Below are 72,089 nucleotides of genomic sequence, written 5' to 3' on the forward strand. Positions count from 1 at the left end.
CAAGGAACTCTCCTTCTTTTTAGGAGAGAATAGTACTGAGTGACCACAGTCTGAGTTTTGAGCCTGGTTAAGGGACATGAGGAGTGTTCATTTTTACTTCACTGGTCACTGTGTCCAGGTCTTTTCAGTGAGTAGAGCTAGGACACCTGTATTTTTTGTTTTTATAATGAAACACATCACAATTTCCATTGACAATTATAAATTCAGGATTACAGGGGTTTTTACTTAATGTCTTCAATCTTAATTTGAAGTACTTTCTTCCGTTCCCCAAATCTTAATTCCCAGCACGAATTAGGGAATCATTTCTCATCTGTTTTATGCCATAGTACATACAAGTCTCACAAAAATGCATGGGAGGAAGGAAGAAAGGAAAGGAGGGAAGAAAGAAGAAAGGAAGGGAGAGAGAGAAGGAGAGAGGAAAAGGGAGGGAGGGAGGAAGGAAAATAAAGAAGCAAACAGTAACAATATTATCACAATAAAATAAAGAAAAAGGGTTTAAATATTTTTAATTTTTTTAATGTTTATTTATTTTTGAGAGACAGAGAGAGAGAGAATGAACAGGGGAGGGTCAGAGAGAGAGGGAGATACAGGATCCTAAGTCAGGCTTCAGGCTCTGAGCTGGCTGTCAGAGCTCGACACCAGACTCAGACCCACGAGCTGTGAGATCATGACCTGAGCCGAAGTTGGACACTTAACCGACTGAGCCACCCAGGTGCCCCACAGTTTAAAATGTTTTTGACATTTTCTTTTTCTTAGATATACTCTATCACCTGAAATACTTCCTCTGTGATTAGGCTTCTAATTCAAGACTCAGTTTCACCTGTGCCATTTTGCACTCTCTTTTTAAGGATTGCTTTATCTCATGAGTAATTTTGTTCTAAAATCACGTTAAATATTTATGTGGCTTTGAATTCAAAACAGAATATATTCAAAGACATCGAATTCTGTCCCCTCCGCCTCATTTCCTCACTACCCCCTAAAATAACTTGTTCCTGAGGGGCGTTTTTTTTTTTTTTTTAATATAACCACACTTATCATCAGAATACCTTCTTCTTAGGTAAATAACAGGATGCCATAAACACTCCTTTCCACCACGATTTTTTTAACGTAACAACAAATCCTGGAGGTCATTCCATAAACTGATTGATTTCTGAAAATATGTTCTTTTGTAGCTCAGGTGAGACGTTTGGCTATAAAATCGCAGCATTCATAGGCGGCTGCTGGCAAAAGAAAGATTTAATCCTAATATATTACATATAAAAAATATATATGCAGATTGCAGCTTTGTAGTAAACCTCCATCAAATGACTCACCAGATCCACAGCCTCGTGCTGGGCAAAATGAGAGTAGGTGGCTTTGCTTCTGAGAGGCACACACAGTGTACAATTTCACCCTGCAAAATGCTGTAGCTACTACAATTTTCTTTTGCTTCGCCTTTTTGAAAAGCAATGCTCCTTCCTATTTTAGCAGCACCATTTGCATTCCTATTATTCACACTGAACTGGGATTTCCATTTTTATCTTTCCTTTGTGACTTGTTTTCATTCCAGCACCTCTCTTTCTGCTCTTTGCCTTTCCTTTATCTTGCCCTTAAACGGAGGCCTCACGCTATGGGAGCGGAGCCATGAGTTTTCTCGCCACCATGCCAGGCCTTGTCCCAATTTAATGATATAAGTTCCCTTGAACTATTGCCAACAAAGCTGGGACATCCCACACGCATTTGCTATGGAAACACCTTCATGACTAATGGTCTCTCAAATTAAGGCATTTATAATTGGAGCTAGAAGTGGTTTTCCTTTTTGGGGGGAGAAAAACGTTCTGCCGCTATGGAAAAAAAAAAATACAGCAATTCTCTAAACGTTGTGAGTTGTCATGTTAATATATTCAGCTTGTAGGGAAGTAGATCCCTACAACCCCCATACCGAGGTGTGCATGTAAGGAAAGCAAAGGTTTATGCACACTCACCCGTGTCTTTGAGCAGCGTGTGTTCTCTTCCTCTGTGTGTTTATGAGCTCCGCTGTGTGCGTGGGGGGGGAGGGGGAGGGTTGGTCCTTCTCCTCACAACAGACACAGAGACATTTAAGAGCCTGTATGGTTTGGATGCTGCCAACGCCACATCGTGTTCCACTTCTTTCTCCTCCCACATCATCATAGTACATAGGTTTCTATGGACCCACCAGGCCAGTTTGCCTTTTTTCAACCTATTACGTTTGCTCAATAAGTGGCAGTTAATTAAATGATTGAATGAGTAAATGAGCATGGAATGTGTTCTCCTAGGTGGAACGGAGAGGCTAAGCGATCACCTATACGTATGTTGCATTGAAGCATCTGGGTTCAGATTTCCTCCCTTGCGTGTCTCTGAAAGGAATGGGGTTTGAAGAGAGAGCTCTGATTTCTCACATTGAAGAAAAGCATAAAGATGGTGGTGACCATTGACAGATGCGGGATTTTCGTTTTCACTTGAAAGAGGCCAAGGGGGCTCTGCCAATGTCTTCTTTTGACAAACCAATCTTCAAAACCATTCAGACAACCACACCAAGAATCCTTTTTAGCCCATGTGGGGCCTTTCTGTGAGATGCTTCCGTGCCTCCCACATCACCCTGGTCTTACTTTTACCATGTCCCTCTACTCTAATCCTCACCCCTACTCTTTGCCCCTGATTGAAGGCCAACCTGCCCTGCTGGTAATTGATGGATTTATTCATCTCAATGAAGGAAGAAGACTAGAGGAGTGGTTCTCTGGTTGATTGCAAGAATCCCTTAAATAAAACTACAGATGGCCTTGTTGTTATGTATTTTTATTTAGTAGGTCTGGGTTTGACAAAGGATCTTTCCAACCTTTTTGAAGCACCTTCATGATTCCAGGGTTGCGGCAAGCTGGGGTTCTGCCTAAAGAGAAGCACAATCAGCTCTCTAATGAAAGCCATTTGAGACACACACCTCACTGTTGTTGTCTGTCTCCTGGATGGTAAATCGGTGACTCTGCAGCTCAGCGAAGACAGAAAGGAGACACATTTCTCTGTAACTCAACTTGTGCCTTCAGAATCACCAAACGCAGTGAACTAACCTGGGGTCACCTCCCTGATGTGTTATTTTTCATTCCATTTACGTCTTTGTTGAAGGTGCAATTTTTAGACACCAGTTCATTGCAAGCTGATAAATACATTGCACAAAAAGTCATCTCTCAGCCCTTCTGCTCCCTATGGAAGAAGTGGATGAGAATCATAAATCCCAGTCTCTCAGATGGCCGGTGACATCACTTACAGTGTTGTTCCTCACGATCAGCTATGATCACACCCTTCCCCACAGCTAGCCTTCCTATCCTGACCACAGCTACAAGGTTCAACAGAGCAGATTTCTCCTATGCTGAACAAATGATTTTTTTTTTTTTTTGGAGACTTTTTTCCCCCCACTCACTAATACCCTTCTGGGCTTCCAGTAAATTTAAGCTTGCCAAATATCCCAAAGGAATTAAAGACCTAATTTTAGAGCAGAGGGAAAGTGACTTCTCAAAGCAACCAGGAGGACCCATCCTTAACCATAAGAGGGACAAAGGGAGAGCAGGAGTGGCCCATTTCCTCAGCCTCGTGGAGGAGCATCTTTACGAAAAATGAACTCAGCTGTTAACAGCCTGTGGAGGACCGCTATCTACCACATCACAGCCAGCAGAGAAGAACAGGATGTTATGAGTACAGCGTGAACCTCAGAGCTAGAGTCAAAACCACGCTCAGTGCTTCCCAGGCCCATGTTTACCTTGTTTTCTTCACCCTTTAAGAAAGAACTCTCTTGAGAATGGGGCGATGCAGAGCGGATAAATCTCCTTGTTTTCTTTTTATAAGAACACATCACAAAAGAGGCCTGTAGCTCCTCCTTCCTTCTTAAAGGACCCTTGGTTTTTCTCCAAATCTGCTCCTTTGCAGCCAGAGCAAGCCCCCAGGAAAGTGTGGTGTGTAAGTCAGGTCCATTCCTCTCCCCCAGATCCTTCAACCATAAAATGAAGACGGTTGAGATTTTTCTGTTCACCACCATGTGGTAGTCAGAAAACACAACAGAGTCATAACAGGGGCACTGACAAGGAAACGGAAGGTGAAGAAAGTTTAACCCCTACAATTGGCCACGCTTACTAGATACTCATTTATTATCCTTAGTACATCCCTTTGTAAGTTGCAATTAGAAATGAACCAGCTGTCAGGCCTAACGTACTTCAAGTGTCACTGCTCATTTAGTAGTATGCTAACTAAGAGCATAGGGTTTTAGACATAGCTGGGTTGGAATGTAGACTTATTATACTTGCTGAGGGATATTATGCATGTTACTAACCCTTTCTGAGCCTCAGTTTCCTTTCTCAAAATGAACTAATGTAAGAATTTAATAAGAGAAAGTATATAAAGGATTTACACAAGGTCTGTTACTTAGGAAGAGCTCAATAAGTGTTATTATTATTTTTTACTAAAATTCTTTTAATGTTTATTTGTTTCTGAGACAGGGAGAGAGAGAGCACATGTGGAGAGGGGCAGAGAAAGAGGGAGAGAGAGGATCTACAGCGGGCTCTGTGCTGATAGCAGAAAGCCCAATGCAGGGGTTGAACTCATGAACGGCAAGGTCATGACCCAAGCTGAAGTCAGACGCTTAACTGACTGAGCCACCCAGGCACCCCATCAATAAGTGTTATTATTATTGAACCAGTATATTATTAATCAGGCCCCAGTTGGTTGTAAGTGAAACACACCCAGTACAAACTGGCCTAAATAAAAATTGCCCCACGTAGTTGAAAACTCCAATGGAAAGCTTGGTTACCAAGCAATGGTGCTTGGTTCAAGCACACATGAATCTAGGGGCTCAGCTAAAGCCACAGAAAAGCCAACCCCCTTCTGCCTACTCCCATCTTGGGGCTCTGTTATGCTGTTCACCTTCATTCTTCTACAGGCTCATTCCACAACAATTCCAGGCTTATGTTCTTCAAGATGAGAAATCGTGGTTGGAGAAATTTCTATCAAGAGCTCCATCTTTGCATCTCATTGATGGGATCCATCTGCCCATCGTGGACCACTGTCTGTGGTCTCAGATAGAGAGAACACTCTAAATTGATCAGGCTGGAGTTCATCTTGGGGCTGCAAGGCAATGCCTGCCTCGCTGAAGCCATAGCAACTGAGTGGGAGAGGGGCTTCCCCACGCAGAGCTCAAGGTGACTGTTACCCAAGAAAGGGAGCATGGATCCCGAGTAGACATCTCAGCAGCCCCCAGTTAACTTCTCTTTCCTTATAGAAACTTGCCAGTAAATAGAAGAAACGCAAACTTCACCTTCGAATTGAGAGATCAAGGTCTGCAAAAGTGGAACGAGTTTTCCGAGATACCTCCCAGGGTGCAAGAAAAAGGGATGTCAGACTCATGATCTCTGAAGACACTGAGTTTCAGTTGCCAGAGGAACCCTAAGGGCCATTCCAGGAGCAGAAATCCTGTTGATGTCAAGCTATAGGTTACCTGCAGGCTGGCTTTTCGTGGTCACCGTGTGTGGTCCTGGCATTTTTTAACTGGCTCTCATTCATTGGAATCTTATAATGTTTTATCTGTATATTTCATGTTGAAAAGAAGTTTGTTAATATGGCACCTTTCTCTTTGGCCCCAATTAAATCTCACTCAGAAAGAGTGTCCCTTCAGCCAAACATTCCTTCATTTTAGTATTCCATCATTTAGTAAACAGAGGGGTATGCTAAAAAATGTCCTCAGGTCTCTGACACGCTGGCCAAAACTAATTACAGATTTTATTTTTTTAATTGAAACAAACGTGGATGGCACATTTCTTCTTATAGAAGCAATTTGTGTATCATTTTAGAAAAGTTAGAAAATATGGAGCACCTCCGTGGCTCAGTTGGGTTGAGCGCCTGACTCTTGATCTTGGCTCAGGTCATGATCTCTCAGTTCGTGGGATCAAGCCCCATGTCGGGCTCCATGCTAACCATGTGGAGCCTGCTTGGGATTCTCTCTCTGTCTCTCTCTGTCCCTCCCTTGCTCACACTCTCCTTTCTCTCTCTTTCAAAATAAATAAACTTAAAAAACATCAAGAGAGATAATAACATCATCCCGCAGAGAAGCTATCATCAACATCTTCACGTTCAGTTACCTATGATGAGGACCCAAACGCACTACCACAAAACACAGTATCTTGGTATTTTGAATATTTTAAGCTGAAGAAGTTTGAGAAAACAGGAGAAACAGAAGGCCATTCTGACCTTTCCCCCTTCACCATTTTTTCCCTGAAACAGGCCATAAAAGCTTCACGTGAGAGGCACCCTCCCTAAACCCGGAGGAAAGGAACATCCTTATCTCGGGAGACAAAGGGAAACCGAAAAGAATCCAAACAAACAGGCCTTGCTAAGTTTTCCCCAGGTCACTACACCTACCTGTACTCTTCAGCTTCTCATATGACTGCATCACTGCGCACTCTTCATCAAGCTTAGCATAAAATACTCAGGTCTGATTGTTTCTTTTTGAAACAATTCACTCCCTTTAGAATAGTCTCACGTTCCACGTAAAACTTAGGTTAAATGAATGTGTGTGCCTTTTACCTGGTAATCTGTCTATGTCCATTTAATTTTCAGACCCAGGGATCTTAAGAGAGTCAAGAAACACTCTGTTCTTCCCAAACAAAACAAAACAAAATCTTCAAAACAAAAAAGATATTTCAGTCTTTTATAACTTGCTGCTTTCATGATTCCCTGTATCAGAATTATTAAATATATTATTTCTACTGTTTAATATTATGAGGTGTCCTTAACCCTTGCATGATAGACAGGTTTATGTTGAAACCCCCTGATATTTTATGAAAACTTTGAGCCATATAAGCATTTTTCTGGGGAGATGGCTGATAACTTCCATCAAATGCTCCGGGATATCTACAATCTAAAATTAAAAAAAAAAAAAAAAAAAAAATACTGTTTTACACCCTCACTTTAAATGGCGTAAATAGATATATCTGGCAAAGAAAAAGACATACAAATAGACATTATGGTTTATTTACTCAAATCCTTATTGGACATTTAGGTCCATTACAGGTTTTGGCTGTTACAAACAATACCCAGTGAATGTAACTGTTGCTTTAAAGTTTAACCACATAACTATTTCACCATGATGCTGCAGGATATGAAGTTGCTGAGGATTTTTAAAGTGTGGAGTAACACACATTGACAAATTGCCAAGCTCTTGGAAGGCTGCGTTTTACCCAGTAGAAGCCTCATGGCTCAGGCACCCCCGCTTACCGCCCTAGGAGTTTTGGGTGAGGGATCCCACTTCCTACAAGGAGCAGCAGCTGTGTTGGGAAGAAGCAAGGCTTCCTGCCTTTGTATGGGTTTGAGACTGACACCGTCCTGCCTGTCACTCTGGGGCAAAGTCCCTTGTCCCTTGTTTACGTTTTTGCAAGGACACGTTGGCAAGCCCCCGCAGAGCCTACAGAAGACCTGCACGCTCCAAGTTGGTCACAGACTGAGCATTTGGTGATCCCCTTTGGGGAATTAGGATGATCTGAGGGCTGGGGGCCTGCCAATGGGAAATTCACACAGAGGAAAGCAACGGGTGTCCTTCTAGCAGTTTCAATAAGGTGGAGGATGGGGGAAGGAAGGAAGGGGTTCCACGGAGTTGGCTCCTATGTGTGAACAGATTCAAACCAGTGTTTTAAAATACAGGAACTGGAAGTTAGGGAAGCAAAACTGTGCTCTGAATTCAGATGCGTTTTCATCCAGGGGTCTTATTAAGGTGTTCACTAAAACAGTTTTAATCACCCAAAAATAAATATTGATAGGGTCTGTGTGTGTTTATAAAAGCATATCCGGTCTGTGAGATGTAGGGCAATCTAGATCATCACAGAAGACAAGATCAGAGATGCCACCTCCACATTTTCAGGGACTAACAATACTCCAGCCGATGTGAATGAGTCCTGTGTGCAAAGCAGGTACAACGCTGTTATTGGTAATTTATAATCTGGAGCTGAGCACATAAGGATTTGCCTTTTTTTAAATTGTGGGTGGGGTGCCAGGGTGGCTCAGTCCGTGAAGCGTCCGACTTCAGCTCAGGTCATGATCTCACAGCTCGGCTGCTGAGCGTGAGCTCTGCATCATGGGGCTCTGTGCTGACAGCTCTGAGCCTGAAGCTTCTTCGGATTCTGTGTCTTCCTCTCTCTCTGCCCCTCCCCTGCTCTCTCGCTTTCTCTCTCTTTCTCAAATAAACATTAAAAACATTTTTTTAAAATTGTGGGTAAGTTTCATTTGGACTTTCCAATGATATTCTCATGACCTCAGCTTTTTCCATGGAGAAACTCCAGCACCACCCATGCCAGAAGTCACCTCCAAATGCATCCCTCCCTCCCCTCCTGCAGGTCTGATATTTCTCTGGCAAGGACTTTGGCTCAAACTCCCTCCCGGTCAAGTTGCTCTCTGTCTCCAGATCACAATCTCTCTAGCAAATAGTGACACCCAGGTTTTTGCAAAAGCCTCTCATGCAGCACACCTCCCCTAACCTTCCTAATAGCACTCTTCTGAGAAGCCCAGCATGTGTTATCTCGCCTTCACAGATGGAGAAACAAAAACACAAAAAGATGAAACAGCCTATCTGAAATGACCTAGCAAGTCATCCACCAAGCTCTTGACTCCTGAGGACTCCTGACACACAAATGACTAGACCTCACCCTCGTTTCTGTGCAGGAAAATAAAAGGGATCGTTTACTGGCCCCAAAGACCTCTGGATGCTATGAGGATGGCAAATTCAATCAGATGCTCATTATCTAGATCCAAATCGGGCCTGACAGAGTCTTCATTAGTTCTGAAAATCCTGCCCATTCAAGCTCAGGGTCCCCTGGCTTGCTCATGTCACCAAAAATTGGCTGTTCTAGAGCCAGGGAGGGCTCCCAACAAAGTACTTACAGATGATGGTCATCGTGTGTAAAATACAAAAATAAAAATAAAATAATTAAACAGTTTTCGTAGAAGAAACTCACAGTAATGATAATAAGATGGTGCAGCAGTAGCAAGATCTCATCAAGGAAACAGGCTTTATAATGGCCTAGAAATGGGCAAAAGAGAACCCAGTGACTTAAACAAACTAAGCAAAAAAAATTAAAAAAAATACAGAGACATTATCCCAATCTCATCATGAAAACTAAGGCAAACTTGTCTTTTGAAGCCCAATTTCATGTCAGTTAAGTTGTATTTCATATTATTTAATGCTCTGGGTCAATAAACGGCATGCTCTAGACCTGAAAGAATTAATCTAACCCCAGACAAGCTGTTTTCTTTTTTCTTTTTTTTTTTAATTCATAATGGAATCAAATTTGTCACTTTTTTCAAATGTGGTGCCAGTGAGACCAGCCCTTCAGATAAGCAGAGTCAACGGCCATTGAGTTAATGTGACTTCAGAGGAGCCAAAAGCCTGCCTGCCAAGGTGCCTAAGGCTCCCACCATTAAAGTCATTCCAATGAATGGGGCATTGCATTTCCAAAATGCCCCTGTCGCAGATACGGACGTAGTCCTCGCACAGTACAGGGCCATCAAAGCCACTCAGTGCTTATTGAACAAATAAAAGACTGATTGTTACCCAAGAAGGATAATGAGCTGTGATTATATTGGTTAGAGTTGATGCCAAAAATATAAAAGTATCTGGAACATATTAACTCATTTACTCTCGCTGTATGTGGTTGCAAAGTCGGTCCTCAGACTGACCATCTGTTAACCAGCCCGAACTAGCACTTTTTAAAGACATGGGACATTGGAGGGGGCTCCTGGGTAGTTCGGCTGCCTGAGCGTCTGACTCTAGATTTTGGCTCAGGTCATGATCCCAAGGTTGTGAAATCAAGGCCCCTGCTGGGCTCCACGCTGTGCATGGAGCCTACTTGAGATTTTCTCTCTCCCTCTCTCTCTGTCCTTCCCTCCTACCCTGTCTGTCTGTCTCTCGAAAGAAAGAAAGAAAGAAAGAAAGAAAGAAAGAAAGAAAGAGAAGAAGAGCAAAAGAAAAAGAAAGAAATGGGACACTGGAGGGGAAAGTGTGCAGCCAAGGCAATGAGGCATGGGAGTGAGGGGCGGGAAGGGTGCTGAGGTTCGGTAGAGGGAGAGGAAACCCAGAAGGTAAGTCCAGGGTCCGTGCAGTCAGCACAGCTCCAAGGCCCACACCATTCTCCCAGAGACTTGGCTGAAGAGTTTTCCTATCAAGATATGCTAACAATTAGTGATTCCACACAAGTTTGGGAGTTCAAAGCACTGCTCTCCTGCTTCATAGATGTAGGACTTAGGATGAAGTATGAAACTTCTGTTGCTGTGATATGAGCATAATAACCCTCTCCTTGGGCTGTTGGGAGCATTAAATCAGATAATACCTATAAAGTTCTTAAAAGAATGGCCCCACCTGGCCTAGGAAGCCCTCAATTCATGTTATTATTATCAGTTATATCTCTATCTTCTACTATCTATAGAGTAAGATATTGGGAGTGGACAATTTGCTTCTTACCATTACCACTTCTACAAATATTAATGATAGGGGAGTTGGTAAATGGTCTCAGCAACTGCTGCATCCAGTGGGTATATGTGCATGTGTGCATGAAAGAGATAGAGCCGTGCATTTGAGCTCACGTTCCTTACTAAACATAAGGAATGTACATTTAGTGGGAGTCCCGGCCCACTCCCTGCCTCAGTGGCTCAGCAGAAGAAATGGATAATAGCAGTGTATGTCTCATGTTGCTGAGGAAAGGAGTTAGATGAATTCATCCCCAAAGAGAGTCTGGAACAGGGTCAAGCAGATAAAAAGTATGATTATTGTTATTTCGTCTGTGTATGTGTGTGTGTTCTGCACATTTTCCCAGGGATCGGTACAATATTGACAGCCAATTTTTAACTAAAAACAATCTACTGGGGTGCCTGGGTGGCTCAGCTGGTTAAGCATCCTACTTCAGCTCAGGTCATGATCTCGGGGTTCATGAGTTCAAGGCCCATGTTGGGCTCTGTGCTGCCAGCTAGCTCAGAGCCTGGAGCCTGCTTCAGATTCTGTGTCTCCCTCTCTCTCTGCCCCTCCCCCACTCATGCTCTGTCTCTGTCTCTCTCTCTCTCTCTCTCTCTCTCAAAAATAAATACAATTTAAAAACAAAAAACAAAATCTACTAATACACAGATATGGGCTGTACTTGATTCTTGCAAGGTTTGGAGTGCAGCCATGGCTAGGAGGAAAGGTTCCAGAGACACTGGACCCTCAGCTCTGCGTTCCTTCTGAGCCAGTCTGACTGATAAATCCATGCCCAAACTGTGGCTCTGTGGTGCAGCTGCTGTTTACTGCTGGGATGGCGATTAAGGTCACCAAAAAAGCTTATGAGGAGTATTATGTAAGGACCTGTAGCACAGGGCGAGACACGGCCACCGAGCTAGCAGTGTTCACTTCCCAGGCCGCCCTGGGCATCAAGCGAGAACCAGATCTGTGTCCAGCCTCAATTCCCTCCGTGGCCCTTGGGCGAGAGATTGAAATGCCCGTGTGTTCCCAAATCAGTAAAACGGAGGGGCTTTTTCCAACTCTGGGAAAATGCATGAGAGGGAATGAGATGATAAACAAAGGAAATGAGTTTGGTTGGGTTTTTTTTTTTTTCATTCTGAATTATAGAGTCGGTTTCCTGGTACCAATGCTATTATTCCTTTTGCTATTCTTATTTAAGCCTCCCTCAGCTAAGGCATTCAACTTTGAAAACCCAAAATGGTTATTCACACAATAGTTTCTATAAAGGAAAAGATGCACTTATGTCTATAAGATATTGGGGGTGGGCGATCTATTCGAAGCCTTGCAACTAACTTCTACACATACACAATAGATAAGTCACGTAACTCTCAGCAGCTGTTGCTAGGCTTAGCACATGCGTGCCTGTGTGAGAGAGATAGCCGACTGCATTGAACACTCCAACTCCTCAGTATGGTCCCCAAGTTAAGGAAATGGCAGTGCCCTGTAATAGCAACAGCAGAGAGATGTCTGCTCATTGATATGCAAATGACAATAGCAGGCATTCTGCTGTGTTTAAGGAATCCCGTGACTGCTGTGACCACAAGCAGGTTATTAAAGTGAAACAAGACTATTTTGTCCATTATGAAAAGCACTGCCCTGTCTCAGTGAGTGACACATTCAGGGCTATTTACATTTCAACAGACAACCAACAATAAATCAATATAAACACTCCTTCAAATCCATTTTCTTTTTCGAAGAACAATGGCTGTTCAAAATCACAGGGTTAAACAAGAATCTAAATCTAGCAGAAATAACAACAACAACAAAAAAATCCAGCATCTGGTCAATCCTCTGTCTGTTAAATCATTCATAAGTAAAGCCCCTCACAGGGCTGGAGTAGAGTTAAGAGAAATCGCAATTCGCAGTCCTAGAAATTGAGGTCTGCCTCTAGATAATAATAATATTAGCAAGTAGGTCCATGTATCATGTAACGCGTTTGTAAGTATTTGCTCTGGGATGGACAATAATGTATGCAAGTGTGTATTATTGAAGTAGTGCATTCACTTCATTTCATCATTTATCCTCACAATGACCCTATGACATAGGTACCCTTATAATCCTCATTTCAAGGATAAACTGAAGCTTAAAGAAGTTCAGTACCTGATCCAGAACCAGAACCACAGTAGGTGAAAGATCCAGGTTTCTAATCTGACCTGCACTGGAATAGGGCTCTCCATTATCGTCCACACATCCTCTCCAAGAGATGCGGTGATGGAGTTGGATTACAGCCAGTAAAATAACCTGTGATCTCAGAAGAGTTTGCTCGAGTTTAACCAGAGATTAATAGCTATAGTTTGGTCTATGAGAATACCATTAACTTTTATTTAAAAACGATTGGGAATGAACCACTTATCTATTAGAAATTCTATCATTCATTCAGTTTTATATCCAACAAGTAATTATTGGGTGGTTAACAAGTGTGAGGTACATATGAGAACCTGAGGATAGAGCAGTGAACCAGACAGATATAGCCCTGACTTCATTGAGTTTATAGTTCCCTGAGGGAGAGAGATTTTCTAAAATCATCTTTCATTACAATTGTCACAAATAGATAGAAGGAAAAGGCCTCGATGCAAGGAAAACAGATAAAAAGATGCAGCCTAGTCTGGGAAAGTCAGAAAAAGCCTCTCTGAAGAGGTAACAGTTAAGAGGCTTGGAAACTATATAAGAGTAAGCCAGGTGGATGAAGATCAGTGGAGGGAAGAAAAGGTGTATCAAGATGCTTTAAGTTGTCTGTGAGTAAAACAAAACAAAACAAAACAAAAGACAAAAGCAAAAAAACTCAATACAAATTTGCTTAAAATAGTACAAGGCATTTACTATGACAGCTTCAGGCACAGTTTGATCAAGACTCTGGTTTTTGTTTGTCTAAGTGTCTAACTGTCCTATAAAATTTTATATGCTGGTTTCAGTTACTTAGTTTCTGTCATGACAATTTCTGCAATGACAGAGTTTATTTGCTCATAGTCACAAAAAGAAAGAGTTTCTTCCTTATACTGATTAGGCAATGCCAAATCAAGCCTTTTAACTAGTAGATGCCTCCTTGATGACTTAAGTCTTGGTTACCTGAACCAATTATTTTGGTAAGGAGAATGGAACTTGCATAATCTTCGACCTTAGGGTGGGTCCATTCCATCCAAATCATACTGCCACTAAACATGGATTGTATAAATGTGGAAGAGGTAACCACAATTTCAATTCCAGACAGAAAGCTATTCTAATTAAAGATAGAAACATGTGTAAAGAACTTTAGGGGGTAGATTAGATGTTGGAAGATCTATATCCCATGTGAAAAACAGAAAAAAGGGTCATCTGGGTGGCTCAGTCAGTTAAGCATCCTACTTCAACTCAGGTCATGATCTCACAGTTCATGGGTCTGAGCCCTGCGTCAGGCTCTGTGCTGACAGCTCGGAGACTGGAACCTGCTTCAAATTCTGTGTTTCTGTCTCTCTCTGACCCTCCCCTGCTCATGCTCTGTCTCTCTCTCTCTCTGTGTCAAAAATAAATTTTAAAAAATTTTAAAAAAAGAAAAACAAAATTAAGAGGAGATTGGCATGAGATAAAGTTGTACAGTCAGAGAGGGGCCAGATCACATGGGGGTTTGACGGCCGTGTTAAAAATTTGGGACATGTTCCAGAGATTAATGGAGAGTTCCTGTTATATGTGACGATCAAACTTACATATTTAAAAACATTCTTGTACAGGGGCGCCTGGGTGGCTTAGTCAGTTAAGCGTCCGACTTTCGCTTAGGTCATGATCTCGCGGTTCGTGGGTTCGAGCCCCGCGTCGGGCTCTGCTGACTGCCAGCTCAGAGCCTGGATCCTGCTTCAGTCTGTGACTCCCTCTCTCTCTGACCCTCCCCTGCTCACGCTGTCTCTGTCTCTCTCTCCTAGAAATAAATAAAACATTAAGAAAAAAATTAAAAAAATAAAAATAAAAACATTCTAGTACAGAAGAACAATGTCATCAAAACCAGGTGTGTATATATCCAATATATACACGTCTGAAAAACATACCATAAACTAGTAAATACAGTTGCTTACAGAAAGAAGTTCTTGGAAACCAGAGGACAGACCAAATACAGAGACTTTACATTGCATACACTTCTTTCGAATGTGTCTTCTTTTTTTTAACCTATATTCTTACCTGTTTTTAGATTTAAAAAATAGCAAATTCCTTGTTTTCAGTGAATTCTCTGTCCACCGTGTGGAGAGAAACCTCGGAGGTGGGGAAGAGGGCAGGGAGATGACGGAGGACCGGCTGTGGCTTGGCTTCCAATGGTACAGAAGTAGGAGTGGAGCCCAGGTCACCCAAGGCTGAGGTCCCTGCCCTTCGCCACTGCCACAGCTAAGCCTTCTGTCCCCAAAGAAGGCACACAGAGGTAGGACAGAGTGACATGGCTGTAGGGTGAGTTACTTCTAAACAGGAGATGCAATACAGGGAGGAGGCCTGAGAAAGAGTCAGAACCCACAGAATGGTTATGAGGAAAATGGGGGCCTGGGGGAAGGGAGCAAGTTTTTGTTTGTGCAGAAGTACAAACGTATTTGACTTACCTGAGCTACTGACATCCCCACTGTGTAATTATGCAGATGTAACACCTCTGAAAATGAAGCTGTGCCTCTGAGTTGAACTCCTGGGATCTCAGCTCACTGATCAGGAGCCTCGGAACCTCTCCAGAAGGCAGCCCACGCCCAGCTAGAAGATGGGAAGTCGCAGCCCACTTCTACCCCACTGCCTGGCCTCACATCTGCGCCGGTTCGGGTTGAACTGAATAGGATATAATGTGTCCACCTTGCTGGCACAAGTAAATCATGAAAGTATCACCAGAGGTCTGAATGGATGTCAACGGCAATTTTAGCGATAACTACATACAGTTAGCACAATATTAGCAAAATGCAAAATGGCTTTGGGGAGAACACAAGCATTCAGTCCTTGGCCACAGGGAGCTGTTTGTATCATGCTTCTGTCTCACTGTGTTTAATCCCTCCCATGTCACAATTCACGTCCTCCATAAAATCCCGTTCTTATCCTTTACTCTGGCTGTAATCACACCTTTGAATCTCTCATCATTGCGAGACGCTTCCCTTATCCCATTAGTGGGTATGTGCAGCACCACGATAACAAGCAAGCCACCTAGGCCACTGGTTTAAACTTTCTTTCTAGCATTCGCTGCCTTTACTAGCTAGGTGACCTTGGACAATTTACTTAACATTTCTGTGAATCCACTTTTTCATCGGTAAAATGGGGACAATTGCGCCATGTACTTCATGGTGTGGTTGTGAGAAATGAATGGATTAATATGTATGTACATACGTGTGTAATAGATGTGTGTGTGTGTGTGTGTGTGTCTATACATACGTATCAGTTTGGGGCACATTATAAGTTCCATATGGGAATTGGTTATTGTTACTATTACAAATATGCATAATAGTTACTGGCGTATTTGTCATACCTTTTATTTAGATTATATGGGTTTCAAATTATCTGATGGACATAGATTCTTTTTGTAACATAATTGGTCATCTGATATACTATGTGACAAACTACCCCAAAGCTTCATCAGTCTGTGGCTACAAACATTTACTATCTCACAGTTTCTGTGAGTCAGGACTTTGGGCACAGCTCGGAGTTTCTCCTGAGGCTCCAAGTGAGGCATCCACCAGGCCAGCGGTCATCCTGATGCTCAACCAGGGAAGGATCCACTTCGACACTCACTCGTATGACTGGGCAGCCACTTGTCTCCACCAGATGTCAGCTGGAGACCTCCGTCCTCTGCTGTAGGGGCCTCGCCATAGGGAGCTCACAACATGGCGGCTGGCTTCCTCCAGAGCAAAGGCTCCGAACCAGACAGGAGACAGGGAACAAAGCAGAATCACAGATTTTAGCAACCTACTCTCAGAAGGGACAATCCGTCATTTCTGCTATTCTCTGGTTGTTAGAAGTGAGTCAATAGGTCCAGTCCATACTCAAGAGGAAGGGATTACATGAGGACCAGCAGATGGAGGTCACTGTAGTGCATTGGGGAGGCTGCCACCCACACACAGTAAGAAGCAACAAAATGTGTGCATGTGAACTGTGCTAACTTTAGTGGAGAACGCTTGTCATTCTGAAAGTCCATCACCTAATGGACTGAACAAGAGAGCTGCATGGGCAAATTATGTCTAAGGGAAACACTCAACAGTCTCTTTATTCATTTAATAAACACTGGTTGGTCCCCAGTTTTATATCAGATACTGTGGGAAAAATGAAGGATACTAAGATTTTAAGAAAATAATTTTTTAAGTTTACTTATTTATGTTAGAGAGAGAGAGAGAGACAATGCACACAAGGAAGGGGCAGAGAGAGAGAAAGAGACTAAGAATCCCAGGTAGGCTCCTCGCTGTCAGCGTGCAGCCTGATGTGGGCTTGATCTCACACACCGTGAGATGGCGACCTGAGCTGAAATCAAGAGTCTGATGCTTCACCAACTGAGCCACCCAGGTGCCCCTAAAAAATAAATTTTAAGGCTGGATAGGATCTGGCCGAACTTTCTCATTTAACAAGTAAGGAATCCGAGGCCCCGAGCAGCCGCACTAGTTGTCTGGAATCATACGGTAACATAGCCACGGCCCGGTCACAGATCTCCTGATCTGACACCTTCTCCCCTACTGGAAACATGGGAGTTCCCTGTCGCATTGTCCTGTGCCTTCAGTTCCCACTTCTATGTCTATGAAGAAAGACCACAAAGAAGAACTGAATCAGTGGGACAGTCATTATCTTTAAATAAATGTTCTTTCTTTTGTTAATTTAGCCTCTCATATTAGGACATTCTTTAAATAAAGGCAGACTGTAGTCCCGGAAGTTGCTACATGTCTAACATAGATTTTTATAGACTCTGTTCTTTCCATCTCCCCTGATGCTCTTTGTACTGATACTGCATTTAAGTTCCTACACATCACCCACCAGAAGCAACGAGTTACACACCACCTGAGCTGGACAACCTCAGAGAGAGAGCCAAGCGCCACTGTACTCGAGATAGGCCACAACTCACCCCCAAACCATCCAAGCTACAGTTCTCACCTTTTACCTCCCTATTAAGGCTGATGTTTATTTGTCTCTCTGTCTGGCTTGCCTTCGACCAGAAAGCCCTGCTTGCATGTGTCAGACTCAACAAGACCACTTTCCCCTTCTGGAAAAATAAAACAAACTCTGCCCTAGTCGTGCCTGGGAATGGAATGCACTTCAAGAGGCAAATACAAGAATTTTATGTGATATAAATAGACTCCATCAATTCCAGGAGGGGATGTTGAAACGGAAACATTGACAGGTAATTATCAAAAGTGCCTTAGAAAAGCAAGTTTCTGTGGCCAAGAGCCGCAATTTATTATTATTATTGTTGCTAGCCTCCTTGATGTTCTCCATTTATGATTCAAGTAATCTTGTCTCTTTTGATGAACGTACCTTTTGTTTTTCATTAAGGTGTCAATGCATTAGACAAAAGACCTGCTGAGTACAACAAAACTCATGGCCACCTAACAGGGAAAACAGGACTTTCTACCTGTGAGCCAAAACACACTTGTCCCCGCAGGATAAGGATGCATATCTACAAAACTACGTGTACACACACACACACACACACACGCACTCACGCACGTCGCTCTTGACAATCCCAGAGATGATGTTAGGAATCTTTTAGCCACGTTAACGTGGTATCTGTCAGCTGTGACAGCTCTGGACCTGCATAACTGAAACCAGCCATCCCACATCTACTGACATCTTTATGTCTATTTCATTGTGATTTTGCTGAAAACCCTAGACTAATCAGAAAGGAGTAGAGACCTCTCTCTTTCAAAACTCCTCAGGCCTCTTCCCTTAATTGGAGATCCTGAGCTCTATGTGGTGGGCCTTGAAGCATTATTTGCTCCTAGACCATCTGCTCTAATGCTTAAGCAGCTACTTTTCAAACCCTTCCCAGCGCCTGCGGGGTGACAAGGCATGGGGGAAGTAGTTCATCCGTCAGTCGGAAGGGGTCTGAGATACGATCAGACCCGACCCAGTGCTGGGTGTTCGGGCAAGCATTTCAGTAGTTTCTTCACTAGTCAATCCACTGGGATACGTGATTTTTTTTATTGGTCTAGTATCCTGGGCCAGTGACACAATCTTGGAGAGTTGTCAAAACGTAATAACCTTTCACAACAATATCCTTGACGGGAAAGGGGAAATGGGATTTTCCAGGGCTCAAGGCTGAATGATTATTAAAATCTTTTTAAAGACTAGCAATTCCAAAAACATTTAAATTAGAAGAAAAGAGAAAGTAAATCAAACTGCCCCCACTCCCAACATAGAGAAACTCTTAAGTCTGTGTGTGCCACATAGGAGAGAAACTTTTCAAAGAAAAGCTCAGAATTTTAAATATATGCAGAACATTAATTTTGAGGTAATTAGGAAAAGGCTATTTTCTATTTGTCAAAAATCAAAGGTATGGATGCCTGGGTGGCTGAATTCTTTAAGTGTGTGACTCTTGATTTTGGCTCAGGTCATGATCTCATGGCTCCTGTGTTCGAGCCCTGCCTTGGGTTCTATGCTAATAGCACATAGCCTGCTTGGGATTCTCTCCCTCTCTCTTCTCCCCTCCTCCCTCTCTCTCTGTCTCTCTCTCTCTCAAAACAAATTTTAAAAAACTTTAAAAAGTCAAAGGATGGGTGCCTGGGTGGCTCAGTCGGTTGAGCGTCCAACTTCGACTCAGGTCATGATATCACGGTTAGTGGGTTCGAGCCCCACATCGGGCTCTGTGCTGACAGCCAGCTCAGAGCCTGGAGTCGGTTTCAGATTCTGTATCTCCCTCTCTCTGTCCCTCCCCTGCTGATGCTGTCTCTCTCTCAGAAATACATAAGAAACATTAGAGAAAATTAAGAAAAAAAAGTCAAAGGTATGTATATTCTGGATAAAGATTTTGCTACCAATTCGTAAATTCATAAATACCCAAGGAGTCGGAAACACATCATCCATATAACATTGCCCTTTGAACTTAGTTAGTCCTAAGAGAAAACGTGAAAGCAGAAAATAGATTTTTAGAAGAAGCTTCCTCCTGTGCAACCTCCGCTCCCATCCCTATGTATTCACTCAAGAAAACATCTTAAAACAGGGGGGCCTGGGTGGCTCAGTCGATTAAGAATCCAACTTCAGCTCAGGTCATGATCTCACAGTTCGGTCCGTGAGTTCGAGCCCCAACTCGGGCTCTGTGCTGACAGCTCAGAGTCTGGAGCCTGCTTTGGATTCTGTGTTTCCCTCTCTCTCTGCCCCTCTTCCACTCGCTCTCTGTTTCTCTCTTTCAAAATAAAGAAAAGCTCTGTACTGAGCTGTCAGTACAGAACCCGATGTGGGGTTTGAACCCATGGACTGTGAGATCATCCCTTGAGCCAAAGTCAGACGCTCAACTGACTGAGCCACCCAGGGGCCCCAAAAAGAAAATATTTTAAAACAAAAAGTGAAACTAGAAATTGCATGCACTACAATATTTCAGCTTTGGTTGTGTTCATTTGTTCATTATTCACTCAATAAGCATTCTTAGGGCATCCCCTCTAGAGAGGTGCTATGATAGGAAATACAAAATGAGTAGGTTACACATAGCCCCTACTCAGAGGATCTCCCCTCTTAGCGAGAGTAACACACACAGAAGGAAACAATTATGCTCTAAATGCTACATAAAGACACAGCATTGTTGAAGTCCAAAATGCTGAGTATCTAAGACTAGGAGATTTAAAACTGTCTTTACAGAGGAGGCGACATTTCAGCTGAGTCTTAAAATGCAAGTAAGAATTGGCTAGGTGGCAGGCGGGGAGGGTAAGCTTCACACATATTTCAGCGAGGATGAAGCATTTGCTTTGATTGAAGCAGAGCGTGCATGAGGGTGGATGAAGAAGGTGGTGGGAGAGGAAGAAAAGTAGGGGCCAGCCTTTTTTAACGGACTCATCTACCATGCTGAGGTATTTGAGCCTTATACTGCGTGCGTTAGAAAGGTATCAGGGATTTCTAGCAAGGAAAGATTTCCTTTTTACTAAAGTAATTCAGGTGGTATCACAGAGGAAAGATGAGACATTTCGGTTAGAATCAGTATTTAACATGGCTACTTGGGATGTCCCACTGAGGCCAAACCTAGTTTTCGCACAAGCTGAATCCCGTGTGTTACAACATCTCTCTCTCTCTCTATCTCCATCTCCTTCACCTTTATTTATCCCCCACTAATAATTGTTTCAATCAATCATTCCATCATTGAACATCTATTTACTGAGCTCTTATAAAATGCCAGACACTGTGTAGGGGCCAATGACGACAAAGTTCACAGTGTGGCAGTGCTGGTAGATTTGTTTAAATACATGTAACTGAAATGATGTGTAATGGCCAAGATGAAGGGAAGCTGTGGGGGCTTCCCTGAGGAAGTGGTGGTTAGCTAGTCTCCTGAAGGATGAGTAAGATTTAGGCAACGTTCATGTGTTGGGAGAAGGAAGAGGAAGAAGCAGACATGACCCAGCAAGTGGGAAATGACCAAAGGCAGGAGGAAGCATGGCACCTTGGAGGAAGTGAAAGGTGTCCTGCCGGGGGAGTTGCACAAAGTGGGAGATGGGCTGGGAGAGGGGGCTGGGCTATGCTACCATGGGTGCCAATCCAGTACGCTAGGCTATGCTGCAGATAGGGCACCCCAGTGCTCAGCGGCTTACCCAACAAAGATGCATTTCTCTGTCAAGTCATTTCCATTGCCGCTCAGATGACATTCAGGGCAGTTCTCCATGGAGTAATTCAGACACCCAGGATCCCACCATCTTTTGATGTTGCCATCTCAACATGTGGCTTTCCGGGTCACCACAAGAGGTGAAGAGCGTGTATGGCAGTGACTCTTAAATACTTTGGCCCACAAGAGACACATTCATCCGCTGCTGTCCAGAACTAGTCACAAAGACCCAATGAACTGCAAGAGATGCTGGCCAATGTGGGACACACATGGTCCATTTGGTGATCCCTGATATCTCTGTCAAGTATTAGCAGGCTTTATCCTAACAATAATGGAGAGCCACTTAAAGCCTTGCAAGCAGGGAACTATTAGGATCAAGTTTATGTTATAGAAATTACCCTAGCAATATTGTGGAGAAAGAATTGGACGGACAAAGAAAAGCCAGTTAGGAGATTTTTCAGAAGTTCCAGTAACAGAAGATGGTGGCTTAGAATACAGTGGGGTCAGCCTACCAGTTTAATAAACACCTAAATCCAGATGTTTTTGTAAGAATCCTAAAAGAAATTGGCTTAAACTGGTACTTGTAACAAAGGAGAACTTCCTTAGGAGTAATAATCAAGGAGGGGTGCCTGGATGGCTCAGTTGGTTAGGTGTTGGACTCTTGATTTCAGCTCACGTCATGATCTCACAGTTCATGAGTTCAAGCCTCACGCTGGCTCTGCACTAACAGTGTGGAACCTGCTTGGGATTCTCTCTCTTCTTGCCCTCTCTCTCTGCCCCACCCATGCCCTTGATTTCTCTCTCTCTCTCAAAATAAATAAATAAACTTTGAAAAATTTTTAAAAAGAATAGCAATAACAGAATATGTAAACTATTGCCTGAATTTACCTAGTAGGTTAACAGATTATGAATAGCTAAATTCTCTTCCCATGAGTTTGGGAGCAGGAGATGCTGGTTGGTCTCGTTCTGTAGAATGGTAAAACCAGGTAAAGAAATCATGGTAACATCTGATGGAGTTTCTTGAAGATGAGGTTAATCCTGAGATCAAGGAAGTTTACAGAGCAGAGATGCAGATGGGGAGCTGAATAATAAGTCAGGAAAAGGATATATGACTTTCCAGAACCAGGCAGGTGGGTCAGAAACCAGAGTATAGAATCAGGGAAGAGGAGGATGGGCACATGAGCACAGAGAACAGTGAATGCAGCCAAAAAGTAGATGTTCCCAATTGTTTTGACTTGCTTTCGGTAACCTGGAGCATTGGAGGTACAAGTGCAGTCATAGAGCTAGAGGTAAGGTAGGCAATGGACTCCTTCAAGTCATTTCCCCAACATTCATCCCCTGATCATGTCCAGAAACCTTTTTTTAAAATTTCAGTTTCATGGAAGTATAATTGACTTGATTTCCACATAGCCTCCTGTCTTCTTCACCTCAATAAAATCATCCACCGTCCACTCAAGTTCTCCAGCCATGAGCCCTTTTTGATCCTCTTTTCCTCATATACCACTGCTCCGTGTCCAATTCATCAGCACATCCTTTGACTCTACTCTGAAATATGGCTTCATTGCATCCATTTCTTGTCATCTCCATCATAGTCCAAGCCATACCACCTCTTGTTTTGACTATAGCAATAACTTCTTTTTTTTAAGGTTTATTTATTTTTGAGAGAGAGTGAGAGCACAGAGGAGCTGGAGAGAGAGAGGGGGAGACAGAGGATTCAAAGTGGGCTGTCTGCTGATAGCACAGAGTCTGATGTGGAGCTCAAACCCCTGAACCATTAGATCATGACCTGAGCTTAAGTCGGAAGCTTAACCAACTGAACCACCCAGATGCTCCTATGGCAATAACTTTTTAACTGGCTCCCATCCTCTGTTCCTTCCGCTTAATCATATTCTCACCACATCCAGAATGATCCTTTTGGGACACGAATATAATCATATTACTCCTTTCTAGTGGCTTCGAGTCCCACTTAGAGTGGAACTGTGGCCAGATTAAATATCACCCCTTTAGCCCACCTCTGAACATCTGATCTAAAGCTAATTATTACAAAACAGCAGATCTGTTTTGATGCTCTGCATACATTGTTTTACTCTCTACTATGTTTTTTCTGAGTTACTTCCGTGGTGTTGCTATTGTGTTGTCATCATAATTACCTGTCTGTTTTCTCCTACAAGAATACACCCCCAGTGAAAGCTGTGGCCTACACTGCCTTGAACATTGCTGTACTCACACTGCCTAGAACCGATCTCAGTGCAGAGCAGACACACTATTCTAAGCTGGTGAATAAATGAAGAACTACATACATGAGTGAATTCCCCTCCTTTCCTGTGCCTGAAACCTATCCCTCTTGATTGTCTTCTTCCCATCAGCCTAGAACCTTGAAGTCTCTTACATCATTGAAAAGAGGGGCACCTGGGTGGTTCCGTCTCAGGTCTGACTTCGGCTCAGGTCATGATCTCCTGTTTCTTGGGTTCCAGCCCCACATCAGGCTCTTCACTTGCAACGTGGAGCTAGCTTGGGATTCTCTCTTGCTCACTTTGCCCTTCCCCCACTTGTGCGTGCGTGCGTGCGTGTGTGTGCATGTGTGCATGCGCATGTACACACACACTCTCTCTTTCTCTCTCGCTCTATCAAAATAAATAAATAAATAAAGTCCTTAAAAGAAAAGTCCTCCTTGATCCTGTGTAGCTTTTCTCCATCCTTTCCTTTTTCTTGTTGATACAAACTTTTGTTATACAAACACTCTACAGTTATTGTATATCTTTCTCCAGCTTCTGACGCTCCTCTCCTGGGAGACAGAGCCAGCTCCTACTTGCCAATCCAGCGCTTGCCTTAGTGCACCTCACTGCCGCATCTGACTGTCTCTTCTTCTTCCATTCTTGACCCAACCATCTCTTCTTTCTGCTGGAACTCTCTGACCACTGCCTCTCTGTTCTCTTCTTAAAACAATTCCCTTGGCTCCTCCACACTATTTTCATGTCTTTTCTTCCTTCCTTCCACCATCTGTCCTTTGTCTTGTGGTTTTTGCACTTCCCCACCCCCTCCCACTTAATACAAGTGTGCCTTGGTCACTTTGTATCTTTGGCTCTCTACCTGTCTCATTCTTTACCCTCTCCTCCGGGCTGATTGCATCTCCTCCTAGGACTTCAATACCCTTGGAAAACAGATTTTTTAAAAAACTACACCTCCAGTCTATAGCTCCCCTACCCACACCCTGTATATCGTTGTGTAGCCCACGATCCCTTCAAACTCGACATGTCTGATTTGTGAGGTGCGCCTCAGTTCCCCCACTTTATAATAAGGAAATGAAGACTTGGAGGTTAGACGGTTTACCTAAAGGCACCTGACTAAGGAATGGTAAAGCTGGAATCTAAATATAATTCTCCTGGATGTCAAAGCCCATCTTGTACCACAACGTCACTCTGTCATTGTGTGATAACAGTAGAAGCTGAAAACAGCTGAAATGTCTTTCTAGAAAGTAGTTCAATATATTATGGAATAGCCAAAAGATGAAATTTGATGCCAGTGTTAGAAAAGATGCTTTAGAAATATGGTTAACGGTGGGAAAAAGTGAAACATAAGCCTATAAATAGTAAGATCCTAGTCTTACCATTATGATTAAAGTCTAAAAAGGAAACATAAAACACCAACTGCTACCTTCGTGTGGTGGTATGATTGTGGTTTAACTAATTGTTCTGGTTTGTTTGTTTGTTTTCCCCTCTAACAGCATTTATCCCTACCCTCCACTCGTGCCCCCAGTTTCTTTTTAGAAAATCACCACTTTTTAATGTGTGTATCTTGATAGGAAATTAACTGAGGTTCCTTGGCCAAATGTTCACCAGAGCAGTATAAGCCAAGAACCTTGTATGCATCCCAAGATGAGTCTGAGACACTTTGGCTGAATTACACAGGGACAGAAAAATGTCAGACTTCACTCAGTCCTCTACTGGTGCCGGAACTAAGCAATCAGTTTCCACCAGCATTAAGGCCGACAGTTGCCCTTCTTCTCGTTCTATTTCTATTAAAAATATTTTTATTTATTTCTAGGAGAGAGAGAGAGAGAGACAGCGTGAGCAGGGGAGGGTCAGAGAGAGAGGGAGACAGACTCTGAAATAGGCNAAAATCTTTAAATTTTTCTAACACAAAGAATGAAACCTAATACCTTTTTGGTAAAATTTAGTTCCCCTTCCATACCTCTGTGTTACATGTCTTGAAACAGAAGACATTTCCTTTTATTGTGACTCTTATTTTTTTTTTAATGTTTTTATTTATTTCCAGGAGAGAGAGAGAGAGACACAGCATGAGCAGGGGAGGGTCAGAGAGAGAGGGAGACAGACTCTGAAATAGGCTCCAGGCTCTGAGCTGGCTGTCAGCACAGAGCCCGACGCGGGGCTCGAACCCACGAACCGCGAGATCATGACCTAAGCGAAAGTCGGACGCTTAACCGACTAAGCCACCCAGGCGCCCCTTATTGTTCTATTTCTAAACTGATTCTCTGGTCTCTTGTCCATTTGGAAACTTCCTCATATCCTTTCAATAAATTTTCTTTTCTTGGCTAAATTAGCTCTTGGTGGTTTCTGATACTTATAACCAAAGAACCTTAACTGACACATGTCCGTATGTGTTTTTTTCAAGACACGTTTTTGTCTTTATATTCAAAAATAAAGTGATGAATGAAAATTACAGATCTAGTAACAGTAAAAACAGTGTAAGGTACTGGCCTGAAATACGTTTGACTATAATAAACCTGGGTGAAATGTGGAGTTTGACCTATTCTGGTCCATCACTGTTCCTAAGCCACTCATTCCATGTTGTCATTTCATAGCAACAGCAGATCAATAGTATTATCTTCCTCTACAAGCAGCAAATACTTTATCTATATTTCAAATAAGTTTATGGTCAATGAGAGCCTCCCCAAAGTGAGACTTGGAAAGAAAATATATTCGACTTTTTTCGTCTGATACATTTATTCAGTGTTTCTTCCATGCCAGCCGGTGAGTACAAAAATAAATGGTACCCAGCGTGCCTCTCATTGCACAATGAGGCAAATGCATAGCAGATAAATTGCAATACAACATGGTAAATGCTACTGTAGAGATATGAACCAAGTGCCAGGGAACCTAGAAAAGGAAAGAGATTAACTATCTGCTAAAAGATTCTAGGGTGCCTGGGTGGCGAAGTCAGTTAATCGTCCTACTCTTGATTTAGACCCAGGTCATGATCTCCCGGTTCATGAGTTTGAGTCCCACATCTGGCTCTGTGCTGACAATGCAGAGTATGCTTGGGATTCTCTCTCCCTCTCCCTGCCCCTCCCCACTCGTACTGTCTCTATCTCTAAATAAATAAATAAATAAATAGATAGATAGATAGATAGATAGATAGATAAATAAATAACTTACTTTTGTGGTTCCTGGGTGGCTCATTGGGTTAAGTGACTTTGGCTGAGGTCATGATCTCACAGTTTGTGGGTTCAAGTCTCACGTCAGGCTCTGTGCTAACAGCTCAGAGCCAGGATTCTGCCTCATGTTCTGTGTCTCCCTCTCTCTCTGCCCCTTCCCTGCTGGTGTTGTCTTTTCTCTCTCTCTCAAAAATAAAAAACATTAAAAAAAATTTTTTTAAGATTCTAAATGATTAGAAAGAAAGTAACAAAGACTCAGCACATACTACTTTAGCTAAAAAGTGTGCTACAGCTACTGTGAACACACACTTATTTGCAAACAGGATGATCATTCCAGTGAGAAAACATGTAAAGCATGCTATTATCCTTTTAGGGGCAAAGCCATATTAAAGGCTGTAATTTCCATTTCTTTTTCTAAATGCATCTCATAAAGTGTCAATATAAGTATAGTTTTTATGCTAAATCCCTTTAAGACACATAGTAGTGTCTTTACCATCAATTTACTTCAATAAAATAAAAGAAATTCACCTTTGGTCCCTTCCTCTAATCAACCCCTTCAGTACTTACTTTAGCTTTTCCAAAATCCTTTTCCTGTTTTCTCAGTACCAAGGGCACTAAAAGAATGACCTTGAGCCTCCCATTGAAGAACTTACCCAGACTCTGCCTCAATAGCATGCTTTGGGTGGTATGGATAGATTCCTCCCAAATACGTCTTCCTATCCATTCTTACTTATTTTCAGGTTTCTTTCCCTGGAGATATAACCTGATACCTGCCCACGCCCATGTGCTGGCAGATGCAATGACTCACTGTGTCACGGCTTCTGGCCTGCATTTGAACCGAAGCCTTCTGGAGAAAAGATCTTAACCAAAAGAAAGAATGGTGATCCCACTAGTGAAACTGTTGATACTGATAGACCAAACCCAACCAAACCAAGCCACCCTAGACCTTACTCCCAGAAATTCTCAATCAGTAGTTCTGACACGAGGCCTTAGAAAAACAAGTGCATCTATATTTGAAAACCTTTTTTAAAAAAATATTCTTATCTTAGAAGATACTCGTGTTGGGGGAGAAGACTGGATCCTCAAGAGATGATGCAATCAGTAAGCACGGCATCTCACTCCCATGGAAGTACATAAGTTCCAAGCAAACTCAAGTCGAGGAATAGGCAGACAGAGGTGTTTGGGTACAGGCCACATGCAGAGGTGTTTGTATCTGGTGGTCTCCTACTTCCTCTGTCTCTGCCCTTCTGGGGTCATCTCTCGGTCTCCCAGGAGGTGATAAGTAATAATGACAGTGCATGAGCTTTGGAACCAAACAGTCCTGGGTTGACAAATGGACTGGGCCACTTCCTAACAGTGTGACCGTGGGCATGTTACCAAATGCCTTTGAGTCTGAGTCTCCTCATCTGAGAAATGAGAATGGTAGTGTCTTCCTTGCAGTGATGTCGCATGAGCATCTGACACGTAGAAGTTCCCCACAGTCAGCGGCTATAGCTACACTCGTGTCATGCTTGGCCTGCAGAAGCAACACGCCCAAACCTGCCCTCTCCCTGAAATAAACTATGGTTCAAACCCCACAACCAACAAACATGTCTCCACCTTCCCTGACGACCCTTAAAACGAGCTTATGCAAACCTGCGAATGCCAGGTGGTGGCCTGTGCTCCAAAGAGCCTCTAAAAAGAAGATGCTGGGAGACCCAATGCCTGAATGCAAAGAAGTGTGTGTGTGTGTGTGTGTGTGTGTGTGTGTGTGTGTGTGTGTGTGTTGTCTCCTGCTGCTCTGTCACATCAGCTGTTCCAGAATAACCTGCACTGCCGCATGTCCACAGAATTACCACCACCACCCCCGCCCCCACTCCGGGCATTGGTAGGTGCACAGGCTTCCAATGAAGAAGGAAAGGAGCAGGCCTCCAGTCTCGCCACAGGCACATGACCGCTCTGCGTGGCCTGTGGGGGTGGGGGTGTCTGCACGTGTGAGGAGATTTTAAGGCGGATTACCATTTTCTCTCTCCATGCTTCTCCTGTGCTCCAGCAGGAACGCTAAGTACATTTGCTGCTCACCCACATGTTTAGAATTGGAAAATGGGGGAAAGATCATAAAAAGTATCCAGTGCGGCATTTCTCACATTGTGCTCTGTGGACCAACGATGGGATCCCTAGAGACGGGGCCCAAAAACTGCCTTATTTTACAAGCTTCTCAGGGAATTCTTAAGAATTCAAGGTCAAGAGCCACTGAGCTAGCCCAGATGTCCCGGTTCCCATGTGAAGTTACTAAGGCCTGAAGAACACGAGCAATTCGTCAACAACAGAGGGTCTTTACCTCAGCGCTACGGACATTTAGGACTAGGTGATCCTCTGTGGTCAGGAGCGTCCTGTGCATCGCAGGATGTTTAAGGGTTTCCCTGAGCTCTTCTCACTGGACACCACTAGTATCCTTTTGGTTGTGACAATCCAAAATGTCTCCAGACAAAGGCAAACATTCCCTGGGGGCACACCACTGTCTAAGGTCACACTGATCATCAGAAGGGGAGGGAAGACAGCACTCAAGTGTCCTAATTCACAGCCCAGCCGTCTCCTGTATCTGGGGGGAGCAAAAAGGAGGGGAAGGGGCCCTCAGGCCATAAAGGTGGTAGAGTAAACACAAGCCACGCACTGCTTTTCCCGGGGAGTCTGGGACATTACGCCTGATTCTCTCCACAACTTTGTGTGCAGTTCGCCATCTTTATTTCTATATCTCCACCTGTTTAAACCTTGGTCTTCCAGAAGAGTTGGCAGGATTTGGATGTTGGCAACGCCTCAGAAACCCATGCAGAAAGATGCCGTCCAAGAAGGTTTTCTAACGGAGGTTAATTTAAAGGTACTTCTATGTAGAAACCAAGAGTACCGCCTTCTATATTCAGCGCCCTTCCAGGAAGAGGAGTGTGGTCACGAGCAATGCAAGAGAGATCAGGAAATGTGGCTTCTGGTCCCAGCTCTTTCCAGTCTGACTTTTTGGTGGCTCTCTGGCCTAGGGGCAGTCTCCCAGTCAAATGAAAGGATTAAAATAAGTCACTACAGCTGGGCTTGGACTCACTCTGTGACTTCTGTCTGAGGTGCCTTGTCACTGGTTGTCAAAAACTCAAACCCTGGTGTGGCTGGGTGGCTCAGTCGGTTAAGCTTGTCCAGCTTTGGCTCAGGTCATGATCCTGTGGTTCTTGAGATCAAGCCCTGCATCGGGCTCTTTGCTGTCAGTGCAGAGCCTGCTTCTGATCTTCTGTCTCCCTCTCTCTCTGCCCCTCCCTCCCTCTCTCAGAAATAAATGAACATTTAAAAGAAATACCAACCCCACTTTCCTCCAATCCCCATTCAGTCACAATTCTTCATTTTCTTTAGTGATGGAATGTTGTGGTTATGTTGGCCTTTATTCTTAAAAGAGGCATGCTGAAGTCCTTAGGAATAAAGTGTCAGGATATCTGTAACTTACTCTCAAATGGTTCTCAAAAATCAGGGCACCTGGGTGGCTCAGTCAGTTAAGGGTCCAACTTTGGCTCAGGTTATGATCTCGCAGTTCATGGGTTGGAGCCCCACATCAGGCTCTGTGCTGACAGCTAGCTCAGAGCCTGGAGACTGCTTCAGATTCTGTGTCTCCCTCTCTCTCTGCCTCTCCCCTGTGCATGCTCTGTCTGTCTCTCTCTCTCAAAAATAAATAAACATAAAAAAACTTTTAATGGTTCTCAAAAATATAATATGTATACATATGCATGTATTTTTTTTTTAATTTTAATGTTTGTTTTTTGAGAGAAAGAATGGGGGAAGGGCAGAGAGCAAGGGAGACAGAGAACTGAAGCAGGCTCCAAGGCTCTGAGCTGTCAGCACACAGCCTGACATGGGGTTCAAACTCATGAACTGTGAGATCGTGACCTGAGCCAAAGTCGGACGCTCAACTGACTGAGCTACCCAGGTGCCCCTTCATATTCATGTATTTTTATACAGAGAGGGAAAACAAATATACCAAAATACCGTTAAATGTTGAATCTCATTGAAGGGTAAATGGGTATTCATTTTATGATTCTTTCCACTCCTCTGTATGCTTGAAATTATTCAAAGTCAGGTGTTGGAGAGAAAAATAGCTCCAGCTTTCACTTCTCCACAAAGCCTTTCCTGTATTAGCTGAAACGATTCCTCCAAATTCCCACAGCACTTATGTACTTTGTGTTTATCACTCTCTACCTTGTGTGATGGTTATTTAAGTGTTCGCATAGTGGGTCATAAAATTGTTAATGCAATACTCGGCTACGCGGAGAACGTTTGTTCTAAAACTGCTCTTTATTAGGTCTCCAACATCTCTGTTCTTCCCCACAAGACCCCACGCTGCTAGAAGCAGGAAAAAACCAAAGTACATTTTAGTCCGATCTTGTAATCTCAGATCAATGATAGAATTTCAATGGTCGCTTTAGGTAACTCAGCCATTTTTGGGCAAAGGCCTGGCCCTGATCTCAACCCCCCCTTTCTCCCCCAGGATGGCATTTGGGAACTGACTGGCTTTGGGAGATGTCCCAGGGAAGGGGTCCCCAAGATCAGCCTACAAAACTGGCCAGTGATCCTGTACCTGCCCTGCAGATGTTAACTCTACACCTGGTAATAAGGTCCTTGAGGAGGGGCGCCTGGGTGGTTCAGTCAGTTAAGCAGATGATGCTTGGCTTGGGTCATGATCTCATAGTTCATGGATTTGAGCCCCAAGTCGGGCTCTCTGCTGACAGCGCAGAGCCTGCTTAGAATTCTCTCTCTCCTTCTTTTTCTGCCCCTCCCCCACTCATGCTCACTCTCTCTCTCTCAAAACAAATAGACTTAAAAAAAAAAAAGGGGGGTCCTCGAGGACCATTTCAATGTCACAAGCAGCCCTAGAAGGCAGTCTCATCCTTGGAGGAGTGCCCAGTGTTCCATACTTACGGCTTCTCCCTAAGTGTCTACCTCCACGGTCTCTCCGGTCTGTGGCTCCCACCTCCTCGACGTGACTTCCGCTATCATCACTCACTGAAATGCCACAGAGTGATGAATAATAATTTGATATTAATCACGACTAATGCGCCGAGTGCCTAGCATGTGCCAGGCACTGGGCCAAGCTCTCTGCACACATTCCGTCACATCCTCACCACACACCAAAGCCAGACGGTCTGTACATAATTAGTTATAACAAGGGCAAGCATTGGTCTCTTCATGGCCTGGCTGTTGAATTGGTCCTTTCTCCAAACTCTGCGGCAGCAGATACTGAGTGCCACGCTGTGTTTGCAACTGCCAGCAACCTCGCGAGTTACTTAGCCAGCCACTCCTTCCGCAGCCCTATCGTTTTACTTCCTTTCTCCAGTAAATGCCGTGAGCTTTCTGTCCCTCCCACCTTGTTAAGTTTCCTTTTACATCCCCTCCAGTCTCCACTGTGCTCCTTCAAAATCCACCCCTTTTAAGGACCAACTCGGATTCATTCGACACACTTTATGGAGCCCAGCTTCACGCTCCAGTGGCCTGTCCTCAGTCCTAGAAAGACAATGCTGAGAAAAAGAAAAGTGGGTCCAATCCCCTCTAGTGTGGAATTACCCATAGTGGGAATTACGCATTCGGCACTTACCTACTGAGGACAGCTTGGTAAGGTCAATCATCTTATTCGGGGACTGTTGATTGAGCGCAATAGTAATAACACAAGGACTGTTACCGACTGAATGTCTCCTCTGTGCCAGGCGCTTATTCTATTGATACCATCCCTAGCTCTCTCACTGACCGACCCCGCCTGAAAGGAGCAATTTATCTCCTTTTACTGATGAACCACTTGAGCTTCGGAGATGATAAGTAACCTGCCCAGGGCCACATAATTAGTAAATGACATGATCAGTGTGAGAATCAGGACCCCTGGCTCCAAAGGCTCTCTCCAGACACGCCGAGCTGTTGACTCCTGTGTTGTGTCACGCGCTGAGCTGGTGACCAGCCAGGGACCGGTGAGGCAGGGGAGTGTGGGGAAGAGGACACAGCATTGGGATTAGATTTGCATTCAAGTCCCAGCTACACCACTTACTGCTGATGTGATTGTGGGTAAGTTCCCAAACCTCTCTGTATCTTAAAATCCTTGTTTTAAAATTACCGTTTCAAAACAGAAGCAACTAAAACTGCTTGCCTTACTTAAATATGAAGGAGAAACACCTAGGAAAGCACCGTCACAGCCTCCCTCCCTTCTCTCTTTGTAGGTGCAGATCAGTTAAAACTTTGTCTGTCATCTTGGGCGTCTGGGTGGCTCAGTCTATGCTGACAGCTCAGAGCCTGGAGCCTGCTTCAGATTCTGTGTCTCCCTTTCTCTCTGTCCTTCCCCCACTCGTGCTCGGTCCCTGTCTCTCTCAAAAATAAATAAACATTTAAAAAAAATTTTAGGAGATTAAATTAAGTTAAATTAAATTTTGTCATATCCCTTATGGTTGCTGGTATAAATGCCTAAGTTTGAGATTAAGGAAACCTGCGAGGGGGCCTTTCAAGGACCTGCGAGTATATTAAAGAGGCATTGGTCCAGAGAGATAGAGACAGAGGACAGTTGAGCGGAGATGGGAAAGCAATCCAGAGAGCAGGCAGTGGGAGGTGGTGCTGTTCCTTTTGTTAGGGAAGCTTTTCCAAGGCAGAGCCCTTGACACTTTGTGTTAAAAGCCTTTTAAAAGCTTTCGCCTGTGCGGGTGCGCTCAAAATGCATTCCTTCTGTGGCAAAGAAAGTGTTGGCTTATCAAAATGCTAATGAATAGTGTTCAGAAGGAATCTGGAGACATCCAAAATAGAACCTTGCAAACAAGTTCAAAAGCACACTCTTCTTTTCTCTATGCTGGCCACCCACTCCAGAACAGAACATAATTAATAAATGAAATGTCTACACTTAGGAAAGCTTTAACCAAGCATTCTGAGAGATTTTCTACATCTATGCCCTCACTAATCCTTTTTTTTAAAAGCCCTATGAAGTAGAGATTATTATTTTGTGTTTTGCAAGTGAGCAACTGAAGCCCAGAGAGGTTGCTTATCTTGCACGAGGTCACACAGCTAGAATTATTGATGAGGTTTGAGCCAATTTGTCTATGGATTCAATAAATATTTGTTGAGTCGCTATTATGTGCCAGGTCTCTCTGATTTGAGAGCTAACGTTCCTCCTATGATCCAAGCCTTTCCAGTAAAATAAATGATGTCATAGAGAGCCGTATAATTTATAATGTTCTGTCGAAAAGTGAAAGCAGCTTGGCCAGAACATGATACGCTCATGGCTCAGCAAAGATAATCAGACTGATCACCCTGGCCAGACACATGTCCACATCCTTCAGAGCTACTCCATGTGTGTCCTTCTCAAGGTGAAATGCTTCAAAAGACTGGTGCTCAACAGCCATCAGTGCCATTCTCGGCCAAGCATATGTATCTGTGCTCGACTGCTGATAAACCTTTATGAGGATTGTACACTTCAAGACATTCATTTATTAGAAATTTGAAGAGGCAAAGGTCAGTGCATACACTCACTAAAAGAGGGAACATCCAATCGTAACAGTGTCTTACCTTCATATAGGGCAAGAGCCTTTTCAGTGTGCTGTGACATAAACCCTGCTGTGTTAGCCTCAAACAAGCCTGTGAGATCTAGAAGACAATGGCTATTGTACTCATGCTCGAGGAAACTGAGGTTCCATTTGTAAAGTGCACCAGTGCATTAGAAATGTCCAAGTTTCCATTTCTATTTAACGGTAGAACCAGGTTTTGAACTCGGGTCCTTTCTGTTCTTTCCAGTATGCCATCGGCATTGGCCAGGATGAATTAGGTTATGCTGCAGTAACAAATGGCCTTCCGACCTCAGGGGCTCACAATAATAACGCTTGATGGCTTACTCATTTTCCATGGCAGCTGTGGCTTTGATCTACTTTGTATTTACCGCAGCACGCAGCTGTCAAGAGTGGGCTCTACCTGGAACTTAGCCACTCACTCACCAGACTGCAAAGCAAGATCGGTGGACTCCACACTGGCTCTTAAAGCCTCTGATAGAAACTGTCACTCGCCGTCCATTGGCCAAAGTAAGTCACGTGGCCTGATCACATACACGATATCGGAGATGTATTACCAGGAAGGGGCCCCAAACAGGAACAAAAACGTTTCAATTTATATTAGGAAAGTAATGGGTAAAGTCGTTGTGAGCCTCCCTGCCTTGTTCCATGAAACTGTTTTTCAGCAAATGTGCTTCTGATTAAGAAATGTTTCAGATATAATCAGCCAGTCATCTTAAAAAATGTAAAATTAATTTCTACATTTTAAAAATGAATTTAATATTAAGAAAGCAATAATTCTAAAATCTGCCTGTTGCGCATGAAATCTCCTGCATTAGCAAAAAAGCAACTTTCGCTCTGGGAATAAACTTTCCATTTCTGGCAGGAGAATCGAGTAACAACCGCGAAGTTGTCCTGTGAATGGGTGTCAGGGCGTCATATTTGAACGTGTAATGAGTACACAGTGGCAGAACCTCCCTTTGCCACAGGACTTCAAAACAAACACCAGTCAGTAGGGAACTACCAGCTGTGCTGAGTAGAAAATACAAGACCAAAAAAGAAAAGAAAAGAAAGCACTCGCAGTCCCTCCCCCATGAAGCAAAAATCCCCTGCTGAAATCCCCTCCCCCAGGAATGTGGAGCACCCCTGGATTCTCACACGTGTTCAAGTACAAAACCCCACCCCTGGAAAGTCCTCCAGGCAAAGCCATTTAAATAAAGTTCAGAGAAAGACAGAAGTAAGACCTGAAACAGAGTTCGGGCATTCACAGAATCTTGCCTTCCCTTAAAATCAACTGGCAACTTTAAAAAAAAAAAAGAGGATTTCGCAAGAGCTTAAAGAAGCTGATTTCTAATGTTGGTTGACTTATAAAGTCCCTTACAGTTCTAAGATCCTATGATTCTGTAAGTTTCTGTGATGTTGAGAAGCAAATCCATTTTCTTAATTTAGCTACAGAAAAGAAAGGGCGAAGGCTACGCTTTATAGAATAAAAATTCACAGAGGAAAAAACACTAAAAAAAAGGAAAGAAGGGAAGGGAGGGGAGGGGAGGGAAGAGAAGAGATAAAATTCTGTTCCTCAAAATTTTTTGGCATTGAGTCAGGACTTGGTTCGTAGAAATGAGACTTCTCCAATACTTCTGTTAGAGCCCATGAGGAAAGGAGAAATGAACTGACTCAGATGTTACCTTAGCTTTTTTGTAAAGGTCACCGAAGGGAAATCCCATAAGGAACCACACTGCCCTTCAGTCACTAACCAGCCTGAGACATTGTCGTAGGATAAAGGGGAATCGTGATCACACGTCACATTTTAGGTTAAATCACTAAACTGTCTTGCTTTTTCCCCCATGACTCTAAATATAATTCAAGGGGGTATGAGTTTGGCTTATTGGGAAATGTTTGTAACTGAGCTTTTCTGAAGTGCTTAAACTCTAAAACTTTACTATCATTAACTGCTGCTAGTAAATCTCCACAACTGATATTCAAATTTTAATGTAACTATAAGTAACGTTGGTAACAGAAATGAAGAAAAAAGAGAGATGGATATATTGACTCTTTCTTATCAACTTGGTACCTCCTGCTTTCCACAGAAAAAGTAAGTGGGCAGGAGATGCGCATAATCCTAAGAGTCTATCTGTACACGAAGAAACGTCCCTACTGGAAATAGTGACAAGGACTGCAAGAAAAACAACCCTGAGAAAAAGAGCGGTTCATTTTGAAAAGAGAGTGTGGGTTATGGTGTCACGGGATCAAAATGGTTGAAGGGGGCAGTGACACTATATAGAAAAACAATTATTATATATACATATATATGATACATATGTAGATGACTCTATGTATATATACACACATATATAGGAGGATATGTATAAATATATATGGATGTGCATACATATGTGTATAATACATGTGTATGTGTGTCCATATATACCCATACATGCATGGATACACATATATGTGAAGATAGATATACACATACATATATGAATATATATGTGTGCACACATTCATATACATATTTAACTGATTATGGCACAGTTATTCAACAGAATTTTTTAAAAAATTGAACCCCAATCTTATACTATCTACAAAAGTAAATGCCTTTTGGATCAAAAATAACTGTTAAAAAATAAATACTTTCAAGAAAATCCAGCATATTACATGCATGTGTATGTATAATCTGCAGGTGGAAGGAGGCTTTCGTAACTGATGCATTTCTTGACCAAATGGAGACACTATAAAGAATAGATAGATGTTATCATATAAGAATTTAAAACATTTCTGGCAAAAGAAAGATTCCATACAAGTTTAGTGGACAAATGATAGGTTTGGAAATATTTGTACCATAGATGATGATCATTTTTTTTTGGTTTCTTTTTACAAATCAACAAAGATAGACAAATGAACTCATGGAAAAATGAATAAAGAATTAGAATCGGAAATTCACAGAGGAGCAAACCCAAATGGCCAATAATCAAATGAAAATATGTTCACGGGGCACCTGGGTATCTAAGTCAGTTAGACATCTGACTCTTGATTTCAGACCTTGATCTCATATTTTGTGGGTTCCATCCCTATTTCAGGCTCTGGGCTGGCAGTGCAAAGCCTGCTCAGGATTCTCTCTCTCCCTCTCTCTCTTTGCCCCTCCCCGTCCCCTGCTCTCTGTCTCTCACTCTCTCAAAATAAATAAACATTTTTTAAAACAAGAAAATATGTTCACAACAAATCATACTCAGATAGATGCAAATTAAAGTAACAATAATGCTTCTTTCCATACCTATCAGACTAGCAAAAATTGAAATGCTCAGTAACCTCTATTGGTGGTAAATATGTGGAGAAGTGGATGCTCATGTATTGCTGAGAAAACATTTACCTGATAAAACCACCGTGGCAAGTCATTTAGCAGCATATACAAAAATAATAATAATAATAAACATATGTGTGCCATTCAAGGCTGCAGTCACCTTGACACCTCTCAGATCACCGGGGCACAGGGCCATGTGTAAAAAGACAATGTCAGAGTGTTCATGGTAGCAAGACAAGGAAAGAGGGACAGGAATCAAAGTTAATGCAGATGGGTGAGAATGTCTACGTAGATTACAGTTCACCTATACCATAGATTATCACACAGCCAATCCCCCAAGAAATGAGTTACAGTTGAAAGGCCACTTTTGAAGGATTTCTACACAGTTACACTTTAGGTGATAAAATAATGAAACCAAGATGCAGAAAATGGGCATGATTCAATGCTCATGAGATGGACGATAACCACACCTCTCCCACAGATAAGCGTAAGTATGAAATGTGTAGATAGGATTACATGAGTAGCGGGGGGAGTGTCCAAGTGCACACCAGGCAACAGCTGCATGGCGGGGAGGGGTGAAGAGGGGATGCAAAAGAGAAAAGAAATGGAAGTTGAAGGTAAACGTGAAGGACAAAACAAACTTTAAACAACAGATAAATACCTGTGTAAGATAACATATATGTATTTGTGTAAAATTACATATATACTGTATCTATGAAAAATTATGAAAGAAGAATCAGAATCTATTTCAACAGCAACCCCAAAACATCATAATATTAATAATAATAAAAGATCGAATACTGAACCCTCACAATTGATAGGCCCTGTCCTTTTTTTTCAACATATAAATATACCAAATTTTATTATACCATAAATCATTCAAAATGATTTCTTATATCTGTTTTTAAAGACAGCATTAAATTATGTAGATCTATATCATTAATACATTACAATATATTGTAATGGGGTGTTGAGTTAGAGATTTTATTTTGTTATTTATTTTAGATCTGTTGGCATAACTTTACTTTTTTAATATAATTTATTGTTAAATTGACTAATACACAGTTTGTAAAGTGTGCTCTTGGTCTTTGGGTAGATTCCTGTGGTTCATCGCTTACATACAACACCCAGTGCTCATCCCAAGTGTTCTCCTCAGTGACCGTCACAAATTTTCACCTCTCCCCCCCCCGCCCCCCATCCAGCCTCAGCTTGTTCTCTGTATTTAAGAATCTCTTATGGTTTGCCTCCTCTCTCTCTTTGTCACTATTTTTTCCCCTTCCCTTCCCTATGGTCTTCTGTTAAGTTTCTCAAGATTCACATATGAGTGAAAACATATGATATCTGTCTTTCTCTGACTGACTTATTTCAGTCAGGAATAGTACCTTTCAATTCCATCCACATCGGTGCAAATGGCATGATTTCATTCTTTCTCATTGGATAGGCACTGTCCTAAGCATGTTTGACTTATTAATCCTCACAACAACCTTATAATGTCAATATTAATATTTTCGACAAGAGTCCAACTTACTCCTCTTTAACTTTAGAACAAAACATTTAAAAAATTCAAATGAAATCAATCATTCCATTTGCTTCTTTAGTGATCTTGGTTTGTTTTCTTTAGTGCCTGTGTCTAAAAGATGGAATTTAACAGGGGTACCATAAATAAATCAATACTGCCCAATAAGCTAATGGCGTGAGTCATCTAAATCAAGATCAACTGTCATCATAATTAGGTGCTTCCATTGCTCATTTGTTCCACAAGGAAACTCTGAACAATTTCCGCTCAGTTCTATGCCCTTGGGATTCATTGGTGGCCAAAAGAGCCTCTAAGTGTTTGATAGCTTGGGGTGGTGCCCTAGTGCCTTTTGACCTCTTTTTCTGAAAGCGGGTGGGAAAAATTATCTGGCCTCACTTTGACTCACATCATGGGGCAAGATTCAGATCTTTCCTGAGAAAGGGGGCAGCTTCAAGTGACATAGAAATTCTATCAGCAAAAGTGAATGGGCCACAGAAACATCCTTCACTCCATAGCCCACCATTGGCTCTCAACAAATCATTTCTTCACTAGTGTTTTAGAGAGAAGGTAGGGGTTGCTAGTGTCTTCTTCTATTTTCATATCTAATTTAAACATTCTTTCGTCTCCAATCTTGATAGAGAAACACCAGACACCAGAGGACCAAGAGCGAAGTACTTTATCCTCAAACATCACCACTCCCCATTTGATGTGTCTCCATTACCTTTCCAAACCCCTCTGTACAACCCCTCGGTGAGGTCAAGGTGTTAAAATAGAGACGTTGATTCAGATAAGGCTGCAGAAAGTCACTAACGAATTTATTGGGGAAGTAAACACCACTGAGAAAGCCCTGAGCATTTGTCCACTCCTCTGAATTTAGATCCTAAATGAGATCCCGAATCTGTAAATACACAAATGAAGAAAGAGCTTCGGTGTCTCACAGCTCTGTCTGTCTGAGGGCCAAGACTTTCAGTCATGCATGTGTGTTTTGCAGGCCCCTGGCTTTCTCTTCTCGTCCTGGCTTTGGCTGCCTCTCACACCATTTTTTGGCAAGGTACAATCTAGAGAGGCCTGGAAAACTTTCCATCTAGTCACTCCCTTTAGTTAACTATTAGCTGCTCTGGTAGACGTTGTTGGGAGGGCATTGGAAACAACTATCTGAAAAGAGGTTTTTAGTTTATCCATAAAGTTTATCCATTTGGGGATTTCAGGAATTCCATCCTCCAAATGCTGAGATAACAGGAACAAAGAGGAGGCACCGAACTGAGAAATGATGCCGGTCCCTTCTCCAGGACTAATTAGCTGAGTGATACTGGTCAAAGGAGGGAAAGTAACTCATAACACATTACAAATTCAAACAAAACTCATGTAATTCCCTTACTGACGTCTAACAATGTATTAGTATCTCCACTTTACAGAGTTAGAGACTTGAACCCAAAGTTCTTAAATGTTTCATTAAACCATACAGCCTCGTTTAATGTACCCAAGTTACATGGGTCCCTTACCTAAGAAAGCAAGAACGCAGACCACATTGCTCTCGAAAAGGTCTTTCTAACTCTGTAAGTCCATGAATCAGCTGACCTAGCAGGCAAGAAACAATTCCTCTCTTATCATCTCCACATGGTTTTTCCCTTCTCAACCTTGATTTCCTGGTAAACTTTGGAGGCAAATAAAGTTGTACTCTGCACATAAAGATGCTAAAAAAGCAGCTCACACAGTTGTCAACACAGCATGGCCCTTTTTCCTCCTCAACCTATTGCTTCACCCTTGTTTACATTGCTCCTTTTCATCAGTTTAGAGCACATTGAAAAGCAGAACTGGGTTGGTTGCTTTACGTTGGTGGTGAACTTTGTGCCTCAACTGTATTGCAACCCCCTAAGTTTACTCAACTCCACCTGGAAGTTTGGCTCCTTGAGATAAAGTGGGTTTTCTCCGTGAGAAACCAGTAGCAGTTTATCTCTTTGCTCTGCTGCTGGCATACAGTTGGTTAGGCATCTAATAGACAACCATCTGCCAGTGAGAAGTAATTTTAAAAAAAGAAGAAGACCATGAAGGGAGTACTCTATGTAAGAGAAATTAAAAAACATACCTCATTTAGATAGGCTTGTTTAGGGACAAGGTGAATGTGTGTGTGCACGCACAAGTGTATGCATGTGTGTGTTTATGCATGTGTGTACTCCAGAGTATGTGGATGTGTGCATGGAAGAGGATGGGAATCTGAGTGATTGGATCCTGGGTCAATAGCTAGTGAAGAGCCAAAAGCAACTTCTGTCCTCAACATTCCTAAGTACTGTAAGATTTTAATCAATTCCTAATGAGAGAAATGAAAAGTTACATTTTGTTAATTTTTAACAAAACCACATGTAGTCATCCCCTTAGAGAAAATTACACTAACAGCAACAAATTAATTAAAAAGTTTATATAAGAAAATAATACAAAGTAAGACATGCAGGAGAGAGCAGCCTATGCATTGATGTTTCAATGGTAATGCTAAACAATAAAAAACATTCATGCTGCCATCTATACAATTAACCAGTCTGAAACTTCTTTCAGACAGATTCAAGTTTGACATAGAAGAAGAAAATGTGCATTTCCAGCTCCAACTAATCTTAGTATTATGAGCTGAGCTGTTTCCCCCCAAAAGATATCGAAGTCATAACCTCCAGTGCCTGTGAATGTGACCTTATTTCCAAATAAGGTCTTTGCAGGTGATCAAGTTAAATGAGGTCATTATGGTGGGCCTTAATCCAATGTGGCCGTGTCCTTAGAAAAGGGGGAGGAGAGGATTTGGACACAGAGGGGGACATGCATACAAGGGAAAAGTCACATGAACATGAAGACAGAAATCAAGATGATGCCTCTACAAGCCAAGGAATGCCGCAGATTGCCAGCAAGTCCTCAGAAACAAGGAGAGGAATGGGATAAATTTTTCCTTCATGGCCCTTAGAAGCAACAGACCCCACAGACACCTTCATCTTGGACTTCCAGCTTCCAAATCACAGTATGTTTTTGTTCTATAACCTGACCACTTTGTGCTACTTTGTTCCAGCAGCCATAGCAAATGAATACACTTAGGTTTTCTCAAGGTCTCCTCCTATCACCACACATCTTTCCTCTTGCCATTTATCTGTACAGCATCTCCAAAAAAGAGACATTAAGTATTTGAGGGGAGCTAGGTTTCCTCTCCATTTTACTCTCATCCTTAAATCCTTGAGTCTCATCTTATCCTCCACCTTTAAAGCCTAATTTCCAAAGAAGTGTGCATAAGACACTTCTAGCATAACAGTAAGTGGCTAATTCTACCCAAGAGCCAAATAGTAAGAAAAATAAAGAATAGCTATTAATCTGGGAAGTTTTCTTCTCAAAAGGCTTGAACTGAGGGCTCTTGTTCTTAGAGGATCCAATAACAGTTGAAGAATACAAGAGAAGAAAAAGGATTTGCCACTAAAGGGTCCTTCAGTTTAAATCTGATACCAACTAATCTAATTAGATTCAGATACTCTGTTTGGGACACGCTTCAAGATTGTAGCACTGTTTTTAAGCAGCCGACTTGGACCCTACATTTAGACAAGTAAAGTTTCCTTGCATTGCCGCTGCTATTTCCTCCGAGAGAATAGCGGATGGGTCCTGATACTTGGAATGAGGTTGGAGTTAGCTAAAGGACTAGCCAAAAGACTGGCATTTGGAAAATCAATTTTAGTATTAATTTAGAAAGGGGAGTGGTTTCAAGCAGCCAAGAGGTGAACAGATGGTAGTGCATGCTGGGAGTTCCTGGCAAGGAGTCAGTTTCTAGAAGGGGTGGTTGAATGAAATGCTTTTGTATCTAGGTTGCAGGAGGAACAGGAAGCTGTGACTGGACTTGGCAGCTTCTAATACAAAATTTATTAAAGAGGAATGAATTTGATTATAAGCAAATGACAATTTACTTTTCATATCTCCACTCAATTTCCTTAGAGAAATTTCCAGTAAGAGTTGAACCTCTTAAATCACTATTCTAAGGGTATAGGAGGTTCAGATATGACAATCGGGCTTTGGCTTGTCCATGTCAATGAGCTTCAAAAAAAAATGGCAGGAGACTAAGAAAAACATACAAACATGAAGAAGATTTATTCTTTTCTAGCTATGACAAAGTCGCGAAAAAAAAATTATCATTCATAATGATTTAATAAAAGGTTAAGATCTTGATCTTCTAGTAGGAAAAGCAGAGTCTCTCTACTGTTCTAGAAAGAGGAAACTATTGCTCTTTGTGATGAAGATTTCCTCTGCCAGATAACACAGGCAATTTAAAAGGCAAGTTTTGCCACTTGGCTGGTCACTTTAAGCAGACATCTGACAAGCACACTTTAGAGGCACCGCTGCTCTGGACCAAACCAATTTCAAACACTCATCCTTGTGCAGTTATGGGCCACATTTCCTTACTCACTGTCATGGTTAATTTTACGTGGGCCGTGGTCGGGCCACGATGCCCAGATATGTGGCCAAACGTTATTCTGATATTTCTGTGAGGGTGTCTTTGGATGAGATGAACATTTAAATTGGTGGATTTTAAGTAAAACAGATTGCCCTTCATAATGTTAGTGAGCCTCACCCAATCAGTTGAAGGCCTGAATAGAACAAAAGAGTGACCTACCCTGAACAAGAGGGAATTCTGCTTTCAGACGGCCCGTGGACTTCATCTGCAGCATCAGCCGTTTCGGGGTCTCCAGGCTGCCAGCCCACTCTGCATATTTGATTTGCTGACCCCGTGACTGCATGAACCAATGCCTTAAGATAAATCTTTTTCTATATATACACAGATCTTGTTGCTGTTTTGTTCTAGAGAACCCTGACAATACACTCACTTAGAGTTGTGTCCCCAGAAGCTGTCTAATAGCCTTCTAGTAGACACCAAAGAGAATTCAAATTCAGTTTGAATAATGCTTAAGGGTCAGGTGCAATGGCACATGCACATTTCAGATAGACAAGATGCTTTAATGAGGCTTTAAGATATCAGATCTATTTTTAAAGTGAAAGACAAATGTGTCGACCAATTCTCTTGGGGGTCATCATGCTGCTACACCAACGAGAAAACATTCTCAAGGTGTATCCGCTCCATTTTTGTCACCTATCTCCAGATCCCAGCAGAATGCCTGGCATGGAGCAGCGAATCATTGAAGGGGTGGCATTGAAGTTGTGGGACGGGGTATCTGATGTAAGTGATCTCCACCTGAGTGTTCTGACATTTGCTAATCATATTCCCCAAAACCAGGCCACTGTAGCAGAAAAAATAATATTTAACATTTACCGAGAGATTGTGGTATGCCAGACACCATTAATTATCAAATGCAGCACCTCCCTTTTCCCTCAAAAGACTTTATGAGATAGGGACTCGTATTGCATCCATTTTACAGATGAGGAAATGGAAACACAGAACATGAAGTAATTTGCCCAAGGTCTTATACACATATGTAGTCACATATCTAGTAAGACGCAGAGCCGAAATTTGAACCCTAGTAATGGAGCAAGAATACTAGCAGTCCCCAGAAACTCCTAACTTGCTCTATACCCTGACAACACAGGAGCCTGATGTGAAGGATTAAACTCATCTAGTAAGAACTACAAGGGCCATGATTCAGCCTTTAATAGAGGATCAGACAATTCTTTGACATGGGAACTGACCTGAGCACTGTGGCATATTGAGTGTCATCTCTGCCCTCTGCTCACTAGATATTTCACCTTTTAAGCTGTGACAGTCAAAACCACTCCAAACGTTGCCAAATGCCCTCTTTGGGGTAAGGAAGGGTCCCCCCAGTTGACAATCAAAGGCTTAATACACTAAAACTCATAGTGTAATATTTTTACCTAAATCCGGTGTAAGTATAGTATTCTTTCTCACAGTTTCTTGTGGGAGTTTCTCATACACTTTTATTCATCATTTCCCCTGGCAGTGTGTTTACAGGTGCCCCTAAAGATGAGATTTTTTTAAAAGTGGAGGGAGGCTGAGCGGGGAGGTAAAATAGCACAATGGAAAAGAGGACACAAGGTATATTACCCTTCTGCTTAATGACCTTCTTTGTACTTAGGTTCCCACCATGCTGTGTAGGAGTCTTTTATTTCCCTGGATTTGAAATACCAACTCACTGGAGGGTCCTGCCCCCTGGTGATGTCAGAGATTCTGTAGGGATTTCCAGAAGCCCTTTCATGCTGATGAAAAAAAGGATGGAGCCTCCCCTTGTCTATCTGTCTGTTTCAGCATGATCTGTTCCTTCTGCCCAGAATGTTCCACTCCCACCTCACCCCGTCACTCTCAGTCATAACTCCCAGGTCTATTTAATTGGTAAAACATTATCATTGTAAATCATCTTACTTGTTTATTGGTTTGCCTGCTGACTGTCTTCATCACTCTCCACCCACCACTAGAATGTAAGCTCCAAGGACCAGGAACCCATAACTCTACCTCCCAATTTCTAGGAAAAAACATGACCAGTACAAAATGGGTATCCCATAGGGGCACCTGGGTGGCTCAATCAGTTAAACATCCAACTTCAGCTCAGGTCCTGATCTCACAGTTGGTAAGTTTGGGCCCTGCGTCAGGCTCTGTACTGACAGCTCAGAGCCTAGAGCCTGCTTCACATTCTGTGTCTCTGTCTTTCTCTGCCCCTCCCCCACTCACAGTCTTTCTCAAAAATAAATAGGCATTTAAAAAATGGGTATTCCCTACATATGTGTTTAATTAATCAAGTATCTCTAGAAGCTGTCTTGTATTATTCAAACTTTTTACATATTTTTTTCTGAACTATAAACAGTTCAAGAAATGATCTTTATGGGGTGTTGGGGCACATGAGTCAAAGGAAGAGTAGTGCAAGTTGAGCCGCTGACTGTCATATTATTGTATGCCTGGAGGGAGTGGCTTAGGCATCCCCAGTGACCTCAGAAAAGACTTACAGACAAACCTTCGCCAGTCGGCCAAGATCTTCTGGTCCCGCTGTGGAACACTCATCCCTACATGACTCAGCCACTACTTGCTCTCACTATATGTGTACCGCACCCTTGTTATTCCTTCATGTGTGAAGAGTCATGGGACTTGGCCCAACTGACTCTCTGCTCAACATTTCATTGCTTTGTCCTCTCTTCTTTCTCATTCATGAATTCTGTTGGGGAATAGAAGGTTTTGTGTGTGGGATGAAGAGAAACACATATGTAATAGAAAAACAAAACTGTGAAAAGCAAAAAAAGTCTTTAATCAATCTCTGAAATGACTATAGGTTGATTCATCAGTGGAGACACATGGAAACTGTTATCCCCAAATTCAACAGTTATGAAACCTGAAACGGTTCACTGTTTGGTTCAGAATTACGTATTTGGCCTGTGGGAATTTATGGGAATTGTCTGTTCGAACACTGAGGAAAACATCTAATTGGTTCATTAAAAGACTTATAAATGGATCTTCTGTTTTCTTCTGAATACTGGAGAAACAAGCAACAGACCACCTAAAAGGAGCTTTAACGTCATGCCTCTGCATCTGGGAAAAATTCAAAGTCAAATTCGCTTTGGAATGAGGTGAATAAGGAAGTCACAGCAGGGAGCGGGTTGCTATTCTGACTATAGCCTCTTCAGCCAATTCTAGGTATAGCCACCACTGTACAGAAGCTAGGCTCATGGAAGGCTCAGACCAAATGGGACCTCATAGCCTTCTTTCCAGTTTTGATTTTCAAGTAGGCTATTCTCTGCTGCCATAATGATACCGTATGGATGGAGTTGACCTGGTTAACCAGTGACTCCACAAACTATCTCTGAAGGCCACGCAGTAACACAACCAAAATATTTTCACATTAGTAGTGTATCCATCACCAGGGCAACAAAGTTCCAGATCTCTTTGAGACCTCCAAATAGGAAGGGTAAAGCAGTGCTCAGTGTGTTCTGCAGTTTCCTGGTCAGGCAACTAATATACTCCTTGCAATCAGTCCTCTCTGCCCCCCCCCACCCTGCCCCCCAGCTCTTTTCCTATCTCATCAAGTGAATGACTCTCATCTCTAAGGTCTCTGGATTCCTTTGTGAACACGAGTTCTTGACACACAGCCTTTGGGTTCTCTGCTTCAATTCCTCTACCTAGACCTAAAAGGACAGGTGAAGTCCAAACTGTCAGTATATATTTGTAAAGTAAAGATTATCTGAAAAAACCAATAGAAGCTGTAAACTTAGACAAAACAGCATGCATTTGGTAGCTCTGCTATGTTAAATATTTTTGATAGTACACTCTTAGGTCTAAACATTTTTTAGTCAACCAAAGCCAAAGGTCTTACTGATTTCTGGTAAAAATAAGAAAGAGTATTGTTAAGTTCTTGTGTAACAAGCATCACTACCCGGGAGTGTATCCCAGGGAAGAGCTTCAGAGCCCTAACTGGCCAGAGAGGCCTAGACACAATTTCTACAAAAGAAGAAAATGGGAAGGAAAATGGGCAAGTGATGGGTGGAAACAAAAACTAAGATCCTCCACTCTCTACAAAGTCAAAGAAAATTCTATGCATGGTTTGTAGACCTCAGTGAGGTAAAGAGTACGCTGGTCACAGGTACCTGCCCGCCTCACGGTTGGCGGCTCTCAGAGTACCTGGCCTAGAACACGACCTATTAAGGACCTCAGAAAGTTTCCAGTGAGAGCATCTGGGTGAAAATATCTCTGATTGACAGGAGACGGTGGTCATGAAATCAGGAATGTGTGGAGATCTTAACAGTCACTGAATAAGTATTTACTGAGAGCTCACGGTAAGTACTGATCTAGGTTCCCGAAATACAGCAGTGAACACACCAGAAGATAACCATAGCCTCATGGACCCTCATATGTTCTAGTAGGAGGGAATATATGATAAAAAGTAATAAATAACATAATAAGTTAGACAGATGTCGTGGAGAAAAACAGATGCCACAGAAAGAAATCAGGAAGGTTGAAGTTGTGGTGTGACTTTAAGTAGGGTGGTTTGGGGAGACCTCAGTGAGCAGGTGACATCTGAGTCAGGACCCGAATGAAACTAAAGAGTGAATCAAGTGGATAGCTGGGGGAAGAGGTCTATAACTGCTGTTAGCTCCGGGCGCCCAGGTGACTCAGTCGGTTAAGCTCAGTCCATGACTTCGGCTCAGTCCATGATCTCACAGTCTGTGAGTTCAAGCCTCACAATGGGTACTCTGCTGTCAGCACAGAGCCTGCTTAGGATCCTCTGCCATCCCCCTTTTCTCTGCTCCTCCCCTGCTCATGCTCTCTTTCTCTCTAAAAAATAAACATGAAAGAAAGAAAGAAAGAAAGAAAGAAAGAAAGAAAGAAAGAAAGAAAGAAAGAAGAAAGAAAGAAAGAAAGAAGAAAAACAGTTGGCTTATTTCTGACTCAGTCCCAGAGTTAGGACTGGGGCTGTGATTTTGTTGACAGATTGCACGTGCCCCTGTCCTCATCTGCCTCTGTTCTACTCATCTCCCAGGTTTCCGCTGAGCACTGACGGCTTTGGGGCAACGTTCCTTATTTTCTAGGTTAGAAACCCTTCCCTGTGTCCTCAGAGCATTCACTTTGCCTGACAAAATACTTACCACAGACACTGTAGTGTCAGCTGCTGAACTGGCTTCCTTCCATGTTATTCTGAACGGAGTGAAAAGACCTCTGTCTGACTCAACATGGACTCCCCGATATCCAGCCCAGTGCACAGGAGGCAGCACTGCATGGGGAATCCAGCCACATGGGTTCACATACTGGCTCCCCCACTTACTTAATAGGTGCCGTCGGGTGAGTTACTTAAACTGTGTCTCAGGCTTCTTGTGCTTGCTTACATTTTGTTGGTGGTGGTTATTTATTTTTGGGAGAGAAACAGAGTGAGAGGAGGGGAGAGGCATAGAAAGAGAGAGAGACCCAGAATCCGAGGCAGGCTCCAGGCTCTGAGCTGTCAGCACAGAGCCTCACTCAGGGCTCAAACTCACAAGCCTTGAGATCATGACCGGAGCCAAAGTCAGCTGCTGAAGCAACTAAGTCATGCAGGCACCCCTGGCTTCTCATGCTTAAAATGGAAGACTAGAGCTAGCAAGTGCCTGGTACATAGTAGATGATTGATAAATAGGGGTAGCAATCGCCACATCCTCTGGGAACATTTTATTTATTTTTTTAATGTTTATTTTATTTGACAGAAAGAGTGGGGAGGGGCAGAGAGAGAGGGAGACACAGAATCTGAAGCAGGCTCCAGGCTTTGAGCTCTCAGCACAGAGCCCGTCGCGGGGCTCAAACCCTCAAACTGTGACATCATGCCGAGTCGAAGTCAGACGCTTAACTGACTAAGCCACCCAGGCGCGCCACCTCTGGGAACATTTTAATCCACAGAGAATGCTGCCTCCTCTACATCAAAGACAATGTGGCCCAGTGAAGTCAGCATGAATTTTAGACTCAGATAAGTAAGAGTCCATTGGAAATTTGAGGCCAATATTCTCTAATTACGTAATTGGAGATACAATTCTTTGAAAAGTTTGTTGGGGGTGAAAAAGTAACATTTACAAGGGGCCTCCCGTCTAGGCACTCGGCAGATTCTCAGCCTGCTCTCCCCATTGCCCACACTCACCTATTATTATCCTGCCTTCGCACTTCATGGTGTGATACCTCTGAGTAGTCTCCCAACCTTTCCTTAGGCCCAGCCCCCACTATGGCTTTGCCAGTGGATTGCAAATCTTTTGAGGAAAAACTGCACTTGATTTCTCAGAGATTCTCATCATGTCTTGCACAGGACATTCCCAGAATAGACTTTCAGATACGAATTGAATGAATAATAAATAAGGGCAGGAAAGAGGGAAAGAGAGAGAGGTTTTGTTAAGTCAAGGGTTATATGAGGAATAGAGACCAAGGAATGGTTCATGGAAATCAATGTAAATGGCTCATGCAAATAAGCGGACTGGAATATATTTAGGGCTCCCTTAGGGGAGGAAATTCCATTTCCATCCCAAAGATAGATACTTATCTGTTCGGAATCACTCAGATGCAGCCCTGCCTAAAGAAAGAGAGGACTTCTCAAGGCCCTTTCTTAACTTATTATTTTCTCTCTCTCTTTTATTTCTAATAAATCTATCAATAAATTTAAACAGAAAGAGGACAACAATATTGTCTAAATGAGATGCGTATTTTCCCACATGGCACAAATGAAATGTTCTAAGAGATAACACAGTTACAGTTCAAGGGATTACCAAGAAAAACTAGCTGTATTTTTATCAGATGAGAGAATCTCACGGAACATAAGCCAATCTGCTATTTTAATCTTAAATAGGACAATTTTGAACTATGCAAAAAATTAATGCACAGCTTCTGGCAACTGTAGAATGCATTACTAAAAGACATGATGCATCATTTATAAGCTACTATTGGTGAGTGCTGAGAGATGAGAAATTCAAACAATATAGGGAAAGTGACTCAACACATAGAGAAAGATATGTGTTTTGGAAAAAGAGACCGACACATCTGAAGCAATGGATTAAGAATTTACAAATGCACCCAACAAAAGTACAGATGAAAAGGATCTATGGATCTCCCTGTTTACATCTCCCCAAATATTTAAATACAGTAAGGAATCTCCCTCTAAGACCCAAGGGTCCTTGGAAGATCCACAGGTATCTTTTCAGGGGTCATGAATTATACAGAATTTTAAAAATCTGATGGGCGCCTGGGTGGCTCAGTTGGTTAAGCATCTGACTCCGGCTGGGGTCATGATCTCACAGTTGGTGGGTTCGAGCCCCTCATTGGGCTCTATGCTGACAGCTCAGAGCCTGGAGCCTGCTTCAGATTCTGTGTCTCCCTCTCTACTCTGCCCCTCTGACACTCATGCTCTGTTTCTCTCTGTCTCAAATATAAATAAACATTAAAAACAAATTTAATAAATAAATAAAAATAAAAAAATAAAAATTTGTACATGGCAGGGTGCCTGGGTGGTTCAGTCTGTTAAGCATCCGACTTTGGCTCAGGTCATGATCTCACAGGTTATGATCTTTCGGTACGTGGGTTCAAGCCCTGCGTTGGGCTCTGTGCTGACAGCTAGCTCAGACCCTGGAGCCTGCTTCGGATTCTGTGTCTCCCTCTGTCTCTTTGCCCCTCCCTCGCTTGCACTCGGTCTCTCTCTCTCTCTCTCAAAAATCAACAAACATTAAAAAATTAAAAATAGGGGCGCCTGGGTGGCTCAGTCGGTTAAACATCCGATATCAGCTCAGGTCATGATCTCACAGTTTGTGGGTTCGAGCCCCGCATCGGGCTCTGTGCTGACAGCTAAACGCCTGGAACCTGCTTCGGATTCTGTGTCTCCCTCTCTCCCCGCCCCTCCCCTGCTCACTCTCTGTCTCCGTCTTTCTCAAAAATAAATAAACATTAAAAAAATTTTTTAAAAATAAAAATAAATAAATAAAATTTGTACATGGTGACGTTAATGATATATTTTTTAAATCCTCTATGATTTTAACAACAGAATTGTATCCATTTTCCCTTGCTGCTATAACAAATTACCACAAACTTAGTAGGTTACAACAACACACATTTATTACCTTACAGTTCTGGAGGTCACAAGTCTGACATGGGTCCAACTAGGCTAAACTCAAGGTGTCAGCCAAGCTGGACTCCTTTCTGGGGGCTCTAGAGGTGAATCGACTCTCCTGCCTTTTCAACTTCACGCTGTCACCCACATTCTTTGTCTTGTGGCTTCCTTCCATCTTCAGAGCCACTGACATAGCAGCTCACTGCCCTTGCTTCTGTTATCACATCCCTTTTCTGTCAATAGCCTCGAAAAGTTCTCCAAGTATAGGGGTTCCTATACTCCAAGTATAGGGTAACTAGTTTGGGCTGAGCTAGATCATCTCCCTGTTTTGAAGTCTGTAAACTTAATCACCTCTGCAAATCCCTTTGGTCATGTAAGGTAACATATTTGGTCATGTAAGGTAAGGAGACTAGGATCTGGAAGTCTTGGGGAGCCAATATTCCACCGAACCCAAGAGCTTTCTTTCATTTATAAACTAAAAAACGGTTTCTGAGAATAAGATTTTAGCTTCGTAAGTCAGCATTTTTCAAATTAGAGTAGGCAGACACACAATCCTGGATATCTACAGTATTTTCAAGATTCTTCTCTGAGAAATACAGGCATTTAGCTTTTCCCATCAGTTCTAGACCCGTTCTCTAAGCAGAGATTGGATTCCTATGGGAACCAGCTGACTTTGTTCAGCTCTGCCACCAAACACTACATCTGATGGGGATGCCATCTTACAAATATATACTTTGGAAGACAGCTATGCTCATCACTATACCACCAATGCAACAAATATATACTTTGAATTCAATAAGGTATTAAGGAGTGCAGATAGGATTCTACCAAATCTATTGCCCTTCCTAGAAAAACTCAATAATCATTTTCCACTGTTGGATATCAGTTCCCACCTCACCAGGTCGAAAGAAGAGTCTATTAGATACCTGTTCCAGAAATTACATAGGAGAAAGGGAGTAAGGGAGGGTGAGGCTGGAGGAACTCACGCTGCCGGCTCTCGGTTCTCCTCCCTCCACCACTTTGTGATACAAAAGGAACAGCACATCTTTGATCATTGGATGTTAGAAACAGCAGTTAGCTGAGTTGCAAGTGAAAGGTGTAAGGACAAGAAGCAGTGAGATGGGATTATAGATACATGGAAATAGGAGATCATAGAGAATGGTGATTCTTAACCAGCGGTCTACTCAAGAACTTCTGTGGGGCTCCAAGCCCCTAATATTCTGAGGATTGGTGAGTTTTTTTCCTTAGGAGAAAGATCATACCATTCATAGGATTCTCAGAGGAATGTGACTCCAAAAACAGTTGAAAAACCACTGCTCTCACATGGAAGGAAACATAACCTGGGAATTCTGAGAGATATGACTACCAACTAATAAAATGGAAAATTGGAATGAATGGTGGGGAAGAAGAAAGGGCAGGTGTATATTTATTGTTCATATGAATAAATGTTCATTTAGTGATTGTGTCAAAAATGACTATGGGGAGAAATGGAAAGCTTGCAGAGCTTTTAAAATCACCAGCTGCCTTTTTCTCTTCCTCCTACCACACTGCACAACCCAACAGCCACCCAGGCTCCTAACAACATGGCATTTGCCCTTTGCCCTCTGTTCTTGACCTCTTATGAAGGTACTGCATTTACAAAGCCCCAGGAGCTCAGGTGTTCTAAAGACACATTCACACACACACACACACACACACACACACACACACACACACTTTTGTAAAAGAAGCTATTATGACACAAAAAAGTCACATGAGACAACTCCCCCAATGTCTCTTTCTTATCAAATTAACCCAAAATAGAAGGGGAAAAAAAGATAATACAATTCAGATGGTGCAGTTTACAATGACCACCCCTTAAAAGAAGAAAATGCACTTACCCCCAAGTCATTTTCCTCTCCATTTGTCTTAACCATAACTAATACACACACACACACACACACACACTTTTGTAAAAGAAGCTATTATGACACAAAAAAGTCACATGAGACAACTCCCCCAATGTCTCTTTCTTATCAAATTAACCCAAAATAGAAGGGGAAAAAAAGATAATACAATTCAGATGGTGCAGTTTACAATGACCACCCCTTAAAAGAAGAAAATGCACTTACCAGCAAAATGCAGTGGGACCCTACCCCAGAAATAGAAGAGGTAAAAAGACCATTCTTTTGGAAATATTTACTCCCATTTACCCATGTTTACTGAGTTGAATGCCAAATTCTACAACCGAGTAAACACACTCTGATGTCTCCTTGTGTCTTTTTAATCACTTTCCCTCCCATTGAATAGCTTGGGTTTCCAAATCTCTTCATTCTGTTATAAATACAGCTCATTCACATTTTGCTAAAACACTCCATTTTACTTCTTGGATTCCAATTACTCAACAGAAGGTGCATTGAATTTGTCTAGAAAACAAGGACAATGTCTGTTTGTAAAAGTTTATGGCATTGCCTCTCCCCATCCCGTTGGAATGTTTTAGACATCTAAGAAAGTCAAACCCTAGGAGAAAATATAAACAAGCACTTGGAATATGCACACAATTACATACCCTATTTGTAAAAAATACTGCCACCATCTTGCCAGGCAGTAAAAAAAAGGAAACGTTTATCCCCATGTAACTCACAACAAACATTGTTTTCTATTCCTCTCCACCTAAATCACTTAAATGATAAATACATCACTTGACTGAAATATATCACAATTGCAGATGTTAAGACTCTAAGCATGACAGTGATATTATATCTTCCTTTTATTGATAAAGTAGTAAATATTAGATGGATCAATAAGGTTCACAGGAAATAACAACACCAAATGTCTAAGAATAGCAGAACAAGAAAATATATTTAAATGATTCTTTCTAGGGGCGCCTGGGTGGCTTAGTCGGTTAAGCGTCCGACTTTCGCTTAGGTCATGATCTCGCGGTTCATGGGTTCGAGCCCCGCATCGGGCTCTGTGCTGACTGCCAGCTCAGAGCCTGGAGCCTATTTCGGAGTCTGTGTCTCCCTCTCTTTCTGACCCTCCCCTGCTCACGCTGTCTCTCTCTCTCCTAGAAATAAATAAAAATATTAAAATAAATAAATAAATAAATAAATAAATGATTCTTTCTAGTGGTTGGAAAATGCATTGAATTCTCTAGAAAGCAAGAGACCTCATCATATCTGCATGTGCATATACATATATCTCACCTGGGACCTTGTACCTATAAGCCCCTCATAAGTTCCATAAAATTGATTACACAGTGTAGCTGAAGAAAAAGTTTAGAATTTGGGATGAAACAGACCTGAATTGGAATTCTGTATGTGTTACTCACAAACTATTTGATCTGGGACAAGAGGAGTTACCTCTCTGAGCCTTGGTTGTTTTCTTCAAGTATAAATGAGAAAAATTATGTCTTCCTTATAAGATTGTTAGCAAGACTGGCATGCACAGAGTGGGCATTGGAGAAACGAAAGCATCAGTCATGGAATTCCTTAATTCATTCCCCAGACACTGCGTTCCTACTGTTTCCTGTGCACTGTACTTCGATGGGACCCTAGACAAAGCTTGATCTTGGTGCCAAAGGTACACACTTCAACTCACACAATTTTTTTTTTTCTTGCTCACTTGAATTTACATTTGAACCCTCATTCTGCCTATTGGTAGACACCCAAGTTCGGCTGAATCAGGGTCCTTCCTTCGTCTTTGCTCTAGGGTTCTGTCATGATTAGAAGGTAACATAGTGGAAAGGTATAAGTTCACAGTCTAGTAAAGGAGAAAAATAAGTGATCTATTTTTAAATGATGTGGTAAATATTATTACAGTGGGATAATGATATTTTGTAATATTGATACCTCTTCTTTACGACCCCTGGGTTTCGCCCTGTTTTATCACCGTGGGATTCACTGCCAAAAGGATGTTATAGCAAAAAGCACAGCAAATATTTTGATTTGCAAAAGCATAGGCCTGAGGGAAGTCAGGGCACAGAGACAACAGGATGGGGTTAGAGCTAGATTTCCCACACGCCTCCTCCTACCCTCCACCCATCTCACCAATTACCAAAGCACATTTCCTCAGAGGGTTGGGGAGGAAGTAGGTCTGAACAAACAGGAGAACTTCCAGACAACTGAGTCTGCAAGATGGGACCGTGTGCAGGAAAGAGGGGATGACAGAACTCCCAGGTGAAATTGAGAGCTCCAGTGATGGAGGAATTGGGGCTTCAGTCTCTCATAGAGCCAAGGAGAGGCATTCAGACATCAGAGAAGTCTGAGCATCAGCATGCTCGATCTAGGAGGACAAGGGCTCAGGCTACCTCATTGAGTTAACAGAATGTTCTCATATATCTGAGAGTGATCCAGAAAGAGGCAGGCCTTGGCACCCTAAACTTTCCCATTGCCCAACATGGCCTGGGAACATAAATTTCTGCATGCCCAGGAAGGATACCAAAGCAGGGAATTTTGCTGAATCTGCCATCAAAGATGAGAATGCATGATGTTATAGCCACGTATCTGCACCGACAACCAAAGGAGCAGTGAAGACAATGGGCAGCAAGTGGAAATCAGCAAGAATAGATCATGGCCAGGAAGATATTCCTTAACCCAAATAATGTGGGTCTACATGAGCCATATAAGTCACATGGGTTTAGACATAAGTCCAGAGACGAGATAGGAGAAATATCCTGCTTTGCCTAAGCATACGCATCCAACAAGAGGCAAAATGAGGATTCAGAATGTGAATTAAATTGGTCAATAGAAAAAAATTGAGGTGAGCTGAAATACGTTTTTATTGTACTAAAGACCAAGGTGTGTCTAGAATACCATGATTCCAAAAAGAAGAGGCTACAGGAATCAGAATAGGGTAGCTTGACTTTAGTACTTGAGATAAAAAAGAGTCCTGTCTGGGTTCAAAAGCGCTCCTGACAGGGAGTAAATCTGTGCAATGGTACAAAGATAGGAATGATGAGTTTGGGGAATAACAAACAATTGGGAAAGGTTGTTCTTAAGGGACAGGTTGAGGAGGGAAAGGAGGGACAGGTAGAAAGGAAAACCTGGGTGAGACCATGAAGATTAATATCCAGAATGCTCTAGTACTTCGGAAGGAACATTCTGGCAATTGTGTATAGTGTGATTTGGGAGGGAGGGGTGAGAGGCCTAACATTAGAGGCCACAAATCCAAACCAGCTACCAGAAAATGAAAAGAGAACTGACAAAGGAGAAAGCAAATAAGAATGATCTTTAAAACAATACCCAAGGGGCGCCTGGGTGGCTCAGTTGGTTAGGCATTTGACTTCGGCTCAGGTCATGATCCCACAGTTGGTGAGTTTGAGCCCCATGTCAAGGCTCTGTGCTGACCGTCAGAGCCTGGAGTCCACTTCGATTCTGTGTCTTCTTCTCTCTTTGTCCCTCCTCTGCTTGTACTCTCTCTCTCTCTCTCTCTCTCTCTCTCAAAAATAGATAAACATTAGAAAAATTTTTAAAAAAAGAAAGAAAGAAGAGGCAGACATAGATTTAAATATTTACTTCACTAATAGGAATCCTATTTATGTGTCTAATTTTGGTTTTGCCTTTCAAAGAGGAACAAAATCCAAGATCGTAAACTGTATTGGAAGTTCTTCTATAAGAGATATCAAATTCCAGAAACAGAAGAACCTGGCAACCAGGACTATCTTCTCCTAGCTTCAGGGCCGTGGGGGAAGGAAGCCCCCAGATCTTTCTCTAAAGTGATCAGGACCTAGAGCCCATACCTTGAAATTACAGCCATATGATGTTGCAAGGTTGCGTTGCAGCATCTGGTTCATGGCTGGAGCATCCCTGGGCTCTCCCCCCCATGATGAGGGCTGGGGTCCAACCTGTGGGAAATCAATCTTGGATGGTGATACCTGACCCCTCCTCTCAATATCCCCTCTCCACTTTGTCCAGGCTGATAGATACTCTGATTTTTGGAAATGCATTTGGCCATACAGGGTAGAGACTACATTTTCCAGACTTCTTCATAGGTAGGGTGCCCACAACATGAAATCCTGGACCATCGGGATGTGAGCAAAAGTGCCATGTCGCAGCTTCCAGGGGTGTTTTAAGAGAAGTGTGTATGAGTGCTCTTTGGTGTTTCTCTAATTTGTTCTCTGGCTTCCTTCTGAAATACAAACTCTACTATCTTGGACTATAGGATAGAGGCTGTGCAGGACAAAGTAAAAATATACAAAAAGAATGTGGGTCTCTGACACAACAGGAAATTATGTCAGAGTTGGGCCCACCATCAATCCAGAGTTTTACAAGATCTAGAAATAAACATCTATTTTGATTTAGATTTTTCTGTCATCCAAAACAAAGTAATTCATATGGACAAGCTCTATGTAGGGCACAGAGTACACTGCCCAATTTCCAACTTGAGCACAAAGATCCAAGCTTGCTGCTCCTGGGTGGGAGATTTCTCCTTGCCATGGAGTTGAAAGCATCCAGCTCTCATAACCTTGAAATATTTGCTTCATAGAAAAACTCCTTAGTCTGACTCCATACTCATCTAACAAAGTAATTATAATTTGCCTTTCTGTAGAGCATGTCTGTAAGAAGAGTATGTTGTGACCCAAAGATGAGAGGGCCTGGTGACCCTGACAGCTATAATTCCCATTGCATTTTGATAAATTGAAGTTCTCATTTTTATTGTAGTCTCCAGGAGTCCATTCCAGAGAGGCTAAACCTCCCATTGGACTTACCGGATCAGGTTTCCTCAGACTCCTAGGCTGGTTTCTAGGCAGAGCAAATTCTCCAAGATTAGGGAAAACTACAAAGTGGTTTCGGACAGTCACCCCACTCCTCCTGCCACCTCTCCAAACTTGCTTTGTGCTTTCTTTTCTCCACGTTTACAATCACAATCAGAGTGGGATGCAGTCACCTCAACTGATTAAGAGTGTGTGGTACAGTCTGTTACGTGAGCGCTCAATGTCCAAGAATGTGTGGGACACTAAGGACATGGAGGGAAACATGTGTTCACATTGTCTTGTAGCAGACTTTTATAAACATTTTATTTTTAGAAAATATTTTAGGGATAAATACAACTATAATGAACCAACTCTGCACAACTCTGATTCCAAGACTGTTCTGGACTCATGCTTTCCTTCAGTTTGGCTACTGGCCATACCACTTGGCAACTGTGTGACATTGGGCAAGTTACTCAGTTTCCCTAATTCTTCGTTTCCTCATCTGTGAAACAGGGAACGCAACAGTACCATCTCATCAGCTTCCCATCAGGAATAAATTAGTGTGATGTATCTAAAGCTCTGAGACAATGCCTGGCATAGAGAAAGCGCTACAAGATGTTATTTTTGTGAGGACTGAGACAATCCATGGAACACGCTTAGTGTTCGGCCTGGCACAATGCGCGTCATCATTATAGGTTGGCCAATAGCATAATTATTAGGCAGAGTCACTCCATATGCCCTTCTCCTTGTCCAGCCAGCAAGGGGCAGCGATGGTAGCAGCAGGGGAGGGGACTCTTGTTGCTTCAGCTGCTATCAAGCTGTCCTCCTGGTAAGGCTGGGCTTGCTACTATCCAACTCTAACATGGGAAAAGGATTATCTTCTATGAAGGCTGTGTAGCAACTCAGCATGAGAAGTATACCTCTCCACTTTCCTTCCTACCTGCTAACTCAATGTCTCAAAGCAGGCTAATAGCACCCAGTTCTTACAGAGAAGCAGTGGCAAGGCTTCCGCGGCCCCTGGAGTCAGGCCTCACCACCATGGGTTCTTGCCTCTCTCTTCTATGAACCGAATGTTAGTTTTCTCAGGATGTGGTGACAATGTCTTTTATAACGTCAAAGAACTTCCACCCAAAGTCACCTCAAAAACCCATACAACTTGCATTTTTTAAGACTTATTTTTAGAGCAGTTTTAGGGCCAAAGCAAAATTGAGTGCAAAGTATAGAGATTTCCCATATATCTCCTCACCCACAGAGACAGGCACAGCCTCCTCTACTCTAAATATTCCCCAGAGAGCAGTGCCTTCGTTATAATCCATGAACCCACACGGATACGTCATTATCACTCAAAGCCCATAGTAGGTTACATTAGGGTTCACTCTTGGTGGCGTACATTCTATGGGTTTGAACAAATGGAAAATGACATGTATCCACGATTCTGGTGTCACACAATAGTTTCACTATTCCCCCAAATCCTTAGTGCTCTGCCTATTTATCCCTTCCTCCCCACAAACCTCTATCTTTTTATTGTTTCCATGGTTTTGCCCCGTCCAGAATGTTCTGTAGTTGGAATCACACAGTAGGTCACCTTCTCAGTTTGGCCTCTTTCACTTAGTAATATGCATTTAAGTTGCCCTTCATGTCTTTTTATAGCTCAACAACCCATTTCTTTTGAGTACCAAATAATATTTCCTTGTTTGGACACACTACTTTATTTATCCATTCACCTACTGAAGGACACCTTGATTGTTCCCAAGGTTTGGTAATTATGAATAAAACTTCTATAACCATCCATGTGCAGGCTTTATATGGACATAATTTCTCAGCTCATTCGGGTAAATACCAAGGAGAGCAATTGCTGAATCATATGGTAAGAGTATGTTTAGTTTTATAAGAAAACGCCAAACTGTCTTTCAGAGTGGCCGAAACACTTTGTGTTTCCACAAGCAACGAATGAGAGTTCCTATTGCTCCATATTCTCACAGCATTGATGTTGGTGTTCCAGATTTTGGCCTCGAATGGCTCAGATATAGGAAAGTGGGGATATCTCATCGTTGTTTTGATTTGCAATTCCCGAATGACACATGATCCTGAGAAGCCTTCCGTATATGTATTTGCCATCTGTATATCTTCCTCGGTGTGGTGTCCTTTAGGGTCTTTGGCCCAGTTTTTAAATCAGGTTGTTTATTTCCTTGTTGCATTTGAAGAATTCTTTACATACTTTAAGTGACAGCCCTTTGTCAAATATGTATTTGGCAAGTATTTTCTCCCAGGCTGTGGCTTGTCTTCTCATTGTCTAGCTAAAACGTACATTTTAATATCTATTGTAAATATCTTCCTTTCTCTGCAGCAAGTTGATTGCTATTGCTTTTTGTGTCAGCCATGAAAAGAAGACAAAAAATGGCAGAAAGGGAGACCGCAAGGAAAGAAACAACAAACACTGCAGACACACTCGACTCAGGAAGTGCAGAACTGTTGTCTGTGCTCAAACACATATAGTTTGCTGGGCCTGCTCTTATTGGCTAAAAGCACATGATAACACTCAGAGTATGGGAACAATATGTGGATCACAGTGTACTGAAATAGAGTATTACATATATTTTATTTTAGGAAAATATCTCAGAGACAAATATTCTGATGAGTCAACCATGTAGGATCCACAATAAGGAGAATATTTCGGGTGGGTGGGGAGGGAGTTTCAGGGGCCCCGAGTCCTCCTGAAATATGCCCTTCCAACTTCCAACAAAGGCCAACTGGACAAAAGCAAATGGTCTCTTTATACTTCAATTATATAAAATAAAGAAAAGAAAAAAAGAATAAAAAGGAAAATGGTCTTCATCAGACCCTACAGACCTATTGAGACTGGATAGGAATTTATCTTGATTTGGGGAAGCCAAGAGTATGTAAATTCCTGAATCTGCAAGAGAGGAAGAACGATATTTGGGGTCTGATGTAGCCCTTGTGCACTGGACTAAACAGCATGGAAATTTCCAAGAGAATATTCATAGAGACAGGTCTGGTTACCTGAATGCATTATTCTTGACACATGGAAACTGTACATGAAGGTATTTTAGGCATTGTTTCAGTCACGCAGGAAGCTTGAAGAGATATTTGTCTCTCTTATGCAATGCCAAATGTCAGACCCACATGTTCACAAATTTAATATAAAATGTTGAGTTCTGATATGAAACACAGGCAAAATATTTACAGAAATTCCCTGTTCTTATTGGAAAACTCTTAAGTCTCAAGATGCTTCAGGTAGAAAGGGCCATTTCCTTCGGCCATTCTCCCCTCAGTCAAGTACTAAAGGAGGACTCTGCAAACCTGAAAGTCCAGGAAATGAATCCCAAGTGTCTTTTACCTTTAGGAGAATCTTTATCTTAATGTCATTATCTTAATGTTACAGAGGCCAATATGAAAGGGTGCATAGATTCTCCACTCTGTTTCAAATATAAAAATCTGTGTTAAATATACTACCTGAGCTGGCCTTTCAGCAAGGACCCCCAACTCCAGTCTAGAAATTGCCCCAGCAGATAACCCTGACCCATACCCCTTCTTTGTCCCTCTCTTCCTATAGCTCCTTTAACAGAGGAAATACTAGATCGCAGTAACAAAGGCATCTGGGCGAAGTTTTTTAAAAACTTGCATTTTAAGGCCTATACTTAAGGATTCATTCTGGTCCTGAGGCCAAATGCCAATAGCCAGAATAGAGGCTAAATACTCCCTTTTTACTTTCCTTCAACAGATTATATCTGTAATACAATAGCTTTTTTATTTAAGACTTCAGATAATATACTTAGTCTTAGAGTATAAATTACAATGTGATCTTAAAGTTCATGAGTCAATATCTTCATTTGAGAGAAGAAGAAAATGAATTCTATAGAGATGAAGTGACTTTCCCCAGCAAGTTTGTGATAGATCTAACTCTAACAAGGATATTATTTAAAAAGTCATGGTATAAAGGACATTTGCTACATTGGCTACCCTAAATCCCCCAAATCCATTAATCCTTCTCTTGATTCCCCAGTTGTCTTTAGGGGAATGCCCCCTCCTCTCACAAGCAAAGAAACAAACAAAACACAGGCACATACATACTTTCTCAGTCTACACCATTCCAGTATAGCGAGTGACACAACATAAAGCAATCAGGACACAGCATTTGCTCTGATCATAATAATTGGTTCAGAAATGAACAGTGACCCACTTGAACACAAGAGACAAAATGAGATTTTTGCTGAGACAAAGGTCTTTACTCTTCCGAACATGGAGATCAAGTACAAGAATGTAAGAACGGGAGACACTGTAGCTATCCTACAGCCACAAAAGGCCAACCTAAGGATGAAACCAACATATAGAGAGAAGAGGAAAAGCAAGAAAAGAATATGTTTTCCTAATCCCTTTATCAAGCCATGGCTGAAGCCAGACTTAGCCCTTGAATTTTCAGGAACATTAAGCCAATAAAATCCTTCTAATCTAGTTTCAAAAGTCACCTTTAAACTTTGTATTTCTCTGCCTGAAACACCCTTCTCCCAGATAACCACACAGTTAGCTTTATCCTTTCTTTCAGATCTTTACTTATGTCACCTGCTCAATTGAACATTTGTAGACTACCATATTTAGAATTGCAGCCCTCATCTTCAATGTCTTCTATCCTTTCCCCCCTTTTTCCCTTCCATAGCACTTATCAACATCTAATACTTCATAGATTTTTACTTATTTCCTTCACTGTCACTCTTGTCACCAGAATGTTGGCTGAGTGAAGGCCTTGAGCTCTGCTATGTCCACTACTATATTTCAGGCACTTGAGGAGACCCTCGCATAAAGTAAGCACTCAAAAAAATTGGTCTAGTGACTTAATTAGTTCACCGTATCTAACACATTGCCTATGAATGATTTTCGGGTTTTTTTGTTTGTTTGTATGTTTGTTTTTTACCATCGTAACCATTTTTAATGGTACAGTCCACGGCATTAAGTACATTCATGGTATTGTACAGCCACCACCATCCATCCATCCCTATAACTCTTTTCATTTTGTAAAATGGAAACTCTGTACCTGGTAAACAAGTCCCATGCTCCCCTCCCCCCAACCCTTGCCAACCACCCTTCTATTTCCTTGTAAGCATTTTGCTGGTAGTCTTGATAGGGACAGGGAATGACCACAGTGACAAACATTGGCAAGCTGCAAAAGTCTTGGAACCTGAAAGTGATATCATTGTAACCTCTTTCTGATCTATAATTCCTGACTCCCCACTGAGCAGGTTACTGGAAATCCTAAAGACCTCAGCTTTTTCTTCTAGAGCACTGAAATTTGACTTCTTCATCTGGCTCATATCTTTCAGAAAAGTCCTCTCTTCATCAAAGAAACAAGTAAGAAACACACTGAGTGCTATGTTATCAAAATGGAGTAATTTGCATCTCTGGGCACCCACAGAGATCAGGATAGAACCTTTCGGACACTTAGCAAGAATATCTCTTAGGAATTTTCTCAGTCTTCAAGACCAAGAAAGAAAAATGAGTATATTTTCTGTTATTAAAACCCCACTTTTTCAATGGCTACGATAAGAAAATACCCAGAATGTACTCCTGTAAAATGCCACTAATACCTACCTCCTCAGTAGCTCCAGGACAGGGTGTAACCATAGCTCTCCCTGTTCTTTCCCATGTCCTTTCCTGTGACTTCAAATTAACACACAGGCCCCAGGAAATCCTCCCAACCCTCTGTGGCAGTCCAGAGCTAATTGTACTATATCACTTTTTGAACAGTTTTTGATGGTTTTGTGAAATATACCATCTATTAATCCAAAAGAAGTACTTGTCAAAACCAGGTTGAAAGACAGCTCGTTTTGTTGTAAGTAGAATTAAGAGCAATAAACCTACAGCCTTGGTAAGGGGGGAAAATGCCTCAAGCACTGCTTTTCTTTTGTGAGAGATTTAAATAGACAAAGGCCAAATTTTTCCATGTGGGTTTATGTCCTCAGTTAAGGTGCGGTTGACAGGATAAACACAGATTAGTTAACCATTATTTCCTTATTATCATTATCCACTAGAATTTATTAACAAGATTATTGAGTGGAGTGTGCAAAAGAAAACCAAATAAGAATGTAAGAAGATATTATGAACGCATCAGCACTCGGGCATGGATTCCTACTAGTGGGTGTGGATTCCCACTGAACTCATCCCATATGCTCTACCAGTCTCCATAATTAACTTCCTAACACATGTGAGTTGACTGCCTAAGACTAAGGTATCATCAGAGTACACTGATTCAGATGAGCTTCTGACCGAAACTCTGGTGCATTTGAAGCATAACATAATACTCCCAACATTTCAGACTTAACCATTACAACTTCTGCAAAACTTTGCTGCTCTTATGAACAAAGCCTTAACTTTTTAATGTTAATGCTTATCCCCAAACACAAACCAGACCATCCTGCAGACTTCCTAGTGGGGAACTACGGTGTGGATGACAGAAATCTACTCCCTAGGAGCTACCACCTACAAGAGAAGAGGTAAGTGTGTAGGGATTAAAGGAAAGAGAGGGATGAATTCAAAATGGGGGGACTTGGGCAGTTTCTGAGAGGAGATGGGGTAGGGAGCACGGCCAAGACTTTTGTAGAACTGGTGCATTCATTCATTGGGTAGCTAGTGTGTTCAGTGCTGGTGGCCGGGGATGTGGTGGTGAGCAAGGTGGACCAGATCTCTTCACTCACAGAGTTTACAATAAAGTGGGGGAGACAGTCCTTAATCAAATGAACCCACAAATATGTGTGTAATTATACACTGGGCACCTTTTAGTACCAGCGCTGATAGCATAAAATGTGACCTCATGTAATGGACACGGGGAAGGCTTCCTAGAAGGGACTGTGAAAGGCGACCCCGAGAAGCGGTTTTGGAGTCAGATCTGGGGAACAAGTGGCAGTTATACAACCACATGCAGACACGCTGGGGAAGGGACTCCTGAGGAAGACTGCAGTGGGAAAGATCATGGAGGGCGATCAAGTGAAAAGAGCCAGTGTGGCTGCAGCACAGAGAGATGGACAAAGGTCAGCAGCAAAGAGGTGACGGGTCCATCCAAGGAATGACAGCACACTACTCTGCCTGGAGAAAAATGTGTAGGGTGTGGAGCAGATTGAACTGGAAATCATGCTTGGGGCTCTTCACATTCTGGAGGAATATGCAAAGCAGGTTAGAGAGTTTGAACTGTATTCTATAAGCAATGAGAAATCATAGGCACATAGGGATGGAGTCATTCCTGTTTAAGGATGAGTTTTCTCAGATCAATACTAACATGGATTTGGGTGAAGTGACTGAGTGCAGAAATCTCCTGAAGGAAGGGCTAATAATTAGGGGGATATTGTAATTGTGGAATGAAAGGGAGCAAGGTCTTGAACTAGGATACTGGGAACCAGAAGACTGAAGAGGTGGAGACTCTGTGAAGTAGAATCAACAAACGTGATGGCTAATTACATGTGGATGTGAAGGGCAGTGGAGGAGAGAGAGAAAGGGAGGAAGCTCTTAAATGACTGAAAAGTGTTGAGTCTAAACATTATGAGGAGGACACCAATATCAAAGTCTGGGATTAGGAAGAGTCAGAGGCAGGGTACCTAGGTGGCTCAGATGGTTAATTGTCTGATTCTTGATTTCGGCTCAGGTCATGATCTCGAGGTTCATGAGATTGAGTTCTGCATCAGGCTCTGCGCTGACGGTGTGGAGTCTGCTTGGAATTATCTCTCTCCCTGTCTCTGTCCCTCCCCTGCTCATGTTCTCTCTCTCTCTCTCTCTCTCACTCGCTCTAGCTCTTGCTCTCTCTCTCTCTCTCTCTCTCTCTCTCACTCGCTCTAGCTCTTGCTCTCTCTCTCTCTCTCTCTCTCTCCCTCTCTCCCTCCCCCCCCCTCTCTCTCTGTCTCCTTCTCCCTTCCTCTCAAAATAAATAAAGAAACATTTATTTAAAAAAAAAAGAAGAAGAGTCAGAGGCTTTAGGGATGTCAGATTTCTTTCAGATATGTTACAACGACATCTGTGTCAGTGAACCAACAATATTTACTGGGTGCCTACTATGTGCCAGGCGTTATATTAAACACTGAAGATAAACATTAAACATTAGGCTTGATTTCTACCTTCATGGAATATAACTTGTACATAAAAGGTAGTTTGCAAAAAGAAAAAGAAAAAGAAAAAAAAGGACCCTAAAGGTCACATGATTAACTCCCATAATAAACTATAAACCAGTGATAGAATATGAGACAACATTTCAAAGAATTGTCCATTTATCTGGTGTCAAATTTGCAAAGTATAGCATCGTGAAGGTTAAGGCTCTCCTTTTAAGAGAGAGACCACAATAATTCAAATCACCACTCCTCATCAAAGAGGAGGTAGATTTTAAAAGCTCTTTGTGAATTTCATCCAAGAATTTAGAGGACACAGCAAAGGACAGGCTAAATAATAGATTCTTATTCTTCGGGGGAAAAAAAGGAGATACAGGGAAATCCCACTCACAAGGACATTTAAACATCTTGGCCCTTCACCAGCACTCAGAGTATATAGTGAACTTCAGGGGAAAAAATATAAAGCTTTGCCATTTTTACTTCCGAATAGGTGTCAAAACTCCGACATGTTGGAGCTGCAGGAATGCTAGGGTTCTCAGGCCTTCCCATTCTTGGAAATAAGCAGAAAATGGACAAAGTATAATATACTAAATAAAATTATCTGAGAAAGGAATGAACAGCAAAGGATCTTTAAGGGCTCAACATAAAAAAGAATCTGAAAATGAAAATAAAATAAATAAGTTCGATTAATTTAAAAAAATTTTAACGGTTTTATTTTCTATTGAGAGATAGAGACAGAGCATGAGCATGGGGGAGTCACAGAATCTGAAGGAGGCTCCAGGCTCTGAACTGTCAGCACAGAGCCTGACGCGGGGCTTGAACCCATGAACTGTGAGATCATGACCTGAGCTGATGTCCGACGCTAAATTTGATTAATTTAAAAGCTAAAAACCAAACATATATACACATACACATCTACATATATATCAATAGGTACAGATATAGGTATATAAAGATTAGATAGATAGAAATACATATAAAATGAACCCAAGGTATTAAAACCTTAAGTAAGAGATTGCAACTAAAATGTCCATAATCGGGCGGCTTTTTATTAAAGATCTGGTCTATTTAATGAGCTGATGCTGAAGTTTCTTGAAAGAATATGGGAGAGAACAATTAGGAAACTAAGAAACAACTAAGAATTATTGAAAAATAATTCTAATAGGGGGGAAAATTAGGGTTATTCAACTAGTTATCAACATTACGTTAAATCTGCAATGATTAAAAACAGTGCAGATTAAGCTAGCACATCAAAGAAATCAGAGTCCAGACAGACTTAAGTATGAGACTTCAGTAAATGAGAAAGGTTCATTTCAAACCAGTTGTAAGAATGGATCGTTGGCCACATAAATGGTGTCAGGATATAAGCAGCTCATTTAGAAAAATAAAGTAGGATCTCCATAGACAAGAATAATCTTCACTAATTTGGCCTCAAGAACCTTTCCAATCTGGTTTTATCAATACAAATAATTTTTAACACCATAATTTTACCGACACTGATGAATTCTCCCTGAGAAATATCCTGGATTTAAGCTGTTTTTATTTCCCTTGATCAAAATTCTACACAGCATAATGAAAATATTTCTCTAATAATCACCGTTGCCATTTTTATCTTATCAAAACTTATTTTCACTTATCAAAAATCTTGATGCCAAGATTTTTTTAATGTACATCTTATAATGGCTTATAGTAAGTTGTTTTGTCCTTATCAAACTTACCAACTAAAGCTTCTGCCACTCTTAGTTTTCTTCTGTGACCATTGTTTTTATCAAGACAAAGATTTCCCCAAGTCAAATACTGCAGATATAAATTTGTCAAGAAGATTTATTTTTGTGGAAGCAGCTAGCTAATAACTCATTTTACCATGTGGACTTGTAACTGTCAGCTTAAATTTGTGTTAATTACATGATGGTGGGTCAAAACATCCTATATCAGATTCCTACTTCACAATTCACACACAAATAAATTTCAGATGAATTAAAAATTGTACAATAAGCACAGTATTGGAAATAACGAAGTATTGAAAAGAAAACATAGCAGACTACATAATATATATATGTGTGTATAATTATATATTTTATATATATATATATACATATATATATTAAAACCTTGAAGCCCAAAAGGCCTTTCTATGCCTGACCAAAAAATCTGAAGCCATAAAGTAAAATTGAGTCCCCTCACCCATCCCATATAAGCCATAACACTAGCATTTTGCAAATGTCCCATGAAGGGTGATATTGGGTGTAAGGGTCAGGGTCTCTTGCCAGGGGAAGGGGTGGGAGTAAGGGGCTGATTAATAACAGATGTAGGTGGGGACAATGGATATTCAAAGGTGTGTGGAAAATATATTCAATGGATATTCAAAAGGATTGGAGTTTTTTATTATTTTCAAGTATTTTTATCATTACAATGCAATCCATCATCATCCACTTAAAAATTTAAAACACAAGTTTAGCACAAAGTAAAAGTACCCCTTACCCCTGAATCTACTTGCAGAGATAACTACTGTTGATAATTCCATGAATATCATTCCAGGTCTTTGTTTTTTCTTCAGTTTGTTCTTTTTTCTTTCTTTCTTTTTTGTTTTTCACTTATTGTCCTTAGATCCTAGATCTGGAAACCAAAAGTCTTGTTTTTTTAATATGTATATTGTGTTTATATATATATGTTATATATATAAATAAATACAACATACTATCAGATACTCTTGATATCTTTCACATGTTACCTTTTAAATGAAATAATATACAATAATATACAACAATAATGTATACAATAATATGCAACAACGAGAGTTGATTTATCTGGTTTCACGGACTTAAATACTATCTGTACACATCTAGGTGCACTTCAAGAAGAGATGGAAGAAAGGAAGGAATTGAGACACACTCAGTAGTAAATAGAGATTACTACCACTTCTATGGTACTTCTATGATTTTTTTACCCTTTTTTCTCTTTGATATAATAAAAAAGATATTCATGTTCCCCTTGGGAAACACAGAAAAGACACGGAAAGAAACAGTCATCCGTAATCTATCATATAGAGCCAACTACTGGAACTCTGGGTGAGGAAAGATGCCATATTTAATAGACCCAGCATGGCGGCGGCCAACAATCTTGTGAAAGCCAGAGTTCGGAAAGAAGGTCCCAGCACTACAAAATAAAGTGGAGTAGGTAGGAAGTTGTAGACCACACCCCCGGCAGTATCCCCTGACAAACAGGATGAGGAGGAAACAAAAACACAATCAGTGACTTTTCTTTTTGAAAAACACACTGTTCAAATTAACAAAGGCAGAGCCCCATGTAGAAACACAGACACCAGCTATGGGATCCAGTTCTGTTGGCTCAGAAAAGCTTATAACCTTGAATTGTGACCTGACTCGATTCAAGACAGAGGGGCAGAGGGATGGGCAGCGGGCGTCTGGAAAGGGGAAGAAAATGCCAGGGTAAGAAGCTTCACCGTCAGATCCCCCCACGCACACACACTTCAACGTTTCCCGTTGGATTTCCACTCCAGCTGAACAGACACCCTTGGGACATGTGCAACGTGAGTCTGAGTCGACTGTGGAGAGACAAATCCCAGAAAGGAAGCTTTAGCAAGCACTTCAAAAGCTGGTTCCATTTTAGGCTAGAAAGGAAGGCAAGTGCCTCTAATGGTGGCACCAAGAACGGCTTCACTACTGGGATTGGGGAGAACTTCCCACTCAGCCAAATTTATCCTCAGACCTCAGAAACGGTCAGAAGCGTGCCTTGAGCACCTACTGTGTGGGGCTGCAAGAACTTTAAGGCAGGAGACTGAGCTTTTCTGTAAAGGGCCGGAGAGTAAATATTCTAGGTTTTGCGGGCTACCCTAAAGTCTCTGACGCAACTAGTCACGTCCGTAGCTGTACTGCGAAAACAGCCGTAGGCAACAGTAACCGAACCAGGGTGGTGGGGCGCCAATAAAACCTTACTTTCGGACATTAACATTTGAGTGTCAGAATTCTCGTGTGCCAGAAGATATTCTTGTTTTGATTTTTTCATCCAGTCATTTAAAAGTATAAAACTCTTCTCAGCTTTGTTGGCTGTATCAAAATAGACAGCAGGCTGGATCTGGTTCCGGGCGGGCCCAGAGTTACCTGACCTTTGGTCCAAAAGCAGTTTCTACCCTAAAGTTTACATTCTAACAACATAGATAAGAGCAAACCAGAGAATCGGGAGACAGCTTCTGCTTAGATAGGGGCAAGCTCGGGTGGCGGACGAACCTCTGGTGGCCCTGGTGGCCAGCGTGTCAGTTGGGGTTGGGGTGGAGTCATGGGGCAGAAGGGTACAGGGCACGGGAGACTTCCCAAAGGCACTGGCGCCAGGGTTTAGCTCCATGGAGTGGGCCGATGGCCCCAAGAAAGAGAAGGGTGAGAAAATGCCTCCCTGCCCAATTATGCATGCTCTACTTTCCCCCTGAATCAAGCCAGTGAAAAGATTAGCAACAGCAAAGTCACATTTTCTTCATAAGACCATTTTTTCTTTTTGGCATAAAAATGTGCTTGGGCACAAGCGAGAGCTAACAGTTTTCTGATCACCTCCACTTCGGTAGACCATCTTTGTTTACCTGTGTGCACAGGCTCTCCTGCAAATTCCAGCAGCCAGTTGAAAATAAGCCCGAGCTCGGCCTTGATGGATTTATTTCTCATTTGCTGCAGGCACAGACCACTTCTATTGAAGGAAGAAAAATACCAGCCCCTCCTCAGCCGCTTGCCTAAGAGTCACGGGCCTGCCCAGCAACGAGCCTCTTTGCTCCTTCTCCAGCTCAGGCCTGACACCACCTTGCCATTGAATAGCCTCGTGGAAGAGTTCAGTGCAGGGTTTGCACTTTCCCAGCCATTAGCCAGCTGCCAACGCATTTCATTATCTTAGGAGTGTTTTGTACATCAAAGAGAGCCCCAAACAGTGTGATCAAGTGGAAGTAACAGTGCCTAGTCAACATTATAACTTGCAGCGTGTTTTTTTCATGGATATAAATGCCATCTGGCACCCAGGAACAGCAAAGGCCAGCGATGGAAAAACCCTGCTGCCCTGTTTTGCTTATTGATGTAACAGTTAATCCTGATAAAGGCCAAGGCCTCAGAGCAACTGCTCTGTTGTTATCTTGCATATCTGTTGTCTTACACAGGCCAAGCTGCCCCAAACCTGCAGAAGTGAGGTTGTACATGAGATCGCCTGAGGGGAGAAATATCCAGGAGAGTGGAGAAAGGGACCTTATTTGTCTTTTTGTGTAATTGCTTAGCAAACACACACACACACACACACACGCACGCACGCACGCACGCACATGCACATACACACGGATAGGGATTTAAAGTCTTCTCCTTTTACAGCTGCAGGTCTTTCTAGGGAAATATCAAAATATCTGGCTTTGACACTCCCCTCACCAGACTCTCTTATGGCTGCGTATCTTTTCCTACATCAACTTGCTTTCCATAATTTTGGAAAATCTCTCCGGCCGTGGATTTTAGATCATAAACCACGAACCCTCCCCCAAATCAGAGACTGATTGCTGGTAACAAATGTCTTGAGTCTTTCATTGCCCTCTTACAATTAAGTGGAAAAAAATAGTCTGAAATGACAGCTAAGAGAGGATCTTAATAAACTCATCTGTGGTACACTTCCTGCTTTCTGGGTAGTTGATTTTCAATTGACAAATTAGGAAAGAAATGACTGTGAGCATCTCATTGTTTTTACGTTGACATCAATCTCCAAACCATGGAAGAACAAAACAAAAACCGGCCAATCTCCTTCTCTGCTGAAATGAGGGTAATGATTGGATTTATGGTATTTTTTTTTTCCAGTCTCAAATGTGGTTGCCTCAACGC

The sequence above is a fragment of the Hyaena hyaena genome, unplaced genomic scaffold (genome assembly GCF_003009895.1).
Source record: "Hyaena hyaena isolate Hyena2069 unplaced genomic scaffold, ASM300989v1 scaffold_966, whole genome shotgun sequence".
NCBI classification, from domain to species: domain Eukaryota; kingdom Metazoa; phylum Chordata; class Mammalia; order Carnivora; family Hyaenidae; genus Hyaena; species Hyaena hyaena.